At 40.7% G+C, this 70,259-nt stretch overlaps 7 protein-coding genes and 1 non-coding gene across 10 annotated transcripts in view; 6 read left to right on the top strand and 2 right to left on the bottom strand.

Annotated features, from left to right (window-relative positions):
* Window positions 1–5,270, top strand: part of tox (thymocyte selection-associated high mobility group box) — a 105,576-nt gene extending 100,306 nt beyond the window's left edge. Inside the window, 13 exon segments of the mRNA XM_034702946.1 lie at window positions 1–11; window positions 129–252; window positions 398–444; window positions 1,113–1,219; window positions 1,683–1,752; window positions 2,172–2,351; window positions 2,694–2,801; window positions 2,924–2,986; window positions 3,457–3,609; window positions 3,722–3,940; window positions 4,014–4,124; window positions 4,216–4,291; window positions 4,573–5,270. The exon segment at window positions 1–11 is cut by the window's left edge and continues 85 nt beyond it. Coding sequence (XP_034558837.1) covers window positions 1–11; window positions 129–252; window positions 398–444; window positions 1,113–1,219; window positions 1,683–1,752; window positions 2,172–2,351; window positions 2,694–2,801; window positions 2,924–2,986; window positions 3,457–3,609; window positions 3,722–3,940; window positions 4,014–4,124; window positions 4,216–4,291; window positions 4,573–4,775 — 1,472 coding nt within the window. The 3' untranslated portion in view covers window positions 4,776–5,270.
* A 4,598-nt stretch (window positions 5,271–9,868) lies between these two features.
* On the top strand, window positions 9,869–26,109 carry bpnt2 (3'(2'), 5'-bisphosphate nucleotidase 2). The gene is made up of 8 exons (XM_034703438.1): window positions 9,869–10,536; window positions 12,964–13,039; window positions 13,187–13,333; window positions 15,983–16,139; window positions 18,694–18,789; window positions 19,088–19,249; window positions 20,012–20,143; window positions 23,135–26,109. The coding sequence occupies exons 1-8, from the start codon at window positions 10,394–10,396 to the stop codon at window positions 23,275–23,277; spliced, it is 1,056 nt and encodes a 351-aa protein (XP_034559329.1). The 5' UTR covers window positions 9,869–10,393; the 3' UTR covers window positions 23,278–26,109.
* A 1,199-nt stretch (window positions 26,110–27,308) lies between these two features.
* Window positions 27,309–30,068, bottom strand: ankrd45 (ankyrin repeat domain 45). 2 transcript variants are annotated; one of them, XM_034703368.1, is made up of 5 exons: window positions 29,970–30,068; window positions 29,449–29,668; window positions 27,805–27,975; window positions 27,637–27,722; window positions 27,309–27,474 (listed from the first exon to the last, which is right to left on the bottom strand). In XM_034703368.1, exons 1-5 carry the CDS (start codon window positions 29,970–29,972, stop codon window positions 27,328–27,330), a joined length of 627 nt encoding a protein of 208 aa, XP_034559259.1. In that variant the 5' UTR covers window positions 29,973–30,068; the 3' UTR covers window positions 27,309–27,327. The 2 variants fall into 2 exon arrangements, with proteins under 2 accessions (XP_034559259.1, XP_034559258.1); XM_034703367.1 differs by lacking the exon at window positions 29,970–30,068 and having other exon boundaries at window positions 29,449–29,762.
* trnaq-cug lies at window positions 29,986–30,057 on the top strand. The gene has a single exon. It is a non-coding gene; the product is annotated as a tRNA-Gln (tRNA).
* Window positions 30,069–33,238: 3,170 nt separating the features above from the next.
* Window positions 33,239–43,605, top strand: trnau1apb (tRNA selenocysteine 1 associated protein 1b). 2 transcript variants are annotated; one of them, XM_034703677.1, is made up of 9 exons: window positions 33,239–33,479; window positions 35,268–35,365; window positions 35,535–35,634; window positions 36,449–36,501; window positions 37,631–37,759; window positions 38,196–38,312; window positions 40,006–40,309; window positions 40,646–40,688; window positions 42,653–43,605. In XM_034703677.1, exons 1-9 carry the CDS (start codon window positions 33,444–33,446, stop codon window positions 42,787–42,789), a joined length of 1,017 nt encoding a protein of 338 aa, XP_034559568.1. In that variant the 5' UTR covers window positions 33,239–33,443; the 3' UTR covers window positions 42,790–43,605. The 2 variants fall into 2 exon arrangements, with proteins under 2 accessions (XP_034559568.1, XP_034559569.1); XM_034703678.1 differs by having other exon boundaries at window positions 33,241–33,479; window positions 40,643–40,688.
* A 2,006-nt stretch (window positions 43,606–45,611) lies between these two features.
* fitm1 (fat storage-inducing transmembrane protein 1) lies at window positions 45,612–48,910 on the bottom strand. The gene is made up of 2 exons (XM_034703598.1): window positions 48,349–48,910; window positions 45,612–46,838 (listed from the first exon to the last, which is right to left on the bottom strand). The coding sequence occupies exons 1-2, from the start codon at window positions 48,525–48,527 to the stop codon at window positions 46,160–46,162; spliced, it is 858 nt and encodes a 285-aa protein (XP_034559489.1). The 5' UTR covers window positions 48,528–48,910; the 3' UTR covers window positions 45,612–46,159.
* Window positions 48,911–57,203: 8,293 nt separating this feature from the next.
* On the top strand, window positions 57,204–61,399 carry LOC117826894 (cingulin-like). Its single transcript, XM_034703308.1, has 2 exons — window positions 57,204–58,849; window positions 61,178–61,399. Exon 1 carries the CDS (start codon window positions 57,454–57,456, stop codon window positions 58,831–58,833), a length of 1,380 nt encoding a protein of 459 aa, XP_034559199.1. The 5' UTR covers window positions 57,204–57,453; the 3' UTR covers window positions 58,834–58,849; window positions 61,178–61,399.
* Window positions 61,400–68,470: 7,071 nt separating this feature from the next.
* LOC117827312 (myosin-7) overlaps window positions 68,471–70,259 on the top strand; it is an 18,890-nt gene continuing 17,101 nt past the window's right edge. Inside the window, exons 1-5 of the mRNA XM_034703856.1 lie at window positions 68,471–68,554; window positions 68,718–68,778; window positions 69,012–69,214; window positions 69,782–69,925; window positions 70,254–70,259. The exon at window positions 70,254–70,259 is cut by the window's right edge and continues 151 nt beyond it. Of these exons, the coding sequence (XP_034559747.1) occupies window positions 69,014–69,214; window positions 69,782–69,925; window positions 70,254–70,259 (351 nt within the window). The 5' untranslated portion in view covers window positions 68,471–68,554; window positions 68,718–68,778; window positions 69,012–69,013. The remainder of the gene's footprint in view (window positions 68,555–68,717; window positions 68,779–69,011; window positions 69,215–69,781; window positions 69,926–70,253) is intronic.

Genomic DNA, 70,259 nt, shown 5'->3' with positions numbered 1-70,259 from the left:
ACTTTGTCAAAGTGAGTTGTGAATGTTTAATACTAATGCTCATTTAATTTCCAGTATTGACCACAGTGATAAATGATACATTTTTCTGTTTGTTTGTTTGTTTGTTTGTTTTTTGTACCATCACACAGAAATCCGAGTCTTTGCGGATGCAGTACCGTTACTTGGACCTGAGGTCCTCTCAGATGCAGCAGAACCTTCGACTGAGATCTCAGCTGGTGATGAAGATGAGAGAATATCTCTGTAATGTGCACGGTAAGAGAGACGGATTACTTTACCTATAGATTCATCCTTTTCAAGACAGCAGCTGGCTGTAGATTTTCTAGAGCCAGAGATGACACCTCTGTGGTAAAGTCCTGTTTGTTGAGGCGTTACTAAACTCATCATTTGATCTTTGCAGGTTTTGTTGACGTAGAAACTCCAACTCTGTTTAAAAGAACACCGGGGGTAAGAATGTCCTTTATCCTTTCATGACTTCAGTTATACTGAATTCATCCAATTTATCTATCCATCCACCCATCCATCCATCCATCCATCCATCCATCCATCCATCCATCCATCCATCCATCCATCCATCCATCCATCCATCCATGCTTTTATCTTTCATCCATCACTCCATGCCTTTATCATTCATCCATCACTCCATGCCTTTATCATTCATCCATCACTCCATGCTTTTATCATTCATCCATCCATCCATCCATCCATCCATCCATCCATCCATCCATCCATCCATCCATCCATCCATCCATCCATCCATCCATCTAACAATCCATTTATCATCCATCCATCCATGCATGCATTTATAATTCATCATCCATCCATCCATCCATCCATGCATGCATTCATCATCCATCCATCCATCCATCCATCCATCCATCCATCCATCCATCCATCCATCCATCCATCCATCCACGTATCATTAATCCATCAATCTATCCATCCATCCATACATCCATCTATCCATCCATGCACGCATGCATTCATCTATCCATCCATCCATCCATCCATCCATGTATCATCCATCCATCCATCCATCCATTCATCCATCCATTCATCCATCCATCCATGCATCCATGATAGCTGGATGTTGCTGATCTTCCTTTTCATTTCAGGGAGCTAAAGAGTTTGTGGTTCCGTCCAGAGAGCCGGGTCGGTTCTACTCTCTACCTCAGAGTCCTCAGCAGTTTAAACAGCTGCTGATGGTGGCCGGTATCGACAGGTGAGTTACATCTTCAACAAAGGAGATCTAAACGCTGTTGCAGCTGTAGTCTGACTAAAGTTTATCAAAAATGTTCCATCTGTTATTTTGTTCATAATAATGTTGAATATTAAATCTTGTAGTGAGCAGATTCAGTTTCATTGGCATTAAAATAAAGTTTAGAGACATGAAATAGATGGACCAACCTGTCACTGAGTGCATGCTGATTGTCCCTTAACAACACTAAGCTTTGCATTACAGAGTCAGGACAAAAAGAGTACATGCAGATGACTGGCAGATAAGAGTAAACTGTTTTAAACACAGTCTGTGTCTCTGGAGAGGTTCACACAGCAGCTAACGCCTCTCTGTATCTGAGAGCAGTTAAGTGTTTCACTGTTCTGATCCACCCTGCTGTAGCCTGGAGCAAAGAGCTGAGACACATTGAAGGGTCAGCAGCCTTTGTCCTCTGGTTTCACTGTTTCAGGTACTTCCAGATGGCCCGCTGCTACAGAGATGAAGGCTCCAAACCTGATCGACAGCCGGAGTTCACCCAGGTAACTTCACAAATTGACATAATCAAAGATTGGTTTGAGTTATTTTTTCCAAAGGGTGTGCAACCAAACATTAAGTTGAGGGTGCCAATAATTTTGTCCGGCTCATTTTTGGAGTTTTGTGTAAAGTTATGTAAATTTTGGCTTTTTTCTTCTGTTTTTTTTGTGTTGTTCCCATGCACATAAATGCAATAAAAATGTGTTTACCAAAAACATTTGTAATTGCAACAATTTCTTGGAGAAATGGTGTATTTTCTGGTAATACTTTCGTCCATGACTGTATTCAGATCCCTCCTGTTTTCAGTCAAGCCTCTTTTTGTCTTTAGTTTTTGTTGGTTGCTTGAACAAATCACAGTAAATAATCTTCAGTCCAGCTGGTTCACAGTCCTAAGTTGTGTGCTCTTGATGCTTCTCTCTTCTAGGTAGACATTGAGATGTCTTTCGTGGACCAGGCAGGTATCATGTCTCTGGTGGAAGGTTTGATCCAGTTCTCCTGGCCTGCAGAGAAAGGTCCCATCGAGGTTCCTTTCCAAAGCATGACGTATGAAGAGGCCATGAGGGACTATGGCGTGGACAAGCCTGATACCAGGTTCAGTATGAAGGTAACATTAGCTCAGATGTTTAACAGTGAGATTTAGATTCAGCCTAAATCTTTCAGGCCAAGTTACTGAAGGTGAGATGTTGAGAGACTGTTTGGGAAACATCTTCTGAGAGTTGTTTGAAGCCTGCAGCGAACATCCCGGCTCCTTCTTAGAGAGAAAGTTCATCTTAGTCTGGCTCTCTTTGGGTTTCCTGATCTGCTGAGTCTACAACTTGTGATTCCTGATGTCTGATATCACAGAGCTGCTTATAAACTCTCTGACTTACATTGATCTGACTACATTTCTCTCTCTCTCTCTGTCTCAACCCTGACCTTCCTCTTATCTGTCCATCCGTCCGTCCAGCTGATCGACCTCAGGGAGGTTTTCTTATCTACAGAGATTGAATTCCTCAGATCAGCTCTCAGCCAACCAGGAGGCTCCGTTCAGGCTGTCTGTATCCCCAGTGGAGCGGTAAGACCAAAACCACTTCTGTTGAAGGAAAACATTCTGTGCAGACTTTGTGAAGCACTATTGAGTGTTTCATATCACAATACATGTGCAACAAACTCTGTTTTCTGTTTGTTTGACACCAGAAACTGTTTGCTGGGAGAGATCTGGAAAACCTGAAGCAGACAGCAAAGACTCAGTTTGGTCAGGTAGGTTTGAGAGTCTCGAGAGTCCTGCCAGGGTTCTGTCACTGTCTGCACTTTCTGCTGACTGTAGTGCAGACAATCTTCTGTAGCACTACAAGCTTTCCTCCTAAGTCTACCAAATCACTACCACTAAGAAAAAGTACAACCGATAGATTTAGCACCATTTTACTCCAAACTCCAAATAGAAAGTTGAATCTGTCCTAAAGAGCATCAGGATTCCTCTCCTGGGAACTCTGAATGCTTATAAAATAATCTGCTCTGGTCCTTCTGGTAGTGTCTGGAGCTTACTGTTTAAAAAAAGTCAGGAGATTTGGAAGAACTTATCCTCTGGGGGATATGAATGTGTGCACAGATGTCAGAGCTGTCTGATTCACACACTTCATGTTAGACTCATCCTTCATAAGGTTTCTTCAAAGATCAGCAGTAGTATGAAACTCTTTGTGTCTCTCCTGTTCTCTTGTGTTCGTCTGAAGGAGCTCAGTGTGGTTCTGGTCAAAGCAGACGGGTCATTGAAGTCGCCTCTTAAAAAGCTGCTGTCTCCCTCAGCCACTGACGCGCTGCTGCAGAGGACTGCGGCCAAACCAGGAGACCTGCTCCTGATAGCTGCAGGTTCCCTTCAGACTGTGGTGAGAGACTTCAGACTTACATCAGGTTCAAATGAGGAAGATGAAAAGTTTGAAAAGAAGAGATTGAAACATGACTACATGCATATTCCTCTTCTGTCTCTTCATCTCTCAGCGGCCGTTGCTGGGGTCTCTTCGCCTGCAGTGTGCACAGCTCCTGGAGGCTCGGGGCGTTTCAGTGCGTGACCCGTCGGCCTTTCACTTCCTGTGGGTGGTGGACTTTCCTCTCTTCCTGCCCGGAGAAGAAGACCCGGAGCAGCTGGAGTCAGCCCATCACCCGTTCACTGCTCCTCTCACAGAGGACACACCGTTACTTTACACAGAGCCACACAAGGTTAGATTCACTCGTCTTAGTGTTTGTTCATGTAGTGAGGGATAGTTGAACATCATCTCTGCTGTGCTCTCAGGTGCGCGGTCAGCACTACGACCTGGTGCTGAACGGCTGTGAGATCGGAGGTGGATCCATACGCATCCACAAGGCCTCCGTGCAGAATCACATCCTGAAGAACATCCTCAAAGTCAGTCCTCTCACATCTTTCTGGTGTTTCTCTGAAATCTGGAACGAGGTTGAATGAACTGCTGACCTGTTTGATCGTGTTTGTGCTGCAGGAGGATCCCAGTCTTCTCTCTCACCTGCTGGAGGCTCTGGATTCAGGAGCACCCCCACATGGAGGCATCGCTCTGGGTAAGGAGAACTCTGCGCTTGAAATCTGCATGCTGAGTGATCACATCGCTGGAGACTCAAGTTTCTTTTATTGACTTTGAATTAGGATCAATTTGGTTGAGTCAGAGACCAGAGACTCAGAGCTAGAGCCTACTCTCAGATTTATCATGTGCTGAATTTGGTTGTTGTTGTTTATCTGGCGAGTTCCAGAGGCAGTGGGTTTGTATGTGACACTTCATTATAAAGAATTGTGATCCTATATATTTGTTGAGACATCCTGTTCCTCCTCTTTGGTTTTGAAGGTTTGGACCGCCTCGTGTCCATCATGGTCGGGGCTTCGAGTATCCGTGACGTCATTGCCTTCCCCAAGTCTTTCCGGGGCCACGACCTCATGAGCTCCGCCCCTGATTTTGTTTCAGACCAGGAGCTGAAGTCGTACCACATCTCTGTCAACTGGCCGGCAGATGAGCAACAAGGAGGAGGAGGAGAGGAGGAGGGAAAGTGAGGAAGCTGAGGAGGTCAAGATGAAGACACATCAGGGAAAGGAAGGATGGCTTCCCCAGATATCTGTGACCCAGACGAGGAGCAGAGGAGCAGAAAACAGTGTGGAGCTAAAGTCTGTGAAATGTCTTTCACTCTGTTGGCCTGCAGATGTGAAGAGGAGGAGAGAAACTGAGGAAGTAGCTGCATCTCAGTGCTGCTTCTTTGACACAGAAACAGACATAAACACTGTGACATGCTCAACAGAGAAGAACATTTATACAGAGTCTCAGTGATACTTTGACTCTCTATAGAAGACATGATTAAATATGATCCTTTCTTGATTACAGCATCTTTATACCACTGATGAAGAATGTCTTGAAATCACTGACATATCAAAGACTCACAGCTGATAAACTGACGACTGAGATGATTATTTTATATGGTTTGTGTTGTGACAGTCCAAAGTTTGCTCCAGAGTGTTCCTGAGAAGAATAAAAGTGAAACTCTTCAAACCTGACAAGCTCTTTAACAAACATTAGAAGCTGTGTTGTCCTCCATATCAAATTAATTAGACAGCTCACTTAAATACAAGCAATATTTTATCTTCCAACATTGTTTGTATTGATTTTCACAACAACTTTAGACATATACATTTAAACACATATATAATAACATGCCTATGTGCATAAATGCTGTACAGAAATACAAACAAAATATCAAAACATCATACAACAGAATATTTCTGCAGCCCTCCAACAGGACTGATGATATTAGGCAGTTTACAATGTCTGTTGTGGAGCCTTAATCCTTCCCTTCAGCAGACCAGGGGAGCAGGATGAAGAGGTCTTCTGAACTCACAAGTTCCTCATTTTTGTAATGTCCAAACTTGAACGCTCAAGTGTCCTCACTTTAGGGCATTTTAACCTCCCTCTAGAGCAGGGGTGTCCAAACTTTTTTCAAAGAGGGCCACATTGGATGTTGTCAGAATACCTCAGGGCCAGTGGCTCCTACTGAGACTTAGGAATCCTAAAGGTTATATATGAAATCTCTATTTGATAACAATTATATTAAACATTCTCTCAATAAATCAGTAACTAGGTAGTCCTCAGGTCTCTTCAAGCCACGTAAACTTTATCTTCTTCTGGAGGAAAATGTTTTTCAGGTTGGGCAATGTGGGAAAAATATTGTCTCATTATTTTTCTGTCAGGATCACAATCTGGATTTCATCACACTTCTTTTTGATGTTGTTTTTTTAAACATTTCTGACCAGCAGACAACATTTTCAGAACTAAATAATTATTTTCCTGCGTTCTGAACATTTTTTCTGCACCAAATTTTGCCCTTTCTGCACAATTTCATAATTTTGATCTTGTCTTGTGTCCTCTTTTGTGTCTTCTGAACTTTAAGTGTTCATCAAGAACATTTTCCCATCATGATAAAAACATTAGTTTGAAAACCTGTCAGCTTTAAGAGTTCTTGTGTTTCTTTTTTTTTTTTTGTATATATATTTTTATTAATTTTCAAAGTGGACATCAACAACAACAACAACAAAAAAAAAAAACCAGAAACTAGAAAGACATAAAAACAACAACAAGAAAACAGCAACAACAACAACACACATCAGTACAAGACAAAGAAGATAAAAGACGAAAAGGACAGAACACCAAAACAATCCACAAGATACAAACAAAACAAGACAAGAAGACAATAACCCGACAGCCTCCAGATCAAGACTCACAACCAGACAGCAACACCCTATAGCACATGCCGCTCAAGTAGCAAAACACACACTGGCAAAGAGGTAAACATATACAAGGCATCGTGCCACAAGCCCTTCCCAAAGAGGGCTAACGGCAACCCGCCAAAACAGCAAAAGGGAATGGGAAAATGCAATTCTTATTTATAAAATAGGGTTCAGATTGAGAGGTACTTGTGTTTCTTTTTTAATGCCGTCTTGCAGAATTCCCAGAGCTTTGGCTTTAGACAGGTAGTCCATATGAAGCTTTTTGAGACGTTTCTGGATTGACTTTAGTTTTGTTTGTGCGCTTGAAAGAAACTGCAAATGTACAGATGATTCAGAAGGTGATTCATTTCTGTGCTATAAATAACATGTTTTAAGATGGAAACTTGGGGCCATAAATAAATAGACCTTGGGCCGCGATTGGCCCCCGGGCCGTACTTTGGACACCCCTGCTCTAGAGTAACAAAAAGCTTTTAACAACTCTTTTTAGGCAAATATGCAGGAATATTACACCTGTCAACAGAGTGTCACACCCGTGCACTGCCCCTCAAAGACACATCATTCCTTCTTCAATGTCAGACAGAATCAACTCTTCATCCAAATTATACCTCACTGTTTTGTAATCTTATGCTAGAGGTGTCATCTCACCACTTGCAGGATGTTTGAGCAGTGGTAAAGTTTGTCCCCAGCCTATAAGGGAAAACTAAAGGGGGGGGAAATGGACATGTTTACCTGATGTGCGACCCCTACTCTGCCCACTCCCAAGAAAGCCGACAGCACAGGTCCAGTTCAAAGCTTAAGCACCAGTTTAAATGAACTGGGGAGGTGAGCAAAGGTCAAAACCATAAACAAAAGTTGTCTAAATAAACCCTAATCTTCCCTGAAAGAAATTTAACCTACCAAAAAAGACAATGCTCATACCTGAGCTCCTACATGAGGGAAAAGGGACTTCTGACTCCTAGTCCTAGTCGTCTTTCAAAATGTAAAGTACCTAAGACATTTTCTGATTCAGGCCTCCATAATCAGCACAGATCTTAAGGTTTGAACACAGAGTAATGCTGATTTGTTGGGAGTGGCAGAAGAACAGCAGAGCAGGCTGCAGCAGATGAGATTTAAAACCATTTATGCTTGAATGGACCATTCAGACACACGCCCACTGACACAGACACTCTCACACGTTTCACAGGGAAGGAGGCAGAGCTGCACAAAACAACAAGAACACTTCACAAAGCACATGACCCAGGATCATTATGTAAGTGATGTGGGTCAGTGTAGCTCAAGTTACAGCTTCCTCTCTTCTCATGTAACATAGTACACACCATTATTATATTCTGATCTCAGCACATTAAAGTCCACAATTATCAGGAAGGTCACTTAGTGTGACCACAGAGGTTTTGTGATTGATCTATGCTCTGTACTTTGCATTTATTTCAGGTCTGAACTTCCCAGGGTCCACTGGGACTTTGGTTGTTACCAATCCTTTCATATTGTGTAAGAGTGCCCTGCTATGAAAGCAAATTGACATCCTGTTTATTATTCAAACTCTGGATATGAAACATACATGCCTTATTTTTGGCCAGAGTTATTGTATTTTATTGTTAATTAAAAATAATTCGCTTTTTGGAGGTTGCTGTCTAAAGACTTTGAAATGTACCCACAGGAGGCGGGCAGAGCGGCAGGACAGGATTTGATTGGTTTCATAAATTGGACCCTGATGGCAGGGATTGGTTGGTGTTTTCCCAGGTTTACTCCGGCTGTAGATAGCAGCTTTTTTCTCTCTTTTTAAAGAACACATTATGTATTGATTACCATCGGGACATAAAGATCATTTTAACCAGTATAACAAAAAGTGTATCTAAATCTGATTACCAACCCCAGCTTTAAGAAGATTTTAAGAAGACCCCCACTGCCTTCTCCTCTGTTTTTATTGAGGATGTGGAAGTGGACATTGTGAACAGGCACAAATATCTGATATTTAAGCATCAGGTTGACGCTGTTTGTAAAAAGGCCCACCAAAGAATGTACTTTTATCGGAAGCTCAGGGGTTTTAATGTTGACACGACTTTTATGAAGATGTTTTATTCCTGTTTTATTGAATCACTTTTAACCTTTTCAATAGTGTCCTGGTACGGGTCAACAAGTCTAAAAAATAATAATAGACTGCAGGCTATAGTGAAGATATGCAGCAGGGTTGCGGGCACACCCCTGCCTGACATGTCAAGCCTCCACCGAGCCAGGACCCTTAGCAAGGCCTGGTCCATCGTGGCTGACCCGTACCACCCTCTTTTTCTTGAGTTTCGCCAGCTTCCCTCAGGCCGAAGATTCACGATGCCGAAAAGCAGGACAAATAGGAAGAGAAACTCTTTTGTACCGGTAGCAGCTAGTCTGCTTAACGATGCTGCATAGCTGTTGTTCCCATGTTGTTACTGTTGTTACTGTTTTGCATGTTTTGATGTTGGTGTGACTTGTTGTACTGTTTGTTTGTGTCACCGCTGACTGAAAGACAAATTGCCCCCCAGGGATAATAATAATAATTAAAGCCACAAGCGGTGATGAACTGGCCCTCACACACCTGCAGCCGCCACATGTAAACCGCCGCCTGATATTTGCCTCCACATGATGTGAAAGCAAGATCTGAGAGTATATACTGCCTTAGGTGGTGCAAATGTTCCAAGTTTTTGGCAGAATGCCAAGAAAACCTCCAAACTTGACAGTGTGCCACGCCCACAATTTTTAGTATGAACAGAATTCCTTTAATATTTTCTACATTTTCACATTGAAATCTGTATGTGCGTTGATGCACTGCCTGAAAGTCAGCATCGCCTGGTCTGGCCACCGCCTGATGATTTTTGGAGATTTGGGCATTTGAAAGTCTTAAAAAAACCCATTTTTTTTGGTTTATGTTGAGACTTTTGTTTTAATTTGAATGCAAAGTTATTTGGAGAAGTGTTTCGGTGGTTTGATGTTAGTGTTTGGAAGGTTGTTTTTACTGTCCTGGTCAATAGAATGTGAAATACATGTAACATGTGTAACAATGAGCGTTGTTCTTAGTGTTACTTTGGATAGCAGTGATGTGAACCGGGATAATAATAATAATAAAGAAACCTTGAACCTTGAGCCTTGAACCTTAAGTTGTTAAATTTCCTTTGGAAGTCAGCAAACAAAGTTCATGTAACCACCCTTATCCCTGTCAATCCTTTTTTTAATAATTATATATTTTTTTCTTCCAATTATATCTTTTTTTTCTTCTTTTGAGGGGAAGGTTGTATGTTGACCATAGACTGTATAAAATATTATATATAATAATATATAAATTCTGGGACAAAATATAGGAATACAGGAACAGCCAATCAGAAGAGCTGACGTAGGCAGAGGTAACCCGGAAGTAGAGCAGGCAGCCTATGACCTCTGCTCTGCTGTGTACGTAACGTCACAGACTGAGGGGAAGATGACTGAACAGAGATGCGATTGTTCCGCTACACCTTCGACACCAGAGAGTTCTCTGCTTCCTTCAGCGAGTTAACCCCGATCAGAGCCTCAGTCTGACCCGGACTGAGTCCAGGAGGTCTCCTCGGACAGACCGGAGCGGCGGTTACTCCATGGATTCCCCCGCTGAGAGGAGTGATGCTCTAACGGCTGTCTGACTCACATATCTCCGTGTAGCGTCGGTTCCCCTGACAGACACAGTTCATCCGTGTCTGTGTGCTTCATGACAGTCGGTGTGTTTACCGAGGAGCAGATACAAGCAGTGAAACAACCGGTTACCGTTTTTATATGAGCTGAGTGTGAGCTGAGACAGCCACGTCAGCTAACCTGACACCGACACAGGATCCACTCTACACCGTTATTCTGCAACAACTTGGAGCTCAGAGATCTTCAGGCAGAAATCCTCAGATATCATGGCTCCGATGGGGATCCGACTCTCCCCCCTCGGTGTGGCGGTGTTCTGCCTCCTCGGGATCGGGGTCATCTACCACCTGTACTCCGGGGTCATCTCCAGCCGCCTCGCTGCCTTCAGAGCTGACTCCTCTCTCATTTTCAGGTCAGTCTCTCTCTACACTGTGTAACCATAGACTGTGTAAAATAATACATATGTGTGTGTGTGTGTGTGTGTGTGTGTGTGTGTGTGTGTGTGTGTGTGTGTGTGTGTGTGTGTGTGTGTGTGTGTGTGTAACCTGACTTATGTCTCATTGTTTGTACTACAATATCATCCCTGTTTGAGTCCAGCACTGGCTGCTTGATGAGGGGATTCAAAATGTGGCTTTATTTGTAAGGAAGTAGAATAAAACAAAATATTTAAGGTGTATTTTTTTTTTTTATTATTGTTTTAATTTTTCCTATTTTTTCCTCTTTTATTATTCTGAGAAAAAATATGATATTGTATTCAGTTCTTTTTTTTAATGATTTCTAATTTTATTTATTTATTTTTTGCAACCTTCATACAATTTCATATACACACAAAACAGAAAAATGTGTGTATCTGCTTCAATCGACAACCAGGAAATAAAGAATAAACAAACAAACAAGCAAGTCAAAGGAAATATTTATTCTGAGAAAAATATGTATTATATTATATTGAGGTATTTTTTTAATGATTTATAATTTTACTTATTTTTTTTGTAACCTTGATACAATTACAGAATTTCATATACACATAAAACAGAAAAAAAATGTGTATCTGCTTCAATCAACAAACAGGAAATAAAGAATAAACAAACAAACAAGTCAAAGGAAATATTTATTATATTATATTGAGTTCTTTTTTAAAATATTTATAATTTTACTTATTTTTTATTTTGTGCAACCTACCCTAATACATTTACAGAATTTCATATACACACAAAAAAGAAAAAAAATGTGTATCTGCTTCAATTAACAAATAGTAAATAAAGAATAAACAAACAAACAAACAAGTCAAAGGAAATATTTATTCTGAGAAAAGTATGTGTTATATTATATTGAGGTATTTTTTTTAATGATTTCTAGTTTTATTTACCACAGAATTTCATATACACACAAAACAGAACAATTGTGTCAATTAACAAACAGGAAACACAGAATAAACAAACAAACAAACAAACAAACAAACAAACAAGTCAAAGTAAATATTTATTATATTAGATTTAGTTCTTTTTTTAATGGTTTATAATTTTATTTATTTTTTGATTTTTTGCAACCTTCATATATTTACAGAATTTCATATACACACAAAACAGAAAAAAATGTGTATCTACTTCAATCAACAAACAGGAAAGAAAGAATAAACAACTTGTTTCTTGTTTCCTAAACTATGAACCAGCCTGCCTGAGGTTCTGAGGGGAGCTGATAGAGATATTAAACATATATTTATTCAGTCTGGCTTTTATGTAGGGTTTTTACAATTTAATTACTTACTTTCTACTGTTATATTGATTTAAATGTTGCTTTATTATTGTATTAATTTTAACTCTATCTTATTTTATCAATTAATTTATTAATTAATTAATTTATTTATTCTAATTTATCTACTCGGTTTCATTGACATTTTTAGCCTTAATTTAATTTTCTACTATTATCCTTTTTAAATGTATTTATTTTAACTATTTATATTCTTAATATTAATTTGACGCTTTAACTTAATTTAATCACACATATTTTATTGTTGTTGGTGTGCATTAGTCTGTATTTTAAAATTAATTTTTGTTTTTTAATATGTCTTGCCCATAGGTCTTGCCATTATTTTTATTTCTACTTCTTTCTTGTTTTCAGTCGCTGTAAAGCTCTTTGGGTTGCATTTGATTTGTATGAAAGGTGCTATATAGATAAAGCTTGATGTATTGATTGATGGACAAATCAAAGGAAAAGAAAAGGGTCAAATAAAATCATGACCTGGTCATTTATCCATTTCATTGCATCAAAATAATGATGATAATGAAAAATACACTGACTCCAGAAAAATTCAACTTAAAAATAAATTCCCACCCACCCTCCAAATTTTTTTATTTTCTCAGAAATCTCAAAAAATAAATCATAATTCTGACTTGAATCCCAAAAAAATAATTTCACCACACACCAAATCTTTCTGTGCCCGCCCGCCCGCCCTCCATCTTTTATTCCAGCAGCCCTAATCCTCTTGTGTAGACTTGTCATGTGGCTTCTATAATGTATTGAATGTTTGTGGAGGCTGACTCAAGTAATGAAGCTTCCACCTTCAAACCTCAATACTCAATAATAAGCACAGACTGAACTTTGTCTGTATGTTATTGAAGACTGTAGAATATCTTCTGCAGACATTTAACATCTGTTCACTCAGCTGAAGTTCCTGTGAAGCTGCAGTTAAAAGATTCAGGTTGTTATGAAGTCTAGGTCCTGAAACTTGCCCACTCATTAACCCTCAGCTGATGAAGCTTAAACACTTCATCAGCTGAGTTGTGATGAAATGTAAAAGCTTGTGAGACTAACTTCTATTTGTTGTGTTCCTTTGATTCAGCGGTCAAAAGAAACCCGTGGACATGAGGGAGCTGCTGGCTGTCTCAGTGGAAGCTGCAGTGTTAGGTGGCAAAGAGGTAAAATACACTCATCACGACCAGTGCTATCACAGCATCCTACATCACAGTGCTCACCTATCCTTGGAAAGACATCCCAAGTGTGTATTTCGGTCTATCTGGGGCTCTTAAAGGTTTCAGTGTGATGTGAGTATTTTTCCGTCCTAGGTAAAGGCTGTCCGTGAAGAAAACGGCCTGCAGGAGAAGTCAAAGGGCAAGACGAGGGAGGGAGTGAGCGAGCCTCTGACGAACGGAGACCTGCAGTCACACCGAAAAATGTTCAACCTCATCAAAAACACATTCCCTGAAATCACGGCAAGTCCTCCCACTCACACTGGATCGAGCTGCTGAACAAACTCCAGTAATGTTACAGAATACTAACACATGATGAAGGTGATCGATTCAGCTCTCTGATCTATTTGTGCTGCACAGTTTAGTGACAGTTTTCCCCCCTTAAAATAAATGCATCCCTTAAAAGTGCAAAAACAATAGCAGTGTGACACCTCTGTAAACTTATGGTACTTCTCTGCAAACAAAAAGTCTGTACAGGTGTTTTAAGAAATAGTAAACAGAGTGCAAACAGAGACAGTGTGACTATGTTGTACCTGCAGTGCATGTTTGGCATTGTCTCGCTGAATCAATCAATCAATCAATCTTTATTTGTATAGCACCAAATCACAACAAACGTTATCTCAGGATGCTTTTACAAACATAGGAGGTCTAGACCACTTTATGTCAAATTATGAACAGAGACCCAACTTCAAGACAGGGTAAGACTCAGTCTGACCCCACTTTAATCCACCATGAGCATTGCACATCGCAGTATTTAGCTAGTTACAGTGGTGAGGAAAAACTTCCTTTTAGCAGGCAGAAACCTCCAGCAGGACCAGACTCATGTTAGACAGCCATCTGCCTCGACTGAGTTGGGTCTTGAAAGAGGGATGGGGGGAGTAAGAGAGAGAGGTGATAATGATGAGACGAGTAGTAGTAGCTGTTGCCGCTGGAGTCCAGTACGTCCACAGCAGGAGGAAGTCTACGGCAGCTCAGAGGAGCCTACATGACAAAGGAGCTCAGGGACTCCTGAAAGGTCTATGGTTAGTAACTTTAATGGGACAGGGAGAGTTAAAGTAAGTGATGGAGGGTTGGGGGGAAAGGGGTGAGCTAGGATTCCAGTCAGTCCGCCAGTTCCCCCGGCAGTCTAGGTCTATAGCAGCATAACAAAAGCTGGTCCAAGCCTGATCCAGCGCTAACTATAAGCTTTATCAAAAAGGAAAGTTTGAAGCCTACTCTTAAAAGTGGAGAGGGTGTCTGCCTCCCGGACCCTGACTGGTAGATGATTCCAAAGGAGAGGGGCCTGATAACTGAAGGTTCTACCTCCCATACTACTTTTAGAGATTTTAGGTACAACTAGCAAGCCTGCATGTTGGGAGTGTAGAGTTCTAGAGGGGTAATAGGGCACTATGAGTTCTTTAAGATACGAGGGTGCCTGATTTTTAAGGGCTTTGTAGGTTAAAAGAAAGATTTTAAATTCTATTCTTGATTTTATGGGGAGCCAGTGTAGAGAAGCTAACACTGGAGAGATGTACAGGCAGAAACAGGCAACATGGCCGTTGTTGATTTGGCAGCTTATGTGGCTTATCACTCAGAGCATGCAGGCAGAGGAACTCACATGACCCAACCTGCAGTGCTTGATTGTACAGCTTACCTGCGTTTTAACGTGGGACCCTGTGGGGAAGCCTTGGCTTTTACAGGCAGCCTCAAGTGGACTCTCCAGGAACAGCAGTTTTTTGCTACATTTGCATCCTTGTTGAAAACCAGAGAGTTGCTCAACATAGAGGATGTGGTCTACCTGAAAAAAAGGCCTTTCATGAAAATGATGTCTCCTACATTGCGGCTTGTGCAAACAGAGACAGTGTGAGTCTTCAAACTTTACAAAGGCTCAGTGAAAGGCAGAGGCCCTTCTCAGGTGGTGATATAAATAACTTAGGGACTCTAACTTGGCATGTTTTGCTCTGCACTTCTTCCCTTTCAGTGTTGCCGTATCTTACGGCCAAATTCCACCAGATCTGTCTCCGATCCGTCACAGCACCGGATCTGATAGGTTTCTATTCTAGTCAATGTGTTAACTTCCACTGGATCTGCTCCATTGCGTTCCAGCTGAGTCTCTGATCGAGCAGGTCGGAGCCCTCCGGATCAGAGACGGGACAGGAAGTCAGGCACCAAAACAAAATGAAAACATCCGGTTGATTTTCAGAATAAAACCCTCTGTGTTATCACCAGATCGTATTTCACTTCACTACAACAACAAACCGTCATGATGAGCGGAGCCAGGCCTGGAGTCAACAGGTCAGAGGTTTTCAGAGGACCAGAGAGACAACATGGATGAGGAGAGGAGGAGGAGGAGAATCCTTGATACAGTGATTACAGCGGGAAAACTTCGGTCACATGACTCCAGAAAACGCAATCAGTGGGTGTTGACAGACGAGAGAGCATCGGAGACGGACCGGACACGGATCTGGTGGAAGTCCCGTGTTAGTCATGTGACTAAACAAACATGCTGCACACACTGACTTCAGTCCTCAAACTAGTTTCCACTCTGGAGTTGTTGCTCAGGTGAATCAACACTTCAGGGCCACACCCAGGTCTTCTGATGGGAGGGAGAACTCTCAGGTTTACTTTGGTATCATGTCGGCTGAAGTGTTGCAGACGCTCTTCCTTAGATTCAGTCATTTGTAAACACTATATTGAGCTCAGTAAATAACTGATGTCATGCACATGTGTTGCACAATAATAAGATTACATTCATATCATGACAGCATACTGGAAACCTCACAATCATGGTTTTGATATGACATTAGAGCTGGAACTTTAGGAACGCTGTAGCTGTCTTGTCAGTCCTGCATTTGCATCAAAGTACATTTGAGCAAAGAACTCATAACTCTGTCTGCATGTGTCGTCTCTCAGGTGAACAGCGAGGAGCACGACAACGTGGTGGATAAAGTCACCTGGAGCCGCGAAATCCCGGCGGACATATTGGAAAAGATTGAGGGCGGTAAAGAGGTTCCTCCTGAGAGCGTCACGGTGTGGATCGACCCTCTGGATGCTACACAGGAATACACAGGTGTGTGTGTGTGTGTGTGTGACTTCAGTTCAATCATGTTGGTGTACAAAGTGAAGTCAGAGCTCGGAGCTTGTTCAGCCCATAGACTGTATAAAATACAACTCAACCCCTCCTCTCTTTTTCATTCCCTGCACACATGTGTGCTAACAAGGAGCTTAGGAGGGAGGCATGCTAGTTGTACGCTGTCTTAATAAACACAAAGGTCGGTTTTACTCCCCACGTCTGCAGATTTGAAGATCTAGCGGATGATTTTCATTTCTCATGGAAAAGTGCTAGCGCTAGTTAGCATAGCCACATAGCTACATGTTCGTAGCTGTAGCTGTGTACCAAGACACACGTCGACACACTGATAAATAAAACAACAAGAAACACTAAATTTGTGACCAATCCTTCAGAAAGGTCCTGCTGCCTTTCTGGCAGAGGTCGGTTCTACTCCCCACGTCTGCAGATTTGAAGATCTAGTGGATGATTTTTATTTTTCATGGAAAAGTGCTAGCGCTAGTTAGCATAGCCACATAGCTACATGTCGTAGCTGTAGCTGTGTACCAAGACACACGTCGACATACTGACAAATAAAACAACAAGAAACACTAAATCTGTGACCAATGGTTCAGAAAGGTCCTCAGGCGCAGGCGCCTCTCCGTCAGGATCAGATTCTGGATCAGATTCAGAGGGTTGAAGTAACGCGATCTCTGAGCAGCCGTGTATATTCAGCCAACATGTAAACATTAGATCAACGTGCTGGACAGCCGAGGCCACATCCACTTCCTGAGGGGGCGTGGTCAGAGAGAAAACAGAGTGTTCTGAGGAGGACTGAAGAAGAGGGTTTTTCAGGCAGACCAAAATCTGATTTCAAAGTGTTTTTTTGAGCATAAACTTTAAAGACATGTTTTGGGAACCTCTTAGACCAATATATATTGATGAAAAAAGCGTGATATGTCACCTTTAACTTGCACTGCACAGAACAATGACTGTGCTTGATACTAGAAGGCTGTTTTCTTTACACTCATAAACAGTTAGTTAAAAACTCTGTTTAAATACGTTTACACACGCCTGGAGGTTCAGTTGCTGCACTTGTAGTCTTCTTAGGTGTGTGTGTGTTTGTTTAGCTATTATTGACAGACAGTTAACTTAACACACATTTTCCTTTCCTACATCATCTTAATAATAATCCGGTTGATCGCACACACCCGGGAGCATCCCAGTTCAGCTCCTGTTCACCAGCCAGTGACGTCTCTACACACGTCTCTCTCTCTCTCTCTCTCTCTCTCTCTCTCTCTCTCTCTCTCTCTCTCTCTCTCTCTCTCTCTCTCTCTCTCTCTCTCTCTCTCTCTCTCTCTCTCTCTCTCTCTCTCTCTCTGATGTTTGCAGTCTTCCACATTCGCCAGAAAGTTTCACATTTCAGTGAACACAGAGTAAACTGAGCTTTTACAAATATTGACTCGTCCAATTATCACGCTAACAGAGAAACTGAAGAACTACTCTGTGGTGCTTTTATTCTGCATTAACTCTCAAAGACCTCGACAGCCTGCGGCGGCTACTTGCTCTTAAATGTTTGATAACTTCTGAACCGTTAATCCTATCAACAAGCTTTAAAAACTCAGTTACAGCAGACATTCTCAGCTTTCCATTGATACCACATTTGTCTCATTCAGCATATTCAAAATAAATTCAGGAGAATCTGACCATCCCCCCAAAATGGTCTTGGTCTTTAAGGGTTAAAGCTGACACTCAGGCTGCTGTCATTAACACCGATTCATGATTCCCTCTGATCGCGATGATGAAATATTATCTTGATTGATTCTTTTCAACCTTAAAGTTTGGTTCAGTAGTGCGTGGTGTTAAACATGATTACATCAGTGTCTAATACCTGTTCTGTTTTATAATGACAGAAACAAATGAGGGTAGAAAAAAACTTCTAAATGTTGAATTCAGTTCAGCATGTGTGACCCTCAAAGCAAAGTAACAAGCCAGGCCAAGCAGTCTCAAACACAACTCTAGACTTCAATCTTTAATTGGGATGCAGAGTTATTGCTGAAGTTACCTGAACTTCATAAAGTTATCGCACCATCAGTGATATCACGAGACACCTAAAGAGTTAAAAGTCTTTATTTATTCATTTTTTTGTTCTGCCTGATTAAAGATCAAATGTTTACTTCTTCCATCATGCACATTAGTTGTTTGTCAGGGTGTGTCCGACTTTCCTTTGTCCTGTGTGTCCGTCTAATACTCAGAAACCAGAGCTCCAATGTTTCCTTACAGGCACTTTTAAACCTGGTATTTATGATAATTCAGAGCTTAAAGGTTGATACGCACAAATCTGCAAAGGTAAGAGTAACTCTCGAACACATCGTAGACTTATAAAGAGAAAGGTCTTTCCACCGGTCTCCTCTGTGTCACCTCCCTCTCTCTCTTTACCTTCAGGGCTGTGTGTTATCTTAATCACTCTGTTCTTATTGACCCTCTCTCTCTCTCTCTCTCTCTCTCTCTCTCTCTCTCTCTCTCTCTCTCTCTCTCTCTCTCTCTCTCTCTCTCTCCCTCTCTCCCTCCACAGAGAATCTGGTGAAGTACGTGACCACAATGGTGTGCGTTGCTGTGGATGGCAAACCAGTCATTGGGGTGATACATCAGCCGTTCACTGGGTTCACAGGTGTGTGTGTGTGCGTGTGTGTTAAAAAAAATTTCAGTTTTGCATTTTCTTAAAAAGCTCCATACAGAGACACTTTGCTGTGAAATTAAAAAATGAGTGTTCATCTGTTTGTTTTAGCATAAAAGCATCATAAGATCTTTTCCACATTGGCATTAAGGGGGAGAGTTTTGCTGTCTCAGGCCTAAGAAGTTGACATCATGCCAAACATATATATATATATATTCAACTTTATCCCTTTTTAATCCTCTTTACCTTTGTCTCCCTCTGTTTTCTCTGTGTCTCTCTGTCTCTCCCTCAGCCTGGGGGTTTGTAGGTCAGGGGTCAAACATGCGGGCCCGGCCTTCCTACAGTATCAGCCCTCCAAAGGTGATCGTGTCACGTTCACACTCTGGAAAAGTGAAAAGTTTTATCCAGGATGCTTTTGGAAACAGCACAACAGTGATAGCAGCAGGTGGAGCAGGTGGGTGGAGAACTCTTTTCATTTATGCACTAACCACAGACTGTTTTAATAATGGATGTAGTATCCGTGATCCATTGTTGTCACTCCTCCTTCACTGACCAATGGAAACCAAGAAGGCGCAGGACTTCTGATCTCAAGTTTGATGATATTGATGGCAGAAGTCTGACTGAAGGAGAAACTAACAACAACAGAAAGGAAGGGTCTGTGGGACAACTTTCATAACCCAGCATTTGTAAGCGTCAGGGAGGAGTGCTCTAAAATTGAGCCCATGTGCACTACCAGCACAAAATACACTGTTAGTGGACACAGGCCTTTTATGAAGCCAATGGAGCTCTGTGTTTATTTGCATACAGAGTGAGATCTGATCACTTTTGGTTTCTGGAAATTCATTTGGAGAGGCATGATGATACAAAGTGTGATCACCCAGCTCACATGGTCTGAATGACCCCTCGGTCCTGTGAGGTTAAATCACATGGTGATAAAAAAAAAAGATACGAATCAGACCTTTTTTCCCTGGCCTTGATAGAAGTTCAATCTAAATCAGTTATCAGTGCAGTTTTAGACATTGCTCGAACTGTCACGGTTGCAGCCATTACACAAAGCATCTAGCAGTACTTCCACTGAATGTAAAAGAAAGCTTCCCTACCACAGGAAGAAGAGAATCTGCTGACATCACCTCGATGCTGCAGCTCTCTGAAGCTCAGTGTCTCACAGAGGGAGTCACCCTCACTGACCTGCTCTCTCTCTGTCTGTCTCACTCAGGTTATAAGGTCCTGGCCCTCCTGGAGATGCCTGCAGGTGAAACGGCTACAGACCAGGCAGACGTTTACATCCACATCACCTTCATAAAGAAATGGGACATCTGTGCTGGTGCAGCACTACTGCAAGCACTGGGTAATTAAACATCCATGATATTCCATTGTCTACTTTTCTTTTAACATTCCTCTTTTTTATGTTGTCTTATTTTTGTTAAATGATCAGTGAGGAGGTTTTAAGTTATTATGAAACAATGAATGAAGCACTTGATCAGTTATGGAAAAAATGAGAGAAGAGTGCTCAGAAATACAGAATACCAGTTCTTTCATGTGATGTTGTTTGCCTTAGGCGTTTTTCAACCAGAGGAACTTTACCCTGGAACTACGTGCGTTTCAACCATTGGACCCAGGGTCTAAATTTAGTTCAGTGGTAGATAATCTCCCCCCTAAAAAGCCCCTGCTATGGGGGTAGTACTTTTCAAAGGTCCCGGGACTTTCGGGGGGCAGGGCCTGCAACGCTGAACGTGTCTGATTGGTAGATTGGCAAAATTTTTACTTTTTTTCATGTTTTTCTGCTTTTGGAGCACAATTTCAAATATGAGGAAAATGTATTATTCCGACAGGCTCCGGGTCAACTTTTTTGTAAAAAAAAATTAAAAAAATTTGTTTTCAATTTTTTTTGTTTTCAAATTTTTTTTTTTCAAAATTTTTTTTTCAAAATTTTTTTTTTCCAATTTTTTTTTTCAAATCAAAAAATTAAAAAAAAATTCTTTACATTTTTTTTTTTGTCATTTTTTGGCCTGCAATGCTGAACGTGTCTGATTGGTAAATTAACCTCAGTGTTTTTATTCCACCCGCCGTCCACAATAACATCACACACATCTGTGATTCTCTTGATTTAGCAGCTTGTAACAGTAGTCTTCTCTCAGCCCACCGTGAATGCGTCACTCCCGGTGTTCCGGTTTTAAAAGTGACCCTGTAAACTGGAGACCTTCAGCTGAACGTGTCAGTGTTTGTGGAGTTTACACAGCTGTTGAAACACAGAGGGAGTTTTAAGATTCAATATCCTCATCAGATATTTAATGATGGTCTAAAGACGTTTATGAGGGATGCATCCGGCCGAGAGTCTCCAGTTAACAGGGTCGCAGTTTAAACCAAAACACCGGCCGATCTGTGCCACGGCTTTTTGAGTTCAAAAGGATTTTAAAGCCGTGTTGAAACGTCTTTGCTACTCGCGCTTATCTCCTCTCACATGTTGATTCATTTATTGCTTTTTCCATGTTTTTAACTGCAGGAGCAAAATTTTTACTTTTTTTCATGTTTTTCTGCTTTTGGAGCACAATTTCAAATATGAGGAAAATGTATTATTCCGACAGGCTCCGGGTCAACTTTTTTGTAAAAAAAATTTCAAAATTTTGTTTTCAATTTTTTTTGTTTTCAATTTTTTTTGTTTTCAAATTTTTTTTTTTCAAAATTTTTTTTTTGTCAATTTTTTTTTTTCAAATAAAAAAAAAATAAAAAAAATAATTTACATTTTTTTTTTGTCCAATTATTTTTTGTCATTTTTTGGCCTGCAATGCTGAACGTGTCTGATCGGTAGATTAACCTCAGTGTTTTATTCCACCCGCTGTCCACAATAACATCACACACATCTGTGATTCTCTTGATTTAGCAGCTTGTAACAGTAGTCTTCTCTCAGCCCACCGTGAATGCGTCTCTCCCGGTGTTCCGGTTTTAAAAGCGACCCTGTAAACTGGAGACTTTCAGCTGAACGTGTCAGTGTTTGTGGAGTTTACACAGCTGTTGAAACACAGAGGGAGTTTTAAGATTCAATATCCTCATCAGATATTTAATGATGGTCTAAAGACGTTTATGAGGGATGCATCCGGCCGAGAGTCTCCAGTTAACAGGGTCGCAGTTTAAACCAAAACACCGGCCGATCTCTGACATGGCTTTTTGAGTTCAAAAGGATTTTAAAGCCGTGTTGAAACGTCTTTGTTACTCGCGCTTATCTCCTCTCACGTGTTGATTCATTTATTGCTTTTTCCATGTTTTAACTGCAGGAGCAAAATTTTTACTTTCTTTCATGTTTTTCTGCTTTTGGAGCACAATTTCAAATATGAGGAAAATGTATTATTCCGACAGGCTCAGGGTCAACTTTTTTGTAAAACATTTTTTTCAAATTTTGTTTTCAATTTTTTTTGTTTTCATTTTTTTTTTTTGTCAAATTTTTTTTTTTTCAAATTTTTTTTTTTCAAAAAAAAATTTTTCAAATTTTTTTTTTCAAATTTTTTTTTTCAAATAAAAAAAATAAAAAAAAATTCTTTACATTTTTTTTTGTCTTTTTTTTTTGTCTTTTTATTCTTCAATTTTTCCAAAAAACATTCACAGTCATTGTTTTTTCCATCTGTGACTCACTTGATTTCTCTTTCTTTCATTAGTTTTTATTTGTTCTATCTGTTTTGTATGTGTGTGTACTTTTCAAAAGAAGAAGCTGTGATTCTCTTGATTTAGCAGTTTGTAACAGTAGTCTTCTCTCAGTTAACAGGGTCGCTGTTTAAACCAAAACACCGGCCGATCTCTGCCACGGCTTTTTGAGTTCAAAAGGATTTTAAAGCCGTGTTGAAACGTCTTTCCTACTCGCGCTTATCTCCTCTCACGTGTTGATTCAGTGAATCCATCTGTGATGAAATATAGCACCATCTAAAACAGTGCCAGCTGAGTCTCTTCATGCTAACAGGCTAACTGTTGTGTTGCTCATAATGATACCTGCCTGTCCGTCTGCTTCTATGGTGTCATCTGTGATGAATGGCATTCCTCTTTGTTTTACTGCCCTCTACTGGTCTAGTGGTGTAGTGCATTTACTTTTTATTTCCTTCATACGTCACTGGCCTGATTTGCACAATCTACCCGGGACTTCAGCCCGCGGTCGAAACGCAGACAACAATTCAGGGGGAAGTAGTCCTTGGGGCTAAAAGACCCCGGAACTCTTGGTTGAAATGCACCTATTGATGTGTAATCCTCTGCTACACACAGTTTCTTTGTTGTGTTTCTTTTTTAAAGATGATCTTGTTGCATAAATGTGATTGGCTCTTGTGCTCTGAACTGATAAATCTCCCCATGATTGCAGGAGGCCAAATGACAACCCTGAAGGGAGAAGTCATCGACTACGCTGAAACACCGCTGAACAAAGGAGGACTGGTGGCCACTGTCGGTGTGGACCATAAGGCCGTACTGGAGAAATTACCGAACTGGGACCCAGACAAGCACTGAGACACTTTAACACAGAGCCATTGGACGATGGGTCGGGTTGTGGTTCAGGCAACATGTGGCAGACCTGTGGGGTCTGCGTGAATTCATCATCCAGGGACAACGAACAGCTGCACTGCAGATGGACCTGAGTCACTGTCCCTGTCAGGGGCCACAGAGCAGGACAACATGGCTCTGAACACACACTCTCTCAGACATGCACACACTCTTTGAGCTAGGAGGAATGGTATATTATGCGTATACACACAAACACACGCTCTCTTTGATTACTGAGGAACTACTACCAGAGCCCCGTCATCTCTAGACGACAGGATGAACCCACTGTGAAAATTAACCTGAGGAGCACAAAGCTAACCACACGACTCAATCCTGAAGAGACTGACATGACTGACTTCATCCTCAGTCCCCACTTCATCACATGTTCTTCCAATGAAAACACAAGAACGAGGTACGACATGTATATCAGAGAGCCAGGGTATCATCATCATCATCATCAGAGTCCATGAGACGACCACCTGTCATCAGTGAGACCGAAGACTCCCACCGCAGGAAACTATGACTCTCATGGACCTGGACTATTGTCACATCGGGCAACAAACCCATTTTAGTTTAACCCATCACCAATAACACACCACAGCTCACTCCACAGCTCTTTTAACATGATCGGATGTGTCCAAGCTTTCATCTCAGGTGGCTTCGAGTTTCATGTCGTTTTTATGAAAAGAATAAAATAAATGTTTGACCTTGTTTAGGTCCCATTTCAACATTTTTACCTGAAGATGCTCACACTCAGTGAGCCAGGCGATGTGCTCAGACCTGAACCTGAAGGTTATTAGAGGAAAGACGAACGGTATCAAAAAGATGATCTTCTAAAAGAGTCCGAATTCCACCAGATCCAGGTCCGATCCGTCTCCAGTCCGTCACGGCCAAGCAGCAACCTCCGGTCTCAAACTATGAAGCCCATGCAGAAGTGTTATAAACTGCAGTTCATGGAGAATCCACTAGAGGCTGGCTGCAGAAACACCGGAAACCACATAGACACCCATTCAAAAAAGACGATCTTTGCAGCATTAAAAAACATGTTTACAGTCTGGTTCAAAACTTGACTGGACTCCTGGTCGGGAACACATAGCTGTTGGCTAGGAGGCTCAAACTCCGCCCCTTTACGTCACACTCTGCCTGGTTGAGTTCTGCATTTCCAATATGGCTGCCGCCGTCGATTTGCTTCAAAACAGCACTCAGGAACAGATGGGTGACGTCACGGATACTACGTCCATATTTTATACAGTCTATGGTCACGGCACCATAGACTGGGTTTCTATTCGAGTCAATCTGTTAACTCCCACTGGATCCGCCTGCTGGATCAGAGATGGAAGCCATCTATTGGTGCCGGATGCCGGAGCATGACGCATCAATCTGGACAGAGCAGATGGAGCGGGACAGGAAGTCAGGCACCAAAACAAAAGGAAAACATCCGGTTGACTTTCAGAATAAAACACTTGTTAGATCGTTTAACTTAACTATGACAACAAAATGTTATTTTGAGCAGAGGCAGACCTGGACTCATCAAGTCAGAGGTTTTCAGAGGACCAGAAAGACAACATGTCACTGCTCCATGCTGCGTTCTGAAAACACAACCAGTTGACGGATGTGAGAGCACGGAGCCGGACTGTAGCGGATCTGAGACGGACCAGACACGGATCTGGTGGAAGTCCCGTGTTAGCCTGTACGAAATTTGATTCAGTAGAAATCAACCATGGGATCTTATAAATTGAAATACTTTCATCCTGATTTAATCAAGATGAAACGACTAAAGGGAAAAGTCTATTTACAGATTGTGTCATCTTTCCCCTGAGACACACTTCGGCCTCTGAAGCCGACTCTCAGGTATTCGTGTGGATCTGATGCCCGTACTCTCCAGTTATCAGACGTCATGCACAATCATACCACGCAATTAAACTCCAAGGAGTGTCTTTTGAAGAAAAAAGCAAAGTCATAGACATCACATGTGTGCCTGTGTGATGAAAACTATCCTTCTTTATCTTCCTCAACGTGTAGATAGATGTAAAGAGTTCAGTCTCTCTTCACCCCGTCAGGATGGTTTACAGGTTCTGTGGAAGCAGCGCCGTCTGACTTCTGCTGAGAGAACGACGAACGAAAAACAAGTCGCCAACTTGTTGTGGACATGTCAACGGACTGTTTCAGTGTACATGGACTTGCATGATTAAGACTTTTGATTCATCTTTGCTCCTCTAACATGTTGCTGAAAACATCACAGGCTCAGTCGACCTGTGTTTCTGCAGACTGCCGTCGGTGTGTCCGATAGTTGTACAGTGTTTGACAACCGTTGATGTGAAACCATGCTTGATGGTCAAATGAAAAGAATACCAGCAAAACGTGAGCTCTTGTTAATGTCCTGAAGATGATACGGTTCCAGTTTGGATGATCTCAGCAGCTTTTTTGTATAACTGATAACCACGATGTAAGAAATGTGTCTGATGGGACTCAAAGTATCCGTCACGTGTCGGAGGTCAGACCTTCATGTGCTCATTTTTGGTTTTATGATCCGAGTGCCTTCGATCTGCACGAGAAAACGTAGTCCTAGGATGGAGGTGTGAACCACAGCACTCAGCACGGTTCCTTCCTGCTGATGTCGCTGTGCTATGCAAGGCCAGTGCTGAATGAACTGGATCAGTGACATGGGCACTGCTCTTCTGTTATAAGAGTGAGAGATCATGGGGAAGGGAAGAGTAACTTTAAACATCATTGTCTGTTTGGGGAGGTCTAATGCATGTGTGATAAAGCTGTATAAAGTATTTTGTTTCTCAACAGTAAGCGGTGTCAAGTCTCAACTTTTCTAAAGGGTGCTGGAGGAGCTTGATGCGACAGAATCAGAATCAGAAATACTTTATTTATCTAAATTCAGTCATTACATAACAGAGCTCTTATAAACAGGATGTAAGGAAGTCAGAATGTTAATAGAAGGACTGAAAAAAGATGTGAATACAGATGAATAAAGTAGAATACAATAACATAACGATCAAATAAAATAGAATAAAATAAAGATAAAATAACAAGGATCAATAAAACAGAATAAGATAAAATAAAGATAAAATAAAATAAAGTAAAGATAAATGAAATAGAATAAAATAACAACGATCAAATATAATAGAATAAAATAAAATAAGGATCAATAAAATAGAACAAGATAAAATAAAGCTAAAATAAAATAGAATAAAATAAAGATAAATGAAATATAAGATAAAATAAAGATAAAATATAATAAAATAAAAATCAGTAAAATAGAATAGGATAAAATAAAATAGAATAAAATAACAAAGATAAATGAAATAGAATTAAATAAAATAAGGATCAATAAAAGAATGAAAAAAAAGAAAGATAAAATAAAAAAGAAAGATCAAATAAAATAGAAAAAGATAAAATAAAAAAAATAAAAAATAGAAGATAAAAATAAAGATAAAATACAATAAAATTAAAAAAAGATAAAATAGAATAGAATAAGATATAATAAAAAAGAAAGATCAACTAAAATAGAATAAAATAAAATAAAAAATAGAATAAGATAAAATAGAGATAAAATTAAATAAAGATAAAATAGAATAGAATACGATAAAATAAAAAAGAAAGATAAAATAAAATAGAATATGATCAAATAAAGATCAAATAAAATAAAAAAGATAAAATAGAATAAGATAAAGTAAAGATAAATAAAACAGAATAAAATAACAATAAAATAGAATAAAATAAAGATAAAATAAAATAGAATAAAAAAGCTGCTCTGTGGGTCATTCTTCATCTTCAGTGAACATCATTGTGCCTTTATTTGAACACTGATTTTCTTAAGTTAGATTTTTCTTGCTGGTGTTCCAGACATCTCTACAAACAGAAATAAGATGATTGAAGCATCCAGCTGTACTCTGGGTAAACCACAAAGAAATGAAGGATATGATCTGAATGTAGAGTTTATGACTCTCACACTGGGAAGAGATTTGAGTTCAAATTCAATCCAGAAGTCTCATCTCTGTAGTGTCTTTATTCACACTCAGCTGACAGCTTGCTGAGAATAGGCTTCAGAGTTTCCTCCATGTCTTTCCTTTGTGCAGAGAAGTCAGAGACTGTTGGGTTTACGACACTCTGAATCCACTCGGACTTAGCAGAGCATGCAGCCTTGCAGATTTTCTGTGCAGGAACAGACAGAAGAGAACAAACAGCATCTGAGAGTCCAGTATTTCCTTATCCACATGAATATTAAGTCTTAAATCAAACATTAAATGTGCATCTTCCCAAAGAGAATTTATCAAATGATCTGCTGTGTTGATTCCTGATGTGAAGAAGTGTTACCCGCTCCTCTTTAGTCAGATTCCTCTCTGGGTCAGAGGCGATGTCCTTCACAAAGGCTACATATGACACCACGTCCTGTTGAGCTTCTGTGTGTAAATACAAACACCTTTGTTAGTAGGAGGTTCAATTTACAATTCTAAAGATAAAGCTGATCTCAGCTCCACCCACCTGCCAGGATGAGACAGTCAGCACAGGCAGTGTTGGAGTATCTGCGGGCGACGTCTACAGGCCTCTCCCCTCTGAAGGTCTTTGTCTGTGTGTCAGCTCCCAGGTCCAGCAGAGCTCTGACCGTGTCCAGGTGACTCCAGCAGGCAGCGAGGTGCAGTGAGGAGTATCCTCCTGAGGAAACCAGAGGGGCTCTCATGTGATTCACAACACAGAGATACATCTGAACTTCTCCTATGAGGGGTCCACATCTTAATATCATCATTACTGTTTCTACTGACACTCTGCAGTCATACATTGAGATGATGAATACAGTGTAGTTGTGCACACTGAAAATAACTTTAACATTTCTCCACATTTAGCTCCAAAATGTCATAAAAACGTAGTGGGAATTTTTAAAAGTAACTTCTTTTTTTATCAAAGAGAGCAATATTTATGATCTTACATTTAATTTTGTTGTGAAAAATATATTTAAGTTACAATCAATGTTAAATATAAATATAAATATAAATGTAAATGTAAAATGTTCAATATAACTAAATGTTGAATATAAATGTAAAATATGAATATAAATGTTAGATCTAAATGTGTCTGTTAGCTAAATATTAAGGATTGTAGAGAACATTTATATTAAGCATTTAAAATTTAGAATTAACAATCAACTTTTATATTTAAAATTTAGATTTATATTGAATGTTAACATTGAACATTTAACATTTAGATTTAACATTTAGACAGAACATTTAACATTTAGATTTAAAATTTAGATTTAACAATCAACATTTATATTTAGCATTTAACATTTACATTTATATTTAACATTTAACATATACATTTATATTTAGCATTTGGATTTAACATTTAAATTTAACATTTATATTTACCATTTAAAATTTAGAATTAACAATCGACTTTTATATTTAACATTTAGATTTATATTAATTGTTAACATTGAGCATTTAACATTTATATTAATTGTTAACATTGAACATTTAACATTTATATTTAACATTTAGACAGAACATTTAACATTTATATTTAAAATTTAGATTTAACATTGAACATTTCTATTTAGCATTTAACATTTACATTTATATTTAACATTTAACATATACATTTATATTTAGCATTTGGATTTAACATTTAAATTTAACATTTAGATTTACCATTTAAAATTTAAAATTAACAATCAACACTGAACATTGAACATTTAGATTTAACATTTAGGTAGAACATTTAACATTTAGATTTAACATTTAGGTAGAACATTTAACATTTAGATTTAAAATTTAGATTTAACAATCAACATTTTGATTTAGCATTCAACATTTACATTTATATTTAACATTTAGCATTTAGATTAAAGATTTAACATTTCGATTTATATTTAACATTTGTATTTATATTTAGCCTTTGGATTTAACAGTTATTGTAACTTAAATATACTTTCCACAAAAATATTAAATATGAAGATCACAAATATTGTGACAATACCATTTAACATTTACATTTATATTTAGCGTTCGGATTGGTGACTTTTAAAAATTCACACACCGCTTCAGTCACATTGAGGAGCTAACTGTAGAGGATTGTTGGTGTTATTTTTAGTTTACACATCTTGAATGATGTGATTATTAATCCTCTCACCTCCTTCAGTCTGCTCGTTGACCTGAGCTCCCAACCTAAGCAGCTCTCTGACGATGGCGGTCTTCCCCAACATGCTGGCCACCATCAGAGAGTTCCTCCCGACCTCATCCTTTCCCCCGAACAAACCCTCTTTCTGTGTCTCCTCTTTGATGTCTTCACGTTCAAAAAGACCCTGAAGAGTTTCTAGATCCCCAGATAACACGCACTTTAAGATTTCCTCCTGTGGGGATGTCATATTTCACTATCAGTCCCGTACTTAGACCGGTTTATAGAGTCTAACTGGTCTAAGGTTGTCCCGGGCCGAGAGGAGTTTTCTGCCTCCATGGTTACAGCGTCAGACTCTGAGAAGGTCCCTTTCAGTGAAGAAGGAATAAAAACCTACCTATATGTACATTTAAGATGATAAGACATTTGTGTAACCTGGTTTTCTTTATGGACAGTAAGGAATGATAAAATAACATTTCACTTCAGAGTTCACAATGACAGAAATTCCAATCCTAACTTTGAGTCTTTAAACGCACCATGTTGTTGCACAGCGGTTCTATGGTGTAATGGTTAGCACTCTGGACTCTGAATCCAGCGATCCGAGTTCAAATCTCGGTAGGACCTGACTTTTGTGTTTCAGATTAATGGATCAATAACTAAAGGAGATGATAACACCAGTTTTAACCGGATTAACTGATTTAAATACTAATAAATTATCTCGGGCTACAGTTTAGAAGCAATCTATAGGCTCGTGACAACAACAACAACCTTTCAGTCTTATCATGTAGAGGAGACGCTGGTGTATCCGTCATTTCCGGTTTGTAAGGATAAAAATAATGATATAGATCTTTTAGATTTTTTTTTATTTATTGGGAGATCAACATACAGAAAGGGGCTACGACGGTGTATCATATATATATATAAATAAAAAATTCGAGAAATAAATTCGAGTTTATAAAGTCGGTGTGGATGTTGTGGCGGCGCCATCTTGCCATCTTGCCTGCAGTAGGGTACTCTTGGAATCTTTGAGAAATCAAACTCGAAATTTTAGAGTTTTTAAAGTCGTAAATTTTCGAGAAAAAAAATCAAAATTTCTGAGATTATAAAATAGATTTTAGAGAAAATACTTACAGTGAAAATATGAGTTGTTTTTGTCTCTGTAGCTGATTAACAGGTGGATGCATATTTCTGCAGACAAATCAGTATTGCCGAAGTATATGCATCCACCCACAAAGTTAGTGTCTGATCTTTTGTAGAGTCACAGGCTGTCAGCTCATGTTTTGGACTTTGTGGATTCATTATTTACAAAAATATGAGTTGTTATCATCAAAACAAAGAATGTCCACACTGCAACTTTTAAAATGAACCTCGGGGTTTTATTTGCACTTGTTTGTTGTTTTTCTCGGTGTTGATATATGCTCAATGATACAGTAGGCTCAAACGCCACCGAAAACTCAAGTAACACAATTAAATTCAATTGATCCATCAAAGTTTTGCGTTTCCCGCATTGAAAAGGATATTACATTTCAGTCAAACGTTTAGGCATAATAGGCCAAAACAACCCGCCATATGAACAGTTTCTTCCCCCAGGCTGTCACTCTGATGAACACTAAAGATAAGATAAGATAAGATATTACTTTATTGATCCCCCGGGGGGAATTCAGTTGTTACAGCAACCCAGACATAAGTACAATCAAGAAAGAAGTTTCAATAAGTACAAAATAATTACAAAATAAGTACAAAATTAAAATAAAATAAAAATAAAACAAAATAACATAAAATAAAAATAAAAAATAAAATAAAAATAAGTATAATGAAATAGATAAATAAAGCTAGAGTACAATTTAGATATATACAATGTTACAAATGGAATTTAAACCATAACAGTGTCATACCTGTTGGATCAATACTCTCTGTAAATATACAATGCAACAATTCTCCAAGCAGAATTCCATATTTCTATTTATTTTATTATTTAATTACAATTTTTTTAAAGTAAAAACTACCTCTGCTACTCACCACTGCACTTTTATCATATTATTTTAGCCTGTACATATAAGTCATGCCTATTTGTTGTTCTTCTGTATTTATAGCTGATGTTATTGTTATTATATTTGTATGTCTTATTCTTATGCCTTGTACAAAGAGAGCACAGTTTACCAAAGTCAAATTCCTTGTGTGTTCAAGCACACCTGGCCAATAAAGCCAAGAGTACCCTACTGCAGGCAAGATGGCGCCGCCACAACATCCACACCGGAAGTCCATACCGGAAGTCCATACCGGAAGTTACAAAGCTAAAAACGTTGCAATAACACCCACACCGGAAGTCCATACCGAAAGTTACAAAAATAAAAGCCTTCAAAAACACGTAGGTTTACGCGTAATTCTATGAACTTTTTTGCACTTACATTTTAATCGTATCAGTATTATTGACTAGTTGATTGACTCCAAAAGTGTATAGGCTGTTGAGAATTTACTGTTTTGAGAAGTTACTTAGAAGCCTGCACGATTCACTAAGTTATAGTGTTAACGTCTCAGCCATGCACAGCCTTTTGTTCCGAGTGTGTGTTGAAATACTTAAAGCTGATTATGATGCTGCCGTGATGACATCTGCATATGCCTCTCTTGTTTTGTCTGGGTCATATGCTATTTTATGTTGTGTTAGCCTGACTGTACCTCAGTACAGTTTGCTGTAGTGTTTGTTCCAAATTACCTTGCATGCTGTCTGCCTATGTGATCACATGTATAGATTAATGAATGAATGAAATACAGATCCAGAGTAGATCCACAGTCACGAGAGAAGAGCAGAATGTTATCTATGGTGCAGGGGCGAGTGGAGGAGGAAAATGTAGAGGTGTGTGGTGACTGTTTCTTTTTTAACATAATTTGTAACACGTTACAATGACACAGTGACAGGGGTGTTCATTAACCACAAGAACAAACGGAGGGAATGGTTTCTCCTTCTATTTTGAGACATTAGATGGGCGTAAACACTCTGAGCTTGTCAAACAGTTTTATTCAGATTGAATGCTTGATGCATGTACACCAATGTCTTAACAAGATCACTTTATTTGGCGTCCATGAAAACATTGAAGTTGGAACCTTCAATTAGAATGACTAGAAAAACTGCAAATGTATACATAGCTACTGTTTCTTTCCATCCAACCCCTACTTGAAATGTAGAATTATACTTTATTTTATGTTCTTTTAATGTTATATGTATGATGTCTTAACCCTTTTGTATTGATAATGTTGTACTTGAAAATGAACAATGCACTTTTGCTATTACAAACTCCAAATCAACATAAAATATTAGGACTAAAATATTTCAACTTGAGGCACCACTGTCAGCCACTGATGATAGATGTACAGTACACATTTCTGGGGAGCCTCTGTTGTTTTTGTGGTGAATATAGATCTCTGTGTACAGCTTGAGTGTATTTTCCCTCTTACTTACAGTCTTTTCCTTCTCATCCCCTCCCCCCACACACACTAACACTCTACATTATTCTGTTCTTCATACACAGCGGGATCTCTCTCACTCACTCTCTCTATCACAATTAGCTTTCTGCTAATTGATTTAGCAGCGACAGACTAATGCAATCAATACGCTACACGAAGAAGAAACTTCCAGTTCGAAGCATCCGGCATTGGGTAGAGAGGGGGTTAAAGAATCACTTCCGGTATGGACTTCCGGTACGGACTTCCGGTGTGGATGTTGTGGCGGCGCCATCTTGCCTGCAGTAGGGTGCCTCTCAATAAAGCTGATTCTGACTCCGCACCAGTAGGTGGCGGTAATGCGCCTAGAAGTTGTTTGCCAACCGCCAATAAAAACCCAAGAAGAAGAAGAAGAATACCCGGAAGTGACCTCACACTCCCTTGAACCGGAACAGGCTCCTCGGTTAGCTTCGTGAAGTGTGAACGTGTGGAGAACTTTCACCCTTTATTTCAGCATTTCCTCAAACATCACAGAACCCTTGTAGAGTGTGATCCCTCCCCAGGAAGAGAAGATGTTTAACCGACAGACGAGCCTCTGGATGGGTGATGTATGTGTGAATGAACTCTTCCTCTCAGTGTTGGGACGTTAGCTCTGTGGGTAGCTAGCTTGGTTATATAAAGTTAGCTCGGTTTGTGACCATGAAATGTTAGAGTAACATATTAAACATCAACATGAGAGATACAGATACTTGTTGTAGTATCGATATGCTGAAGTCCTCGTGACTCTCTCAACCTTTAGTTCCACATCTAGGAGTGTCTGCTGTGATATTAATTAGGGGTGTAACGATTCTTTTTAACAACGATTCGATTCACGATTCGTGGTTGCCGATTCGATTAAAGGGCGATATCGGTTCATTTAGAACGATATGAACCGAAACGGTTCAGTGACTTGAAATCGATTCAGTAACTTTTTACCCCAAAATTTAACCAGTGTGACTGTGAAATAAATACTCAACTCAACTTTATTTATAAAGCACTTTAAAAAGAGCACAGCCGGAACAGAGTGCTGTACATAAATAGACAAACAATGCAGGCATAAAACAATTAAAACACAGGATTATAAAACAATAAACACAAACCATAAAACACTAAAACAGGAGCAGAGTCTCATGCAGGGTCGAAAGCCAAGGAATAAAAATACATTGATACTGGACAGTCCTAGATTCCTATTGTTGCCGTGATGTTTTTCCCCCAAGCCAAGTTTTGGCCAAGCGGCAACCTCCGGTATAAAAAATATGAGGCCAATGTGGAAGTGCTAAAAACTGCAGTTAATTGAGGATCCGTTTGAGGCTGGCTCTGGAAGTACCAGAAACCACATACACACCCATTCAAAGAAGCCAATCTTTACAGCAGAAATAAACATGTTTACAGCCTGGTACAAAAAACAAGTGTAGTCTGGATAGATCAGTTCTCGATTGATACATTTTTTTCTTAGCACAGTCATTTCAAAGATATTAAGATAACAAGTCTTCCAATGAGAGGCCCAGCTGACTTGATTGACAGGCTGGAACACTGTAGCTGTTGGCTAGGAGGCTGAAAGCCCGCCTCTTTACGTCACAATCGCTCAACAGCAGCAATATGGCTGCCGCCGACGATTGGCCTCAAAACAGCGCTTCAGAAACAGACGGGTGACGTCACGGATACTACGTCCATATTTTATACAGTCTATGGTGAAATCCCATGGCGCCTTAGTAGGTGGTTGGATAGATTTGTGGTGTTGCCGTGGTTCTTTAATTGACCTTTACATATCCTACAAACAGTGAGCGACTTATTTAGAACATCTCCGTCTTTGCAAAAGCCAAAGTGTTTCCACTTACTGGACCGCAATGGTGGCTTGATCATTTCTTGCTTGCCGGCTTCTCCTCTGCCATCCGCCATGCTATGTTTGCTATGATGGCGGGTGGCGATGACGTCACAGACAGGCAGCCTGACTTGAGTAATGTTTAACGTCTTCTATCATTAAAGATGCAAAAAAAACCCACATCCATGTAAAGTCTGCCGTGCTTAAATCCAATGTGTTATTTCATTGTATCGATACAATCGATTTATTACCTTTTAAAACGATGTTAGATCTATATGTCGTCCGGAAGGCCGACTTGCCGAGCACAGATCGATGTAGTTGGATCATAGGAATATAAATCAATACCTCGATGTAGTAGATGAATCGTTACACCCCTAATATTAATACTAAAATATCAATCAGTAATTTTCCCTCTTGGCGTAGAGCCAACCAGCAAAACTAATAACATCAACATGTGTGTATAACCTGTGACTACCTCTTGTGCTCTCCTGTAATATGATAATGTAATGTAAACTTGTGGACTGTCTTTCTTTAGTTGGACCCATACATGGATGAAAACTTCATCAAGCAGGCCTTCAGCGCTATGGGGGAATCGCCCTTTGGAGTGAAGATCATCACACACAGGATAACAGGGTAGGATATACAGAGCAGCTGGTGGATCGAAGGCTGAACACTCTTTATAGGGTTTCATTAAAGATACATATTCATTACATTCGGGGCCCTTGGATTTGCATGACCTTTAGTTCTGCTCTGGACTGTTTCGGTGCTAACCCCTGTCCCACGTCTCTCTCCTCCTCTGCAGGGGTTCAGCAGGATACTGCTTTGTGGAGCTGGCAGACGAAGCAAGTGTCGACCGCTGTGTCCAAAGACTGAACGGGAAACTGGTCCCTGGATCAAACCCGGTCAGTTTTCTGGAGTTTTTTGTCAAATCATACATCTTTGCTGCAAAGTTTTATTTCTTCACAAATACTTAATTACATACCGTTTATACTCTTGACAATTTAATACTGCCTTCCTCTTTTCCCAGTGTTAGACTTATGTTGTTATCATGCAGTATTTAATTGTTGATTTGAATGTGGATGGTGGAGCTCAACTAGTCTTGGTCCTCCTTTTTTTTTTTTTACAACAGAAACTCAAAAATTGATCATTTAAGTCAATCTTCTTTGAAAAAGAGTCTCATTAAGACACCGACAGAGTGTCACACATGTCTGATTGTATGTGCTGCTACTGCTAACAGTAATGTGCTTTAACAGTGAATCTGAAACGTTAGAAACCAGCTGCAGCTGTTTAGTGGAGCTCTTAGAAACGACTTCCTGTCAGTGTAAACAAAGTAAAGCCAGCTTAAACACGTTGTGAGTCTCCAGCCGTGTGAACAGTTGTGAGCTTTAGCCGCTTGCTACTGAATTTGAAATGCTGTTGGCACCATGAGCTGGCCAAGCTACTGGGTTCCCCTGTCCACTGGCCTGTACGTGCTGCTGAAGGTGGCTGAGAGGCTGCGTGTACATGAATGTACTTTGTTTGAAGCTGGTGAATAGAGTCTCTGGTAGGAACTAACTGAGGAATGGCTAAAGGCTGGTCTGGGTGGTGGAGGAGGTATGTAAACCCAAATAACAACCATATTAACTCCACTCTTTTTTCAGCAATATCAGTGCTATACTACACGTCTCTTGAGTTTGATGTCAGCTGAACACGTGTTTCTTCTCTCCTTCTGCGCAGCCCCGGAAGTTTAAGCTAAACTATGCCACCTACGGCAAGCGGCCAGAGGCAGGGTAAGACATGATCCACTTTCACTTCTTGCTCTAACACTAATCAGTTATTCTCAAGCTGTTCGTCCATGCAGGAGAAATATAGCAAATGAACAGTGACAGAGTAAGACTGAGAACCACAGTTTAGAGCAAGAAAATGTATGATAAGAGACAATATTAACAAAGTACTGCACATCATGCCATAATATAATTTTTCACATTATTCAGATGACTTATGTCCATAGGAAAAAAAAAAAACAACATAAATTAATACAATAAAAAAATAATAATAATAATAAAACATTAATAAGTACAATAGTATGTAACAAAAAATATATATATATATACATAAATAAATAGAATAAAATAAAAACAATAATACATAAATAAATACAATATCTGAAAAAATAAAATCACAATACATGAAAAATTAAAATAAAATAAAAACAATAAAATATAATAATAATAATAATAATAATAATAAGCCTTAGATAAATACAATAAAATAAAATAAAACAATAAAACATAAATTAATACAATACAAAATAATTATACATAAATTAATACAATACAAAATAATTATACATAAATAAATACAATAGTTTCTAAAAATAATAATACATAAATAAATACAATTAAATAAATACAATAAAATAATAAATAAATACAATCAAATTATAATAATAAATAAATAAATACAATTAAATAATAATAATAAATAAATAAATACAATACATTGTATTAATAATCACAAAGGAATTAAAAGCTAATAAACAAGTAAAATGGTCATTGAGGACATTTTAACAGTGTACTTAATTCTTGCTGAAATGTCATTAGTGTACATTTTTTATCATGAAGATGTTAGACTGCAAATGTACTCTTGTTTTATTCCAGTTGGGCTCTGTCAGTGTGTGAAGCGGTGTGTATTCATGCTCTCTTCACTCAAAATCAGGATGTTTGAATAAGAAATGTATGAATGGCTCAAAACAACATTATTATATTTCTGCATGTTCTGCTGTCTGTGGTTTAATCAGCAGACGTCTTCACCTTTAGCTCAATATGAACAAATCTTAACGGTCCAATCAGAGAGATCGGCTCATTTTAAAGTTTGACAGTGACTGTGGGTTTTAATGAAAGTCTTCTCTCCTGTCAGGCCAGAGTTCTCAGTGTTTGTGGGCGACTTGGCCTCTGAGGTGGATGACTTCCAGCTGCACCAAGTTTTCAAAAAGTACCCTTCCTGCAAGGGAGCCAAAGTGGTCACCGACCAGTACGGATACTCCAGGTACGTGGGATCGTGGAGGTCCTCCATAGACGGCTCATGTTTTATTATCCGACCCGACGTGTTGATACCGTTCTGTTTTTCATATTATTGTAAGAAGAATTCAATCCTTTGAATGTGTGCTGGATTCTGTTGATGTAATGATAATTCAGATAGCAGTGTGATGGACGTCATCTTCATCTGTTTTGGACAAAAGGCTGAACACGAATGTTTTCTTACCTTCTTACGCTGAAACTATTGTTTTCCCCATATAGGCTAAGCAAGAGCAACTCACAATTCAAGTGATGCTACCTCATGTTAAAAGTAAAACAACAAGTTTCAGTTCTACCATAATAATACCCATTATATTCTGTTTCTCATTATAAGTGGCCATTTTTAATGCCAAGTATGCAGCAGATTGTTCTCTGGAGTGGAGGTGTAACTGTTGTTTGGCCTGCAGAGGTTACGGCTTCGTCAAGTTTGGGGAGGAGAGCGAGCAGAAGAAGGCGATCGAGGAGTGCCAGGGTACGATGCTCGGGGGGAAGCCTCTCAGACTGAGTGTGGCTGTGGCAAAGAGGTAAGAGACACACTGGAACATGTCAAATATCAACTGTTCGTCTGGTTAAATCCAACAAGCTGACCCAAACTCTCAGGTCAGCTCTGCTACTTCTTAACATCATGTGTGGTTTAAAGCCTGATGTCCTCAGAAATGATCTCAAACATGTAGTGTAGATTATTTTAACACTCTTGCATTAACTCCACCCTGCTGCTGCACCCTGACACTCACAGGAGCAGGGGTACTCAAAGTAGGGACAGGGGTTCAGAGACACTGATGGGGGGATGGAAGAAGGAATAATATATAAAATGTGAATAAAATAAAGATCAAATAAAATAAAGTACAAATAAAATAAAGTACAAATAAAATAAAATAAACTAAAGATCAAATACAGTAAAATAAAGATAAAATAAAATAAAGATCAAATAAAATAAATATGATTTAAAATAAAAGATCAAACAAAATAAAGTGAAGATCCATTAAAATAAAATAAAGTTAAATTTTTTTTAAAAAAAAATAAAAAAAATATCAAATAAAATAAAGTTAAATAAAGATCACTTAAAATAGAGAAAAAATAAAATAAAGATTCAATAAAATAAAGATCAAATAAAGATCATATAAAATAAAGATCAAATAAAATAAATATGAATTAAAATAAAAGATCAAACAAAATAAAGTGAAGATCCATTAAAATAAAATAAAGTTAAAAAAAAATAAAAATAAAATATCAAATAAAATAAAGTTAAATAAAGATCACTTAAAACAGAGAAAAAATAAAATAAAGATTCAATAAAATAAAGATCAAATCAAATAAAAATAAAATAAAATAAAAATTTCTCACACTGATATCACTGGGATCAGTGCATTGTGATTACTCACACATTCCTATTTCAGTAAAAGTTATTTATTCAACATTATATTGTATCAATGAAGGGGCCCCATATGTCCAAAAACATCTCCCGTCTGCTATTAAGCTTAAAAAATGAGTTGTTCATAGGTGGCTATTTTTATCATTTCTCCCAGCCACTCATTAGAAGAGATGTTACTTTTAGTTTTCCAGGGCCTGAGCACAATCCTACACCCTGTGGTAAGGGCCAATCTACACCACAGAGTCTGGTGATGTGATAGTCTAACCCCCTCTGTTATTATACCTAAAATGCAAAGCGTAGGGCTCCACATCAACTTGGTTCTCAGTACTTCATTGAGAAATGCTACTACATCTTACAGGGAGTCCAGTACCCTCTATGAATTACTTTATATGTAATCAACCGAGTCTTAACTTCTCTAGATGTCCTACACCAGGACCCAACAATTTCCTTCCACGCCTCATTATTAATCTCCACCTGGTACCTTCCTTTGATTAATATCGCGACAGAACTATATTACGTCTTTAAATGTACTTTCACAGTTCAGCAACTTTCAATAATAAGGGCGTCTTATAATCTGCACTGAGTTGAAAGGAAAATCAAAAGTATTTGACCAAAGCCTGCAGCTAAAAAACATCAATGTATGATTCTTTGATTACATGTACTCTGGCTTTTTATCCCTCTCACACCCTGAAATCCACTGACTCATCTGTAACCAGTGAAGGAAACATTATAACCTCTTTTATTTTGCTGTATTTCCTCCCAGACTGATAATCTGCATCAGTTTTAAATCTTAAATCATCCCATGGGGATCAGTTTTTGATTTCCTCGTTTGTTTTGTGTTGCAGCCAAAAGATGAGCAACTACCACGGGGGCCAGGGTCAGAACTACCATGCTAACTACAACCAGTCCCAGACCAATTACTACGGCAGCAACACCAGCGGGGGTCAGGCGGGCTACTACCCTCAGTGGGGGGGCTACGACCAGTACAGCGGCTACAACAACACCGGCTATAACAGCGGCTACAACAGCGGCTACAACAGTGGCTACAACTACAACTACGGGCCCTACGGATACCCCCCACCGGGCCACATGATGCCTCCTCCTCCCATGGGGGTGCCACCCACATCCACGGACACGACAGCTGTGGAGGTGAGGGGAAGAGTTTCAGACATGGTTGTGACCTCAAGAGTTTCTAAGTCACGTCAAGAAGCTGTGAAAGCATTATTTGCTGCTCTGCTGACACACTGCTATCAACCTGTCGAGGAAAAGACAGACTTTGTATTTGTTTTATTCAGTTTTAAACCTGGAACATGACGGTGCATTGCCAAACTAACCTTAAGGTCATGTTTGAACACTACAGTTTGACAGATGAAGGTTGTGTTTTTAGTTTCCTGATAGAAAGAGACATTTTTGGTCTCAGGGTTTGAGATCAGGGTTTCTGAAGGGATGCTGAAATAATCTCTCCTGTGTGTGTTTCCTCAGCAGACCCACGAGGAGACTGAAGGTGCAGACGAGGACAATGCAGAAGGTAAAGAGGCCTTTTTTTCATTCTCACACTATAATCATGCAGGATAACTTGCCTTCTTTCTTAAGACTCCAACCTTTACTTGATCACTTTGATCAGAAGTGCCAGTTTACCATTCAGGTGATCAAACCTCTCACATCTGAACCCAGCAGAGCCTCAGGTACCTCTTTTCGACCAACGCGAACCGGGTTGTATTTCAGTATTTGTATTTTCACTGCAGGACAATGGCGGAAACACGTTTGGTTTGTGTTTTTAAACCCTGCAACCTCGCCCCTCGCGCCTCACCTCTGACATAAGCGGTTTGGGGTTTGCTGTTCTAGACCAGCAAAGAGATGGAGCCGCTCTGGAACCGGTTTTCATAACTTTCCTGGTTCACTCCCAGTCGAAACACCGGTTCTCAATTGAGCGCCGTCTCCGAACCGGCCCTGAAACTGCCTCGGTCGAAAAGGGGTAAGGGTTGTCTGATGTCAGAGAGGAGATCTGCCTCTTACTCCATATTTACACAGGACGTGCTAGTTTGCATTACGGCTGCGCAGCATATTTGCTCCGTCCGACGGCTTTTGTATTCTATTATTGGGATTTGTATAGCGCCAAATCACAACAAACATTATCTCAAGACGCTTTTACAAACCGAGCAGGTCTAGACCACTCTATGTCAAATTATGAACAGAGACCCAACATCAACACCAAGACAGGGACACATTACGCCTATTTTAAAATCTTTACATTGGCTGCCTGTTGCTTTTCGTATTGATTTTAAAATTATTTTACTACTTTTTAAGGCGCTGCATGGCCTCGCACCAGACTACATCTCAGAGATGCTTTTAGTGTATAAACCAGGTAGGTCTCTCAGATCCTCCGGCTCCTCTCTTTTAGCTGTTCCTAAGAGCAGAACTAAAACATTTGGTGACGCTGCTTTCAGCCACTACGCTCCCAAACTATGGAACAGCCTGCCGGAGGATCTGAGACGAGCTGATGGAGAAATTGAGACTTTTAAACGTAAACTAAAAACGTATTTATTCAGTCTGGCTTTTATGTAGGGTTTTACTATTTTATTACCTACCTTTTACTATAATATTGACATTCATTTATTTAATTTCACTTATCTACTCAGTTTTATTGATATTTTTCAGCCTTAGTTTTATTTTTCAACTCTTATCCTTACCTTTTAAATCTATTTATTTTAACTATTTTTATTTCTTAATTTTGATGCTTTAACTTATTTTAATTACACAATTTTATTTTGGTAGTCTCTATTTTATTTTATTTTTATGTTGTTCTTATTTTTAATTTGTATTCTTATTAGTTTTATTATTATCATTATTATTATCTTCCACTAAAATGTCTTGCCATTGTTTCATTTCTGCTTCTTTCTTGTTTTCAATCGCTGTAAAGCACTTAAGGTTGCATTTTATTTGTATGAAAGGTGCTATATAAATAAAGCTTGATTGATTGATTGATGAGGGTAAGACTCAATCTGATCCCACCTTAATCCACTATGAGCATTGCACCTAGTTAGTATCTAGCTAGTTACAGCGGCAAGGAAAAACTTCCTTTAACAGGCAGAAACCTCCAGCAGGACCAGACTCATGTTAGACACACATCTGCTGAGACCGAGTTGGGTCTGGAAAGAGGGATAGAGGAGAATAGGAGAGAGAGGGAGCGGTGATAGTGATTAGAAGAGTAGTAGAAGCTGCTGGAGTCCAGCACGTCCATATACCTAACACACCCTTTTTAAATATTCACAAAAATGCAACTTGCATAATAAATTGGAACACGGTGTATATGATCTTTAAACGGTCATGAGTCCGTTTATACAGTGTTTTATTTTGAAATCCGTGAGGATGTTGCATGCGATCCTCGTGCCTGACTTCCTGTCCAGGTTGGTCTTTTGTGTTGTCTTTGTTCGTGTGCTCAGATGAACAGTGTGCAGTGTTGCTCATATATGACTGTGTTGTGTTTCACAGAGACGATTCCTGAATGCGACGTGGAGCAGTGGAACAAAGATTTTATGCAGCGCAGTGAAGAACTCTACGACGCCATGATGAACTGTCACTGGGAGCCCCTGGATTCTGTTCACTCCCCCATCCCCTCTCTCTCTTGATACTTATCCTCCTCCTCCTCCTCCTCCTCATCTCACCTTTTGAATCTATCATTTTCTACAGTTTGTGTCCCCCCCCCCATCATCTTCTATGGTGTAACACCATACTGACACATTTAAAGGCTCAGCCTCAGAGCACACAGGTGTACTTTTTACCCTCAGATACCTTCAGTACACACAGATCCTGTAAAGCAGGATGGTAATATTGAACATGTTCAGTAATCAGAGGAGTGACTGAGCACAGAGAGACACACAGGAGGGGCAGCAGCAGCAGGCTGATAATGATGTTTTCATTCACTGAAATGATCCGTGCTGAAATCTGACTTTGCTAATGAACTCCTGCCCCTGATTTTAAAAGAGATCTTCTTGTGAAGACGATGTTAAACTTTGCCTTAAATGTCATTGGCCATGTTCTTCTCTTCTTCTCAATCCAGGACGGTCATCAGACTCATGTTGTCTGTGCAGATTATTCTTTCTTACCTTGTTGAACCCTCATGAGGGGGTCTGTCGCCTGGTTTTTAATGTGTCTGATAATCTGGGTAGAAGGTACAATACTGAAAGAAGATGCTCCTTAAAGCACCACCTGTGTAACTTATCACTGTTCTCCAGACGAGAAGCTGTACCTCTCTCTCTGTGTGTGATACACGGAGGCGTACGTACACTTCAGAGCGCTGTGAAACTGCATGCAACAATCCTGTGAGGCTGATTTAATCCATCAGATATCAAAGCAGCTTTATGTTCTGCTCTCTGATGGCTGATGTTTTGTAAATATTTTCTTTCTGGAGACGTTTTATCAATAAAACAAATTTAGTTGTAAAATGCTCGTGTGGCTTCTTGAAGTGAAAAGTGTTTTTCTCTTTTGCGTGTCTTGGAAATGTAAGTCAGTTTTTTAAATTGAGGTGTTTTCCATCCATCCATCCATCTTCCTCCACTTATCTCGGTCTCGGTCGCAGGGGAAGCAGTCTCCGCAGGGAAGCCCAGACACTCCTCTCCCCGGCCACTTCCACCAGCTCTTCTGGGAGGATACCAAAAGGTGCATTTTGACCAAGATTTCCAGGGTCTTTTAGCCCCCAGAACTACTTTACCCTGAACTAAAAGGTTCCTGTGCCCCCATTGTTGTCTTCGTTTTGACCGCAGGCTGAAGTCCCGGGTAGATTGTGCAAATCAGGCCAGTGATGTATGGAGATAAATAATTATGTTAAATAATATTTTGAAATCTTAATAAAAAAATAAACTAGTTTGCATTCCCAGGAACTCCCTCTGTGTTTCAACAGCTGTGTAAACTCCACAAACACTGTTACGTTCAACCGAAAGTCCCAGGACCTTTGAAAAGTACTACCCCCCAAGCAGGGGCTTTTCAGAGATTATCTACACCTGAACTAAATTTAGACCCTGGTTCCTCCGGTCGAAACGTACATAGTTCAGGGGTAAAGTCCCTAATTCCGGGGTGGTGTTCCTTGGTCAAAAAATGCCTAGGCGATCCCAGGCCAGCTGCGAGATCTGATCTCACCAGTGTGTCCTGGGTCTTCCCCGTGGCCTCCTCCCAGACGGACATGCCCGAAACACCTCCCCAGGGAGACGTCCAGGAGGCATTCTGACCACATGCCCGAACCACCTCATCTGGCTCCTCTCGATCCGGAGGAGCAGAGCTCCTGACCCTCTCTCTAAGGCCGAGCCCAGACACCCTGCGACAGTTTCATGTTAAATCCACCGCAACAGACAGATAAGAATCCATCACCATGGAACGATCACTGACGAGGAATCACTGGGACTATTTTTCAAAACTGTAAACAGAAGTCATTTTAGATCAATAAAATAATCTTTAATCAAGGTTTTTTTTACCAACATGTTTGTATTTTAAGTCAGTAGCCGGGTAATAAGAGGGATAATGAAAGGTTAGCAGGTAGTTATGGGAAATAGAATCCTGACAGGGTGAGACACGAACCTGATGCAGAGACACTGTAAAACTGGGACCTGTAGAGCTGACTGAGGAACATCCGGCTGTTCCAGAGTAAATCCATCTTGTTGATGAGTTTGCTTAACACTTTAATGTTTAGAGCTCCTGTGAGGAGTCGCTAGCTGCTTATGAAACACACGGATACTAACAGTGAGGCTTCCTTCTTCTTCTTCTTCTTCTGCTTCTTTTCAGCTTTGTATAGCACCAAATCACAACAAACATTACAAACATAGGAGGTCTAGACCACTCTATGTCAAATTATGAACAGGGACCCAACTTCAAGACAGGGTAAGACTCAGTCTGACCCCACCTTAATCCATCATGAGCATTGCACCTTGCAGTATTTAGCTAGTTACAGCGGCGAGGAAAAACTTCCCTTTAACAGGCAGAAACCTCCAGCAGGACCAGACTCATGTTAGACACACATCTGCTGAGACCGAGTTGGGTCTGGAAAGAAGGACAGAGGAGAATAAGAGACAGAGGGAGCGGTGATAGTGATTAGAAGAGTGGTAGAAGCTGTTGCCGCTGGAGTCCAGCACATCCGTATCAGTAGGAGGACGTCGACAGCAGCTCAGTGAAACCTACGAGACAAGGGAGCTCAGGGACTCCAGAAAGGTCTATGGTTAGTAACTTAAATGGGACAGGAAGAGTTAAAGTAAGAGACAGGCAGAGAGAGGAGAGAGAGGGAAAGACAGGATCCCAGTGTGTCAGTCTAAGCCTATAGCAGCATAACTAAGAGCTGATCCAAGCCTGATCCAGCTCCAACTATAAGCTTTATCAAAAAGGAAAGTTTGAAGCCGACTCTTAAAAGTAGAGAGGGTGTCTACCTCCCGGACCCTGACTGGTAGATGATTCCAAAGGAGAGGGGCCTGATAGCTGAAGGTTCTACCTCCCATACTACTTTTAGAGACTTTAGGTACGATGATCAGGCCTGCATGCCTAAAGAAGCAAACAAGTGCAAACGTCCACAACAAGAAGACAAATCCTGTGTTGTACTTGTACTTCCTGTTTCTGCCGTGAGGGGGAGGGGTCACACCGGATGATTGACAGCAAGCTGCAGAAACAACATTTCCTTTGGCAAATATTCACAATGAGGAATACATTCAACAGTTAAATGAAGGCAGGAGGAGATTTTTCATCAGGAAACATTTACAGGACAAATCTAGCAGAGAGATGAGGTGTTTCACTTTGTCCACAAGGGGGCCGGAATCCGCTGAACAGAAAGTTCCTCACAGGAGCTTTAAGTGTCATTTCATACGTTTCTTTCTTTCTGTCCTTACTGTTTTTGTTTGCTTCATCATGGTTTGTTGCAATCATTTGCAGCAGTATGTCTTGTCCTTTCAGAAGAGAAGACAATTTAAAGTTCCCCTCAAAACCCCCTCCAGCTGACGGTGTCATGTGAGTCGGTATTGTCCATTAGTTGCAGTGATCTTGGCTCAGTTGTGCGCCCTCTGCTTCACAGCCGTTTGCCTTGGTGTTTAGCAATCCCAATCCAGGTCTTCCAGGTGAGCACCAGCTGGGCCCGTTGCGGTACCAGCCCTGGTACAGTCCTCTCCAGCTCAGACACCCAAGAGCGCCCCCTAGCAGCTGAGTGGGGAACTGAGGGAAGTAAGCTAAGAGGCAGAGCAACAGAAAGATCCAGAGGCCGAGCAGGAGAACGCAAAACAGGAAGAGGATCCTGAGAGGGGCATCTGAGATCCCGCCCAGGCTCAGATAAGGACCAAAAACAGCTATTTCCTCTGCCAGCAGGAGGCAGCAGAGACAGAGGAGGAAGACGTCCTCCGAGACTTCGTAACCTCTCCACAGCATCCCTGCTCTGAGGCACCCTGCCTTACTCTCCCCTTCTCGCAGCACCAACAGAGGCTGCCCGTTGGTGACCTCTGGACCGTTGAGTAGAGGCTCATAGCAGCTCCCTGTGGCGTTCTCCAGGACGTCCAGGAGTTTACAGAAACCGAGCCACAGCCCACCGGCCATCCCGAGCCGAGAGAGGTGACGCATGGAGTGGGAGAGGGAGCGACGGATGGAGAAGGAGAGGAGGAAGACGAAGGAACCGACGAAGATGCAGGTCCAGCCCCAACCGGAGCGCAAGAACATCCTGAAAGGAGAGCGGAGATGTGGACATTTTAGAAGTCAAAGAGACAGAAGATCAGTGAAATCATATCTTATCTATAAACTGTATTAAAGGTTATAACAAGGACAAAACCTGTCCATCCTCTAATCCCTGCTCTGAGGTTCTTCTGGAGATGTTTTCTGAAGATTCAAAGGTTTTGATTTGTTGAAAGCGAGACTAGTTGTCTTCTAGTATCAAGAGTTTAACCCTCCTGTTACCTTCAAATTTACTAACATCTTTTATCCTTGGGGTCAATTTGACCCCAGCAATTTAAACCTCCAGAAACTGATTGTTCCCCAGGTTTATGTGTCAGGTACTTGATGTTTCTTTGTTGACTAAAAAGCCCTTTAACTAAAATATATGTCAAGCATAAACACAATTTAAAGCCTTCAGAGGGACTTTATTATTATCTTCCCTGCCTTGTTTCTATGTTATCAATACGTATGACACAGGACTCATCATTGAATGTCTTTAGAGACATGGTGGCTGGAAATATTATATCTCAATCTAAAGGTTGGCGGTTCCATCCCAGCTCCTGCAGTCACATGTGGAAGTGTCCTTGGTTATAGTGACTTCAATATCATCCAGAACAACCAAAACAAATGTGTGTAAAATGTTGATTTTTCTTATGTTATATACAAATTGACCCCAAGGAACACTGATGCATACATTTTTTTCACAGGAAATTGGAACATATCAACATTTTAATTTGACGTTTTCCCAGTTGTCCCCATTAAATTAGGAAAAGTCATGAAATATGAAGCCAAAAAAATGATGTTAGTCATTCATTTAGAGATGTTAAACATTGAATGGGGTCCAATTGACCCCAAGGGTAATAGGAGGGTTAAAGAAACCACCATAAGTGATGCATAAAAAGAGGATTAAGTTGGGTGAATTATTTAGTTGATTGTTCTGCTGGAAAACAACTTCCCTGCTTCCCTCCCATTACTTATACTTCCAGCTGCAGCAGGTCTCTGTTGAATCCACTGAACACCAGCTTCATATTAGTTTGTGGTCTCAATCAATCTTTATTTATAGAGCGCCAAATCACAACAAACATTCTCCTCAGACTCTTTCCAAACAGAGCAGGTCTAGACCGTACTCTATGTTCTATTATTAACAAAGACCCAACATCAAGACAGGATCAGATCCAGTTCCATCTTACAGACAGGACTCAGTCTGATCTCATCTTAATCCACCATGAGCAGAGCACTTTGCAGCATTTAGCAAGTAACAGTGGCAAGGACAAACTTCCTTTAACAGGCAGAAACCTCCAGCAGGACCAGACTCATGTTAGACACACATCTGCTGAGATGTAAACCACGACCCTGTTGCTGGTTTCATGTCAGGGAATCTTTACTGGGGGAGGAGTGAAACAAATTGAACCATCATGTTTTCCAGCTGCAGTCAACAGCGTCTCCTATAACCAGTAATACAGAAGTGCATCATGGGAAATTCAGTGCCATAATAATAGATCTTGTTTAAATAGACTCACCTATAGAGGAAGTGACTCCTTTTGGCAAAGATGCTGTGCTGTGAGACCCACAGGCTCAGTGCGGGACCGAACATCACCACTGCTGACAGCCACAGGTGGAAGTGCTGCCGGAACACAGTGTTACCCAGGAACCGGGCCGCCAGGTCCGTCAGGACCACGAGGATCGTGTTGAGGAACATCTGGACCCAGAACCGACTTCTAGCTGGAACTTAAATGATCTCAGTTTGAATGGACGGTTGCAGCGTGCAAAGTATTCCCCTCAGACTGAAGACTGAGGCATTCCCTGCTTCATGTGATAAGTCTGTAATCCTGTCCAGAATGCACTTCACACCGGGGCTGATGCTTTGGATTACCTGTTCCTTTTGTCAACAGTCCATGTGTTCATGCAGTCCAAGCATCCAGTTTCAGTCAGTCTGCTTAAACTGACCTATATATTTGAAGTTAGAGTAACTGAATCAGCGCGTTGGTTGAAGACCTGCATCCATGTGTGAAGCACAGAGTACTGAATGAATGGAGGCAGCTGGACCCTTGCATTCCACAGACTGCAAATACATGCAGGCGGTGAAATTCAACCCTGAAACATCAATCCAGATCCTCCTGAGTCAGAAGAGGCTAGCCTTGATGTGCAAAACTCACTTTCAAGAACGCAACCAAACCAGTAACTGTCGCCTTACTGGTTTTCTTGCAGCTGCTTGAAGGGGAGCTGAGTTTCAGTCCTCTCTGACCTTGTGTGGCAGGTTTTCCATGAGTCCCCTCCTTCCTGTTTTCTGTATATCATGCACCGTATGTCCTTGATTGCAAATGAATTCCCCTGAGAAACATCCAAGAGTCAATGAGCAGGATATCCCTCCTTCATGAGCCGTGTCTGTAGATACTGAAGCCTCTCCAGTTCTTCTCTGTCACTGACACCCACCCTCTCCACACGTCCTCACACTCACATAAAAATACAGTGTATGTTCTCGCCCTGTCGTTACCCCCAGGGCCCTGAAAGGTGTCACATTGCTCCTGCTGAGGTGACTCAGAAGGTTGAACCAATGACTCGGTCCAAAGTCTTGGTGCTGGCCGGCAGGGTTTCTGATGAAGTGAGACTTGTTTGCCACGAGAGGCTGAGAGTTTGATGAGAAAAAACTGGTGTCACAGAAGAGTCATGACTTAATTGTGAGCAAGGAGCGATGTTAGATACAAACTGCTGCGTTATGTTTGTGAGAACGTGTTTAACTTCACGTGTATTAATAGCAGTAACCTTTGTACTGTATCTGGGCTGAGACACAGCTGTTGCAGCAGTCTGTTTCTGTCAATCACTGATGCTAACACACACACACACTCACACTCACACTCAGTATGCATGCACTGTCCTTCCTCACTTTAGCCTGTCTTCGTTTCTTGAACTCACCCTGACCCGGGGATTACTGTCATCTATTGCAGAGTCTTACTTTGCAAACAGTTTCAGTCTCACAGAAAAACTCTGCATCACATGCACGCAGCCCACAGCACCTTCAAAGGTTTTACACCTCTTCATGGGAGTCAAGAACTGGACTGTGGTGATTTCTGACCATCAGGATCCTCAGATCTGATGCTAAAAAAACAACAAAGCCTGCTACAGCTTATGAAGGCTTGTTAACCAAAGACCGGAAACAGGAAGTGGAGGAGGCCTCTGGGTTTAAGAGTGAAGTCTACAGAGAGGTGACTTGTGTCTGCACCTTTAACCCTCCTATTATCCTTGGGGTCAATTAGACCACGTTCAATGTTTAACGCCTCTAAATTAATGACTAACATCATTTTTTTGGCTTCATATTTCATGACTTTTCCTAATTTAATGTGGACAACTGGGAAAACGTCAAATTAAAATGTTGATATGTTCCAATTTCCTCTTTAAAAAAATGCACGCATCAGTGTTCCTTCGGGTCATTTTGACCCCAGGCTGTTTTAGCTGTATAACAGAAGAAATATCAACATTTTACACACATTTGTTTTGGTTGTTTTGGATGGTATTGAGGTCACTATAACTAAGGACACTTCCACATGTGACCGCCAACCTTTAGATTGAGATATAATATTTCCAGCCACCATGTCTCTAAAGACATTCAATGATGAGTCCTGTGTCATACGTTTTGATAACATAGAAACAAGGCAGGGCCGATGAGAGCATGACAGACTCACAGCAGTTTGATGTTCTGTATTATAAATAAAGTCCTTCTGAATGCTTTAAATTATGTTTATGCTTGAAATATATTTTATCTAGGTTCAGGTTCAGGTTACTTTATTTGTACCCGTAGGTAAACTTGTTTTGCAGCCAGTGAGATGTTAGGTCAATACAAAATTACAAGACAGATGTCAGACAGAAACAACTACTTAATGTGCAAAACATACAAAAATATCCTAAAACCAATCTAACACTAAAAATGGTAAAAATGAATAGACATGATAAAATGATAAAAGTGCTAAAGGTTCCATTTAAAACACACATCAAAGAACCAATAGAAACGATAGAATCACATGAATAGATAAGACGATCTGGGCTCAAGTCATAAAATTGGAGGCTGACTGTGTGAGAAAATAAATGCTATTGCTTGTTCAGCTCAGTAACAGCAGCAGGAACAAAGCTCTTCTTGTGACGCTGTGTCCTGCACCTTGGGACTAAAAAAGGGTTATATAGTCAACAAAGAAACATAAAGTACCTGACACATAATCCTGGGTAACAATCAGTTTCTGGAGGTTTAAATTGCTGGGGTCAAATTGACCCCAAGGATAAAAGATGTTAGTAAATGTTAGGGTAACAGGAGGGTTAAGGAGAACAGCAGGAGAAATGTCAGGAATTGCAAAAAGTAAGATTGTATGAAAGAAGGAAAGGAAAACATGTACAGCCCAGTTGTTTTATAACCTGTCTTAATAAAATATTGGACCTTTACACACAAAACTATATTCATTCATATTTCAATCCATGAAGAACTGTGCACATGGTTTCATTTAGTTGTATTCTGTGTGCTTGATTTGCATATTTACCATTCTCTGTCTTTAGTTTTTATTTTTACTTGATTGACATATGAATATTCTGAATTATTGATTTGCATATCTACCTTGTTTTCATGTTTGATTTGCATATCTCTCATCGCCCTAGATTTGTGTGCTTGATGTTCATTTAAATGCATGTCATTTGGTAAATTTGCATATCTTTTAATTTGGAGATTTGTGTGATTGGTTTAGAAAAATGTTGATCAATTATGCTAAAAGTGCATAATTATCCATTATCTATCTATCTATCTATCTATCTATCTATCTATCTATCTATCTATCTATCTATCTATCTATCTATCTATCTATCTATCTATCAACGCAAAGATCTGAATCTGTGTAGACAGACTCTTTTGTATTTGTCACACTTGATGAATGGATCTTCCTGTTAACCTGTCAGCTTCTGTTTTTAAACCTGCCTGTAGTCTGTGCAGAAATAAACTTGACCTATAGTCCCCTCTCTCTTCACGGCAGCACGCAGAAAGACTCGTCAGCCTGGTTAAGTTACAGTTACATCATTCAAAACATTCATTCTTCTCACCACTTAGTTAGCTATGTGACCTCTGAGTTATAGAAATACCTGTGTGTTGAAAAACTACTTTAGCTAAGAAACTTACCCCACGAGTATTTGAGGTTAGCGTGTAAGCCAGTTTATAATTCAGCTATCCTTAATATGCAGGACTAAGGAGAACTAGTTAAAATATTTAGTTTCTGCAAATCCATGTCTCAGTATCACAAAACCAAAGCAGAATATAAAATATAATCCTCCTACGTTAAGGTGCATTTCAATCAAGAGTTCTGGGGTCTTTTAGCCCCCAGAACTACTTTACCCTGAACTAAAAGGTTCCTGTGCCCCCATTGTTGTCTGCACTTCAACCGCGGACTGAAGTCCCGGGTAGATTGTACAAATCAGTCCAGTAACTACACCACCAGACCAGTAGAGGGCAGTAAAACAAAGAGGAATGCCATTCATCACAGATGACACCATAGAAGCAGACGGACAGGCAGGTATCATTATGAGCAACACAACAGTTAGCCTGTTAGCATGAAGAGACTCAGCTGGCTCTGTTTTAGATGGTGCTATATTTCATCACAGATGGATTCACTGAATCAACAAGTGAGAGGAGATAAGCGCGAGTAGCAAAGACGTTTCAACACGGCTTTAAAATCCTTTTGAACTCAAAAGGCCGTGGCAGAGATCGGCCGGTGTTTTGGTTTAAACTGCGACCCTGTTAACTGGAGACTCTCAGCCGGATGCATCCCTCATAAACGTCTTTAGATGATCATTAAATATCTGACGAGGATATTTTGAAATCTTAATAAAAACTAAACTAGTTTGCATTCCCAGGAACTCCCTCTGTGTTTCAACAGCTGTGTAAACTCCACAAACACTGACACGTTCAGCTGAAGGTCTCCAGTTTACAGGGTCACTTTTAAAACCGGAACACCGGGAGAGACGCATTCACGGTGGGGCTGAGAGAAGACTACTGTTACAAGCTGCTAAATCAAGAGAATCACAGCTTCTTCTTCTTTTGAAAAGTACACACACATACAAAAAAGATAGAACAAATGAAAACTAATGAAAGAAAGAGAAATCAAGTGAATCACAGATGTGTGTGATGTTATTGTGGACGGAGGGAGGGATACAAACACTGCGGTTAATCTACCAATCAGACACGTTCAGCATTGCAGGCCCTGCCCCCCAAAAGCCCAAGGGACCTTTGAAAAGTACTTCCCCTCTAGCAGGGGCTTTTTAGGGGGGAGATTATCTACCCCTGAACTAAATTTAGACCCTGGGTCCACCGGTCGAAATGCACGTACAGTAGTTCAGGTGTAAAGTTCCTCCGGTCAAAAAACGCCTTTAGTGTCCTAAGAGTGTCCGGACTGTGTTTGAATCTGTGCCTGATCTCCTCTTGTAAAGAAAACAACATTTCCTTGTTGACACTTATTAAATTCAAACATTTTAAAATTTGTTTTTGATTTGACAAAGGCAACAACACCTCCAAGAGCAGGACTGATATATTCACTGTTACAGTGGAGCACTGCCTGCTACCATTACAGTCATGTTGCTGACATCTACAGGCACTGAAGATGAAGTACAGGTTTGACTCTTATGAAGCAGAATAGAGCAGTGATTTTCAACCACTGTGCCGTGGCACACTAGTGTGCCGTGACAGATCGTCAGGTGTGCCGTGGAACTTAATCAATTTCACTTAATTAGTCCAAAAAAGTATTATTCATATACTGCAAATAATTTGCCATGGAGTGCGTCTGTGCCTGCAGTGTAGTGACTGGCTGAGTAATTCAGTCCTCATCCATGTAGTGACCATAGACTGTATAAAATAGGTACTGAGCTGTGCTCCCCACCCACTGGGTGGCAATAAAGGACACTAATGACCTTGTTAATTTAAGACAGTAGAATTAATGATGTGTGCAAGAGGTGTATGTGATAAGACATAGGCGTACAACAGTGATGGATAAATATTCAAAAAGGAAAAATGAAAACTCCAAACTGGGCCCTGGACTAAATTCTAACCTGAATGAAGAGCGTAATATGGGAGGTGGAAAAGGCAACTTTTATGAGAAAAACTACAACGGTGACTGTGAGAGCTCTCAAACCTTACTACTTACTTAGTAGCCACACATTGTGGCAGAGACATTAACACTACCTGCAAAATCTATTGTAAATAAGATGCATTGCCCTGACGCAGTTAAAGAAGTAGTCAAAGTCCCTCTCTCAGATAAATAGATTCATATATTCAGAGACTAAATGTGTCATTTTGTAACACTTTTGGTTGCTGGTGTGACTCAGGATTTTGTTAATGTATGAAATGTGCCTTGGCTCAAAAAAGGTTGAAAAACACTGGAATAGAGATCTGGACCTATGATAGTGTCAGGACTGAACAAGCTGTGGGGTCTAACAAATCACTTCTGTGGTAGTAGACCTGAGACTGGGTCTGCTGGATCAGATTTGGCACATCTGTGAACTGATGTCTTTGTATCACAGGAAGATAGAACATGAGAACACCATTTTCAATCTTCAGCTCTCTCATATGATGAAGCTTCTTCCTCAAAAATCAATCCTTGGAAGTATTCATTAAAAAACACTGCCCCCGTGTGGATCAAGTGTGACATTACAACACACTCCACCACAGACATGTGGTGTGAGTAAAGGACTACTTCAGAGTATTTATTCCCAACAGCAGCAGTGCTCCAGCAGTGGATGTTGCTTGGATGCATTTACACCGTGATGATCTGTATACACTGTGCACTCTTTGCTCAAAACTCTCTGGAGTTGTTTGTGTCATAAATCAGAGTTGTGTGGTGAAATAGCAGAGTTCAGTGTGGCATTAGCTCCGTCCAGGGGTGATTTTAGGGTCAGACCTTTAGGGGTGGTCAGCCCCTCGAGAGATTGTGATATGGAGAGTTCCCAAAACCTACGGCTAAACCACTCCTTCACTGAACAGCATTTATTTTCTACATGTGAGATTTTTATTCACAACAATAATACATAACTTGTTCTACACCACAAAATATTTAAGAAAATGAACGATTGAATATTTTGTTTTTGTAAAGGCATCAAATTCATACAAGTACTGTTGTTATCTTGGGTCTAATGCACACAGTTTACACACAATGAAACGAGAAAACTTCCTGCTGTCACAAGCAAGACTTAAAGGTGACATATCATGCAAAATGGACTTTTTAATGGTTCGCTACCTGAAATATGTGTCCCTGTCTACAAACCCCCCGAGAATGAAAAGAATCCATTCTGCCCCTGTTCTGATTTCTCCACCTTTCTGTAAATGTGTGTGAAAGGAGCCGTTTCAGACTTCTGTGTTTTTGTTACGTCACAACAATATCCGGTCTGTCACGGAGTCAGAGCTCGGAGCTTGTTCATCCCATAGACTGTATAAAATACAACTCAACCCCTCCTCCGTTTTTCATTCCCTGCACACATGTGTGGTAACGTCACGCTGTGTGAAAAAGACGATCTTTGCAGCATTAATAAACATGTTTACAGCCTGGTTCAAAAAACAGCTCGGCCCTATGAAGCTAATCTCTCTATCAGCACATACTGTACGGGGGGTGAATTTTTTTCTAACGTGACGGTTCAGAAGATATTAAGATTACAAGTTTTGCCCAAATAAGGGCATGACTGACGTGACTCCCAGTCGGGAACACATAGCTATTGGCTAGGAGGCTCAAAATACGTCACACTCTGCCTGGTTGAGTTCCACATTTCCAATATGGCTGCTGCCGTCGATTTGCTTCAAAACAGCTCTCAGGAACAGATGGGTGACGTCACGGATACTACGTCCATATTTTATACAGTCTATGCTCCAGAGACTTAGAAGAGAAAGCCTTGAGCAGTAAAATTTTCCTCTGGGTATAGAGTTTAAAAAACAGGGTTTTACTTCCTGGTTTTCTTTGATTGACAGCCGCCGTAGAGGGAAACTTCAAAGGACACACAGCGTCTTGTGACCAAGAGAGCCGGACACGGCCCTGGTGGTGAGGCTTTCAGCAGTGTATCTGCCCCCTGGTGGCTGGCTGCAGTATAGGTAAAAAAATCTGTCTCCCCCGCAGTCAAACTTTTGTTTCATTTATGTCTCCTGGACAACGAGATCTGTTCGAAAGCAAAATGAGACTATAGCTTATGTCTCCTGTTTCTCATTCTTGCCTCCAGAAAACGTCTCAGCTTAGTCTCCCTTTCAGTTCAAAAGGAGATCTGGTCAAAGTCTGAAATGATTCTCAGGTATGTCTCAAGTGTTGTGACTCCTTTTGAGCTCAGGTGGAGAAATCAGGGAGCTCTCTCAATTGTCTCAATCTAACCTCATCCATTTGTTTTAGTCAGACTCAGTTTTTGTGTCTCAAGTTGAGCTCAGATGGAGCAAAGAAAGAGCCTGAGCTCATCTTTTCAGGAACATTTATAGTGCCCTGTAAAATTAAGATTTCAATGTAATTGTCCACAAACTTACAATTCTCATTAAAACATTTGAACCACTTGCAAGATCAGCTATTTAGATAGCCGCCGTAGAGGAAAACGTCAAAGGACACACAGCGTCTTGTGACCAAGAGAGCCGGACACGGCCCTGGTGGTGAAGCTTTCAGCAGCGTGTCTGCCCCCTGGTGGCTGGCTGCAGTATAGGTCAAAAAATCTGTCTGCCCCATTCATTTGAATGGGGGAGCAGTCAAACTTTAAAAAATAAATACACAGCATACAAATGTTTCTCACATCCGTATGCTGTGGTGATATGTAGTTAGTATTTGACTGTTTTGTGTCCAAGGCCTCTTTTTTCTGAAAAGTTTCTTCTTCGGTAGTTATTACCCATAGGGAAAGAAATGTAGAGAGGAGAACTCAAAAGTGTTTCATTTATGTCTCCTGGACAACAATGAGATCTGTTTGAAAGCAAAATGAGACTATAGCTTATGTCTCCTGTTTCTCATTCTTGCCTCCAGAAAAAAAAGTTGCAAAACGTCTCAGCTTAGTCTCCCTTTCAGTTCAAAAGGAGATCTGGTCAAAGTCTGAAATGATTCTCAGGTATTTCTCAGGTGTTGTGACTCCTTTTGAGCTCAGGTGGAGAAATCAGGGAGCTCTCTCAATTGTCTCAATCTAACCTCATCCATTTGTTTTAGTCAGACTCAGTTTTTTGTGTCTCAAGTTGAGCTCAGATGGAGCAAAGAAAGAGCCTGAGCTCATCTTTTCAGGAACATTTATAGTGCCCTGCAAAATTAAGATTTCAATGTAAGTGTCCACAAACTTACAATTCTCATTAAAACATTTGAACCTCTTCAAGATCAGCTATTTAGATAGCCGCCGTAGAGGTAAACATCAAAGGACACACAGCGTCTTGTGACCAGTCTATGCTTGTGACTCTACTCTGTAGGGCGGAGCTCGTTACCGTGCCGACACAGAAATTACCGTGGCAACCACAGAAATTCTGTCACGTGAAAACTAAGGCTGTGTGATGTCATAATGCCAGATTGTTGAATCTTGAGTCAAACTAACCCAGAGGCAACACATCGCTCAAATACAGAGGACCAAACCATCAGCTGGATATCACAGTCTTTGATTTCACACAGGAGATCAAGATGGAAGTAACCCAGACATACAGAGGTGAAGATGTGGAAGCTTACATTACTAAATTGGAGAAAAAAAGAAAACACCAGGAGGTGACACTTCAATTTTTGGATGAACAAATTGAGAGAAAGAATGCCATTCAAAATGAAAGTACCGAGCTTAGACGTGAGCTTGCAAACATAGAAAGGAATAAAAACAACTTAAAAAACGCAAAGAGGGAATTCAGTCAACTTGAGAAGCAGCTGATTGTGAAAAATGATGCAGCTGAAAGGTCCAAGAAAAATTTGGAAGTTTACAAAACACAGGCGAAAAAGCAAAGGGAGGAGAAGGAAAGAAAAATCCAGAAAAAGATTACTCGCATCAAAGAAACACGCTGTGCTTTGGAAAAAGATTACAAGCACCTGGAACAGACCAGTAACGTGAAGGAGACAGGGCTCAAGCAGGAGATCAATGTCCTGGATCTTACAGTAGAGAAACTTACAAAGACAAACAGCAATCTGGAGGAAAATCAGATCACTGCTAGTCTAAAAACTGATGCAGAAATAGAAAAGTTACTTCTGGAAGAGGATAAAAGATATGATGAACTGAAAAAACAGCTGGAGCAAGAGAGAGGCTGCATACTCAAAGACCCTACAATAATTTGCATTCAACTTCCGGACTCAAAGTCTGATTTACACACGAAAAATAAGAAGTTACATGTCAACTTTGTTTCTAAGACCATCCTTCTGGCCGACCAGTCTCGACTGCTGCAGAATAAAGATAAAGAAATCTATGCCCTGGAGAAGCAGTGTGAGGAGCTGCAGCACGAGGACTCAAAGCTCCAAACATCTGAGGAGACACAGTTGATTCCAGTGGAGCAGTGGGAGAACAGACAGCTGAGGGCAAAGGTTAAGGCCCTGACAGCTTCTAATACTGCATTACAAAACAAATATGAAGAGGACCAGCGTGTAATTAAGGAGATGTCTATTGAGCTACCTATCATCAGAAAGCGGTACATAAGAGAGAAAATGCACAACCAAGAGCTTGGTGAGGCCTTGATGATGATTGAAGGTACACATCAGCCTGGAGAAGAATCCGCCGCCGCCGCCCAGGTCCCACACTTTGGGATGCAAAGGGTCAAACAGTGCCATGCCAAGACGCTTGGTCTGGTCGGCCTTCCCCTCAGCTCCAGAAAGCCCAAGTTTGACTCCAAAGTTATTCCACGTCCAGTAAACAAAAAATATGACAAACTAGTCCAACCCCAAGTGACAAGAATGCGCATCCCTTCGGCCAACAGGAAATTGGGTGGAAAACCACCGCCCCTTCTTGACAAGTGCCAACAGGAGCAGCATAAATCCTTAAAGTTTAAACTGTTCTTAACCGAAACAGAATGTTACCGGGAACAAAACTGACAGCCCCATCCCAAAGGTAAGCCCCCACCCCAGGATCACATGAAATATCAATTCAAACATTGAATGTAAATAAAAAAAATTAATTAAATAAAATTTGAATAAAAGAATCCTCAAATCTGAATACATTTTTTCAATGTGTCTTTAATCTTGATGTAAACGATGTGGGTTGGAGAGGATTTAAGTTATGTAATATATTTATATGGAACTTCCATTACTTGTTGTCACGGTTGAGTTCATCAGTATGAGGCGTCTGTAAAGATGCCCACACTGAAAATAACGGCAACAATTCTCAACATTCAGCTCCAAAACGTCATACAAATGTAGTGTGAACTTTCAAAAGTCAATTTGTGACAAATTATTTAAGTTAAAATAAATTTGTTAAACCTAAATGGGAGATATAAATCTTAATGTGAAATGTTAAACCTAAATCCAAGATCTTAACCCTTTGATGCACAACACAGGCACACCCCTTCTAATACACAACATGGGTCAAAAGTGGTTCAATGATGGCTGAGTGTTTCTTTGCTGTATCTTGTTGCTGATGAGTACAGGTTAATATTTCCATTTTTTCCTTTCTTATTTTGTGAACAAAAATGGGTTTTGTGTTATTGCAACAAGTTTGCACACATGGGTCAAAAGAGTGATTTTGAATTGATTATCTTCATACTATAACAATAATTATCTTTCAGTAATGACTTTTGCAGTGGTTTGGTCCAAACAATCTTACATTTAATATTTGAAACATGTAAATTTTTCATTTAGTTACACATACTAGAGATAGACCGATATGTTTTTTTCAGGGCCGATACCGATACCGATTATTAATAGTCAAGCCGATATTCATTTGCAGTAAAAGGGAAAATGTTGGTCAAAATTTTGAATAGTACAAACTCCAACACTTAACCCTGTTTAAATACCTTTAAAGTTTTTTTTTTAATCTTAGACAATAGACATCTTTGTTTTAAAATTCTAACATAAAGTCCAGGGAGCTCCCAGACTCAGCAGCATGTCTTATTAAATTCAATGAAAACTTCAACAAATAAATAACTCCCTAAAGTTTTCTACAGTAATAAAGTTTTCCAAAATTTCAATATAACTGAAATGTTAATCTTTCCCTTAGCTTTGTTATATGGGGGTATTTCAGTGTTTTTGAAGTGGGGTTGTATGAGTTATAAATCACTAGTAATTGTAGGGGCCACAACGGATGCCGCTCAGCTCATCCCCTGTAATGAGAAACTGCAGGGAGAAATGGAACGCAAGCTAGGCTACAGTTTCTGCAGACGGTTCAATATTATAAGTAAGCTAGCTAAAAAAAAACAGCTTGGCCCTACGAAGCTAATCTCTCTATCGGCACACACTGTACGGGGGTGGATTTTTTTCTAACGTGACGGTTCAGAAGATATTAAGATTACGAGTTCTGCCCAAATAAGGACATGACTGACATGACTCCCGGTCGGGAACACATAGCTGTTGGCTAGGAGGCTCACACTACGTCACACTCTGCCTGGATGAGTTCCGCATTTCCAATATGGCTGCCGCCATCGATTGGCTTCAAAACAGCTCTCAGGAACAGATGGGTGACGTCACGGATACTACGTCCATATTTTATACAGTCTATGGTTTCAACCCTCACCTATGGTCATGAACTATGGGTTCTGACCATAGACTGTAAAAAATATGGATGTATCCGTGACGTCACACATAGCTATTGCGCCAGTTCCCCCGGCAGTCAAGGCCTATAGCAGCATAACAAAAGCTGGTCCAAGCCTGAGCCAGCTCTAACTATAAGCTTTATCAAAAAGGAAAGTTTGAAACCTACTCTTAAAAGTGGAGAGGGTGTCTGCCTCCCGGACCCTGACTGGTAGATGATTCCAAAGCAGAGGGGCCTGATAACTGAAGGTTCTACCTCCCATACTACTTTTAGAGATTTTAGGTACAACTAGCAAGCCTGCATGTTGGGAGCGTAGAGTTCTAGAGGGGTAATAGGGCACTATGAGCTCTTAAAGATACGAGGGTGCCTGATTTTTAAGGGCTTTGTAGGTTGCGGGCCCGCGCCTGTCAATTTAGAAGGATTCTGATTCACTGATATACACAAGGTGGTGAGAACAAAATTTGCTGGTACACACGTGTCATGAATCCGACGGTGATTTTGCGTACGCACTTATTTTATGCGCAGAGTAAGAACATTTCTGCACATTTATTAGTGAATGAGGCCCATTGTTCTGAAACTGAGAGGTATGTAACAGTATCTGGTGAGATATATGGTGCCACTGTTTTAGGTTAGCTTTAATTTCAGCTCAGTGAAGGAGGACTTAATACTGGATAATCACCCCTCCCTGTCCAGATCTATTAAAGGGGGCTGATATCTGTGTGGCAGCCAGGCAGCTGGAGGGACCGTCAGCTGTAGGATCTCTAATCCTCCATAAAACACTGACTGACAGCAGAGACAGCTGCCTGCCTGATCTGCTCTGCTCTCCCCGGTCCTGCTGATGAAAATGTTCCAAAGCAGAGAGCCAGAAGAAAAGCAGACGATGATGGACGTACGTACGGGATGCGTCGTCGTCATCCCTTTTGGATCTTTATTCACAGCATTCAATAAAACAGTATGTCAGGCGTGGTTGTTGTTTTTTCCACCATTAATCTGTTTTCTGTGCGGGGTTCAGTTCTAATAAAAGAGGCTCCCTGTCCCTCGGCGGCTCTCAGGCTGGAAACACGGCAAACAGAGTGACCAGTAAACAGACTCAAACACAGGTGGTGTGGTCTGTTGCTGCAGGAGCAGGCAGCGGGGTCAGGAAAGGTATCAGACAAATGGTTTATTTATATCCATCGCACCCACAGTATTAATAAAATGCACACATGTTTATGAGGGAACAATGGGGAGTGCAGCTTTGTGAGGGTGGAGCACTCACTGTGTCGGAGTGTGATGGGTTGGTATCTCTGAGTGTAACAGAACAAGATGCTTGAGAATATAATTCACACCTCCAGTATTGTGACTGAGTGACTCGGCTCATAGATGACCACTAGCACTCGTTGATGTATCTTAAGAAGAAGTTCTTTATTAGTTCAGGGGTCTTTTAGCCCCGGGAACTACTTCACCTGGAACTAAAAGGTTCCTGTGACGGAAGATGAGTTTGTTGGATATAATGTCACTGGGTTCTTGTTATTGTTGCTGGAGCGTCTAGGGAGAAAGCATGAAATCCACAGCACTGTAAGGACTCTGCAGACGTCTCTTGACGAGGAGTTTACTTAAAACAGATGAGTTCAGGCGCTACAAACAGAGCGTGACTAAAGCCGGTGAAAGTTAGGGTGGGCAGACTTTTAACAGAGAACATGCATCATTCAGGGCCTTTAAACAGATGTGACAGCCTCCTGCTCAAACTTCTTTTTGACCAGGGATCAGTGATGTCCTTGTTTCCTTGCTGTTAATATACACAACACAGGATACACATGAATTAGCTGTAGATCACATCTTCAGTTCCATCCATCCATCCATCATAGGATACACATGAATTAGCTGTAGATCACATCTTCAGTTCCATCCATCCATCCATCCATCCATCCATCCATCCATCCATCCATCCATCCATCCATCCATCCATCCATCCATCCATCCAGGCCATCCATCCAGGCCATCCATCCATCCATCCAGGCCATCCATCCAGGCCATCCATCCGTCCATCCATCCATCCATCCATCCATCCATCCATCCATCCATCCATCCATCCATCCAGGCCATCCATCCATCCATCCATCCATCCATCCATCCATCCATCCATCCATCCATCCATCCATCCATCCAGGCCATCCAGGCCATCCATCCATCCAGGCCATCCATCTATCCATCCATCCAGGCTGGCCATCCATCCATCCAGGCCATCCATCCATCCAGGCCATCCATCTATCCATCCATCCAGGCTGGCCATCCATCCATCCATCCATCCATCCATCCATCCATCCATCCATCCATCCATCCATCCATCCATCCATCCATCCATCCAGGCCATCCATCCAGGACATCCATCCATCCATCCAGGCCATCCATCCAGGCCATCCATCCATCCAGGCCATCCATCTATCCATCCATCCATCCATCCATCCATCCATCCATCCATCCATCCATCCATCCATCCAGGCCATCCAGGCCATCCATCCAGACCATCCATCCATCCAGCCATCCATCCAGGCCATCCATCCAGTCCATCCGTCCATCCAGGCCATCCATCCAGGCCATCCATCCAGGCCATCCATCCAGGCGATCCATCCAGGCGACCCAGGGGCCTTCTCCCAGTTGGACGTGCACGGAACACCTCTAAAGGGAGGCGTCCGGGAGGCATCCTTATCAGATGCCCGAACCACCTCAACTGACTCCTTTCGATGCGAGGGAGCAGCAGCTCTACTCCGAGCTCCTGACCCTCTCTCTAAGGCTGAGCCCGATCTTATCTTTTCGTTCATGACCCACAGCTCATGACCACAGGTGAGGGTTTGGAACGTAAGCTCCCTCTTCACTAGTGATGGGCAAATGAAGCTTCATGAACCAGTAGTTGTATTTTTTGACTCCTCTAGATGGTGCTCTCTGTTCAACAAAGGGGTTGAAAGCACACTGAATTGCCATTCATTGAGCCTTTATTTTAAACCAAGAGCGCCATCTAGAGGAGTCAGAAAATACAACAACTGGTTCATGAAGCTTAATTTGCCCATCACTACTCTTCATCACAACGGTCCGGTACAACGCCTGAAAAGCTGCTGACGCTGCACCAATCCGCCTGTCGATCTTACGCCCCACTTTACCCCCCATCCCTTCAGTTCCCTAAAACACAAAAGACTGAGGAAGAAAAAACATGCAAGAGCCTGACATGTCTCAGAGCTGCTCTCATCCCTCAGAGATAGCTTGCTTTTGAAGACGTTTTGCCCGATCAGTGATTGAACTTGAGAAATAGACAAGGCTTCTTTTTAGTCTTTAGTTCTGCCTCCCTCAAAGTCTTTATGAGACTAATTTAAGAGATTTTGTACCTTTTAGTACGGGTGGGCGTATCGATCCCAAAATATCGATCCTGCAGATACTGGGCCTCGTTTTTGAAGATCGATTCTAGCGTCAATAGGATCGATACCAGTTTCAGTTTCTCTCTTTTAGGTTTTATCCATTTCATCAAAGAGTAGAGCTTTCTGTGCAAACAACGTTCTGTTCTCTTGAACACACTTAGTGCATGAACTCTTTGCTTCTCCACTGCTGCTGTCCTGTGTGCTCAAACAACGAACAAATGCATCACACACGCGCAGTGCAACAAAGCGCGCACCCTGACTAACGGTGCCAATCAGACATGCATTGCATGCCGTGAAGGCTGAAAGTAAGAGGAGCATCTTTTGGAGCTATTTGACAGCTGTCACTGAAAATGAAGCGAACTGCGACGTGTGTAGGAAGGCTGTCAGCTACTGTGGCAACACCACCAAGTTGTTAAAACATACAAAAATCCACGTCAAAGAGAACTCAGAGTTTCAAGAGAAAAGAAGGGAGGAGGAGGGAAATACTTCAGGCAGAGTATTTGTTGTTTACCTTTAAAAACTGTCCTGTGTTTTAACACGCATGTAATACATCAAAGTACATAAAATACATGCATTCTGTTTCTTAGCGCCGCTCGAGTGGCCGCTTGTTGCAGCAGCTCTCTCTTTGTTGTTCTTTTTTTCATATCTGTTTAGTTCTCTTTGTATTTGGAGCCTGTCATGACTTTTAATGACTCATTTGTTGGCCATGGACACCAAACTGGCTACGTTTGCAGTGGTGTTTTAACTGTTTTTGTTCCTGTGTGTGTCCGGAGATCCTGCTTGTAACCATGGTAACATTGTTTACATACAAGATCAGCTGTTAGCATCCCATAGCATGTCGATGCTAAACGATGCTAGGCCCGATGCTCCCTGCGAGCTGAGGAGAAGGAGGCAAGGATGACGTGCTGGTACTGAGCTGCAAGCTAAAAATGGGGAATGTAAGATCTATCTACGATAAGGTGGACGAGCTAACCCAGCACCAGAGTAGCATCATGCTAACAGAGCTAACACCGGACAGGAATGCCACATTGGAAGGATTTCACCTGCTGTGGGCAGACAGGATACAGGAGAGCAAGACTGAACTAACTGGTGAAGAAGGCCAGCTCAGTCCTGGACTCTGTGGAGGTGGTGGCTGACAGGAGAATCATGGCCAAGCTGTCGTCTCTGATGGACATTTCTTTCCTATATATATTCTTGTTGAAATTCTTGTACTGTACACCTTCTTGTTTGTTGCTGTAACTCCATGAATGTCCCCGTTGTGGGACGAACAAAGGAGTATCTTATCTTATCTTGTACTTTTAATAATAGAAAGTATCAGTATCGATATCGGCGATTCCGGCCCTGTATTACTTGGTATCGGATCAAAACCAAAATCTGTGGTATCGCACACCCGTACCTTTTAGTCCCTAACCTGGCATTATCCCTGGTCACTAACTCCCTCATCAGCAAGGATCAATCAGTCTCCACTCTGAGTCCTGACAGAGAGTCTGTCTTTACGTCCTCCCTGATCTCACCTGAGTTTATGTTTGAAGCTAATGCTCACTGAGCCTCTTGGACTAACCAAGCATTAAAGGCCTGCTTCTACCACTCCACAGCTCTTTCCATTGTCGCTATCCAGGAGTGGACTTCCTCTGATGACAGGCATGATCGGCTTATGGATACACAATGGAGGCTTCTGGACCTCGGTGAGACACATTCCAGTGGGATATGGCACCATTTTCTGCAGAGGTTAAGTTTAAAGGCCTGACAGACGGTGTCAGTCACAGGTTTCAGGTAAAACCCACGAAAAGGTTTTACTCTTGAAGTATTGGTCACTAATGGGTCACTTCAAACTCTTCCTGAGTGTCCACATCATCTTTCACACATGACCTTAAAGGAGCCGTTTGTCAGAACACAAAAGTCTAAATCAGTTGAGCTGGACATTAAACAGATTTATCTTGCTAGCTGCACAGCACAATGTCTCTATTGAGTCCTGCTGAGCCGAGGTATTAACGGAGCAGGCAACTGTTTGAGCTTTCACAGTGAGTGAGTGGACATGCTGAAGTGCACAGAGTTCAGCTGCTCTTCACTAGCTTCTTTCGGCCTCAACTCTCTGACTGAAAGGATAGTTTGTCATCTTTTGTATATGGTACTTGTCAAATTGGAAAGTACCTCATACTTGGGGACTTCAGTGAGCTCAGGTCCCAGAAGCTATAGACTATCAAAATGAAGACAGGGTTGATGTTTTCAGCACTTTACCTTGCCTTCAGAGAGATCCACTGTTTGAGTCTGCAGGCTTTAAATGAGACAAAAATACAACCAAAACCATCTGCAGAAGTTCATGAGAGTCTAATGTGTTCTTAAGACAAACTCAACACACTTTCTCACATTTGTTTTGGACGATCCATGATGAGGACGGGTGGCTAATAAGAACACTCACACTCAGACCTTCATATTGTTTTCCTACCAACCTCTCCAGTAAGCGTACCGGTGTTAACAATCAGAGTAAAAGAGATTTATGTCCTTGTCCCAGCTGACAGTGGAGGACATCTGCAGCTGTGACCAGAGAAAAGAGCACTTTAATGACTTCTAGTAAACAAGCTGTTTCAGTGATGGGTTCATCTTTGTTTGACTTATTATCCTCGAGGTGTCACAAAGATCTGTTGTGCCAATCACTTCTCTTCTACTTTCAATCAATCAATCAATCAGACTTTATTTATAAAGCTCTTTTTATACAATGACATTGTAACACAAAAGGCTGTACAAAAAACAACTTAAAATAGAATAAACTAAGAAAAAGAAAAAGATCCCACCCCCAGCCTCGACCCCAAACCCATCCCCCAACACTAAGGTTAAGAACACAATATATGCAACAATAGTAATAAAAACTTTCATGATATCTTGATGAGGAAACACTAGAGGTAAAATAAGATGTTAAAACTCAACACAGGATATTAAAATCACCAAAATAAAATACATTTCTAAAATAGTAAAACACTAAAATATTAAACCATTAAAAGAAAATAACATGCTTTACTTAAAAAAGTAAATAACTACATAAATCAATAAAATAGAACAAAAGTGACAAAAATTTGATTTGCACTAGATAATAAATCAATCAATCAATCAATGAATAAATAAAACTGTTATAAGAATGAAACTCAGTTAAAAGCGAGATTAAAAAGGTCAACCTTGAATTTGCTTTTAAAAATGTTGATGCTCTGTGCAGCCCTCAGATCTTCAGGTAGGGTGTTCTTTGTTCTTACTTTTGGTACCATTAAAAGTCCACAACCCAAAGACCTGAGGGCTCTCACAGCAGGCTCATATGATAAAAGCAAATCTGATAAATAAGAAGGAGCAAGACCATTAAGAGATTTAAAAACCAATAAAATAATCACTGTACAAGCAAACATTAAAGGTACTGGACAAGAAGCCAAAAAGTTATCACTACTGCAATATCATACAGAAGTACAACCTCTTAACTTTTGAACATGTTGTGGGTTTTGCTGATGCTTGTTTAGTGTTTAAAGTGATAAATGCTCTGGCTGCTCCCCCATTAAAAGAGTTTATATCACTGCGTAAAGATAATGGAAGAACAGCTAGGACAGCAAATAGAGGTGACTGTGTCATATAACACAGAACATAGAACTCACTACTGAGTAAAATCAGAGAGTGCTGCTGCTTTGCTGAATTTAAGTCCAGGATGAAATCATGGCTAAAATCAACCCAATCATGTCCTCATCACACTTAAATATAAGGACCTTCATAGTGTAGTGCTTTGAGCTATTTATATTTTATTATTGTGTTGGTAGTTTTGATGTAAATGTATCCCTGTTGTTTTATAGTAGTTATGTATTATTGTGTAGCTGTTTAAATTATGTATCATTTGTTTTTAACAGTCATCACCTCTGTCTCCTGCCCAGGGACTACAGATGTAAATTAGCTGCTAGCTAACTCTGGTACAACTAAATGGCTGTACACTGTCCCTGCTGAAATAAACAAATAAATAAATCAAATAAATAAATCTTAAAATCTATTCTAAAAGATACTGGTGTGATGTGGGCTTTGAGACGGGCTCTTTAGATAGTGAAGATGTGTTTGTGTGAAGGACCATCCAGGCACAGATAACCCAAGGAGTCATAAATTATAAATATCAAAGGTTTCATCAAAATGGACATGTGAACTGTATTTACACATCATTTTATTTCTGCCTTTGGAAACTATTCATACCTTTCATGATCCACTCGGCCGCTTTTTGCCTCTCCTCACGGGGCAATAAATAGCACCTGGTTTCTGTCCACATCCAGCCCTCGCTTGGAAAAGGAATTAAGTACCAGAGAGATGACGGGCAAAAGTGTGGAATAATTCAAGATAGAGAGTGCTGTGCTTTGGTGAGTCACAGGCGAGCTATGCTGGCACTGCTCCCGAAAAATCGCATTATTTGGTTGGGAGCGGAGAGGGCAGCCAAACATCTTGGGAGCCATAGAGAGCCCTGCCACAAGTGATGGAAGTGATGGTGATTACCACATATGTTTGTGTGTGTGGGTGTTAGTGTGTGTGTGTGTGTGTGTGTGTGTGTGTGTGTGTGTCAGCAGGTCAGGGTGGTGCCCTTGGCCTTGTAAGGCAGGGTTATCAGGGGTTATATATTTGATCCCTGCCCTCCCTGCAGGTTTAGCAGCAGCCTCCTCTTCACCTGGCCTCTGTAAGTCTGCACTGCTCCTATGATGCTGTTTCTCCTGCTGTTTTAACTTTGCTGTTACTCATTTGAACAAAAGGGACTGATGTGAAGCTACATTTTTTAAAGTTTCTAAATGAGAGTGAAAAACTGTAACCTTAAATATCCTGCTTATCTCTTCCCTCTCCAGGTACGTCACTGACTGATACTCTGAGGTCTGAGCTCACCTGGAGTCTGACTTGATCCCACAGGTAAATACTTCCTTCATGCTTTCACAGGCGTATATATCATTGAGCTAAATATTCTAATACATGACATTTAAAGATGTTTTTTTATTAAAAGATAGAATCTGAAAGTGACAAAAATGAGTTTTAAAACAAACTAAAAGTGTCAAACTATTTAAAACATATCCTGTTTTAAGTTGAAGTGAAGCGTGGGAGTCATTTGTAGTTCAATCTAAATACATGTTTGTAAATGAATGCAGCCATGGGGGACGCAGAGATGTCTGTGTTCGGGCCGGCTGCCTCGTACCTCCGGAAGTCGGACAAAGAGCGCATGGAGGCGTCCACGCGTTCCTTCGACATAAAGAAGGAATGCTTTGTCCCGGATCCAGTGGAAGAGTTTGTGAAGGCAACCGTCACCAGCAGAGATGGAGATAAGGTCACTGTGGACACCAAGAATGGGAAGGTCAGTGTTCACACGTCATACATTTAAGACTGAATGTGTGGAGAAGTATAAACAGATGTTACACTGTGAGGATGAACAGAGCGAGGCAGGCTGTGGTTGGATTTTGTAGATTGTAGATATAACATTCATTCTTGAGGCCAAAAAGCCAGCATGAATAATTGAGTCACAGTTGAAAGTTATCAGAACAAATTCTGTCTCAGATTTTGTGCATCAGATAAATGTCCGTCTGAGTGCAGCCTGAGTCTGGAGTCCTGTCAGAGTGTTTATCTGACTGTTAATCTGTGGGAAATGTAAAGCACCTACCCTCGAGGGAGTGTGAATACATGTTCTAATAGGAGTTAAAATCTCTCTCCCCTCAATACTCTGAGCAGCAGCTGAGTGATGAAACAAGGCACTGCTGTCATTTGGCATCAATAACACGATGGTTCACAAGCAATACTTCAGTAACATGGTGTCACAGGCACAGGATAGAAACTAGAGTAGGTGTCTGAATGTTTTAGTCTCTCATAACTAAGAGAATTAATGTGATGACGATAAAACCTTAAAACCTGCCTTCATTTCCTCCAGACTGTGACGGTGAAGGACGAGCAGCTCCTGCAGCAGAATCCGCCAAAGTTTGACAAGATTGAGGACATGGCCATGTTGACCTTCCTCCACGAGCCTGCCGTGCTGTTTAACCTCAAAGAGCGTTATGCAGCGTGGATGATCTATGTGAGTAACCTGTCAATCAATCAATCAATCAATCAATCTGTATATAGCGCCAAATCACAACAAATGTTCCAAACAGAGCCGGTCTAGACCGTACTCTATGTTCTATTATTAACAAAGACCCAACATCAAGACAGGATCAGATCCAGTCCCTTCTTACAGACAGGACTTAGTCTGATCTCATCTTAATCCACCATGAGCAGAGCACTTTGTAGCATTAAGCTAGTATCATAGGTAAATGAAACTCCCTTGAACAGGCAGAAACCTTGAGCAGAACCAGACTCACACAGATATCAACAGCTCACCACAGTCTGCTTTCTCTTTCTCATAGACCTAC

This window comes from Notolabrus celidotus, chromosome 15, assembly GCF_009762535.1.
Source record: "Notolabrus celidotus isolate fNotCel1 chromosome 15, fNotCel1.pri, whole genome shotgun sequence".
In the NCBI taxonomy this organism is placed as follows: domain Eukaryota; kingdom Metazoa; phylum Chordata; class Actinopteri; order Labriformes; family Labridae; genus Notolabrus; species Notolabrus celidotus.
The sequence above is the reverse complement of the archived record's forward strand: the minus strand, read 5'-3'. Positions and strand labels throughout refer to the sequence as shown.

Coding starts and splice junctions, on each gene's coding strand:
- bpnt2 (XM_034703438.1), top strand. CDS start 10,394: ATGGCTCCGATGGGGATCCGACTCTCCCCCCTCGGTGTGGCGGTGTTC. Junction 13,334..15,982: donor ACACATTCCCTGAAATCACG/GCAAGTCCTCCC, acceptor GTCGTCTCTCAG/GTGAACAGCGAGGAGCACGA. Junction 20,144..23,134: donor AGCACTACTGCAAGCACTGG/GTAATTAAACAT, acceptor CCATGATTGCAG/GAGGCCAAATGACAACCCTG.
- ankrd45 (XM_034703367.1), bottom strand. CDS start 29,683: ATGACATCCCCACAGGAGGAAATCTTAAAGTGCGTGTTATCTGGGGAT. Junction 27,976..29,448: donor CAACGAGCAGACTGAAGGAG/GTGAGAGGATTA, acceptor TGGTTTCCTCAG/GAGGATACTCCTCACTGCAC. Junction 27,475..27,636: donor ATCTGACTAAAGAGGAGCGG/GTAACACTTCTT, acceptor GTTCCTGCACAG/AAAATCTGCAAGGCTGCATG.
- trnau1apb (XM_034703678.1), top strand. CDS start 33,444: ATGTTTAACCGACAGACGAGCCTCTGGATGGGTGAT. Junction 35,366..35,534: donor ATCACACACAGGATAACAGG/GTAGGATATACA, acceptor CCTCCTCTGCAG/GGGTTCAGCAGGATACTGCT. Junction 35,635..36,448: donor TGGTCCCTGGATCAAACCCG/GTCAGTTTTCTG, acceptor CCTTCTGCGCAG/CCCCGGAAGTTTAAGCTAAA.
- fitm1 (XM_034703598.1), bottom strand. CDS start 48,527: ATGTTCCTCAACACGATCCTCGTGGTCCTGACGGACCTGGCGGCCCGG. Junction 46,839..48,348: donor AGGAGTCACTTCCTCTATAG/GTGAGTCTATTT, acceptor CTCTCCTTTCAG/GATGTTCTTGCGCTCCGGTT.
- LOC117826894 (XM_034703308.1), top strand. CDS start 57,454: ATGGAAGTAACCCAGACATACAGAGGTGAAGATGTGGAAGCTTACATT.